This window comes from Somniosus microcephalus, chromosome 2 (assembly GCF_052327205.1).
Source record: "Somniosus microcephalus isolate GS21.2 chromosome 2, FLI_Smic_1.0, whole genome shotgun sequence".
NCBI classification, from domain to species: Eukaryota; Metazoa; Chordata; class Chondrichthyes; order Squaliformes; family Somniosidae; genus Somniosus; species Somniosus microcephalus.
The window spans coordinates 361,634,736-361,705,906 of record NC_140988.1 but is presented as its reverse complement, the minus strand read 5'-3'; the positions used below and the strand labels follow the sequence as shown (position 1 = coordinate 361,705,906).

General features: G+C 49.7%; 1 protein-coding gene across 3 annotated transcripts; it reads left to right on the top strand.

The window, feature by feature from the left end:
* Nucleotides 1–25,931: 25,931 nt before the first annotated feature.
* thnsl2 (threonine synthase-like 2) lies at nt 25,932–59,574 on the top strand. Of its 3 annotated transcripts, none has more exons than XM_085975545.1 (9): nt 25,934–26,098; nt 27,920–28,152; nt 33,310–33,504; nt 37,010–37,162; nt 39,325–39,555; nt 40,603–40,751; nt 43,398–43,523; nt 49,677–49,828; nt 53,666–59,574. In XM_085975545.1, exons 2-9 carry the CDS (start codon nt 27,930–27,932, stop codon nt 53,868–53,870), a joined length of 1,434 nt encoding a protein of 477 aa, XP_085831671.1. In that variant the 5' UTR covers nt 25,934–26,098; nt 27,920–27,929; the 3' UTR covers nt 53,871–59,574. The 3 variants fall into 3 exon arrangements, with proteins under 3 accessions (XP_085831673.1, XP_085831671.1, XP_085831672.1); XM_085975546.1 differs by lacking the exon at nt 25,934–26,098 and adding an exon at nt 26,319–26,412; XM_085975547.1 differs by lacking the exon at nt 37,010–37,162 and having other exon boundaries at nt 25,932–26,098.
* The last annotated feature ends 11,597 nt before the right edge of the window (nt 59,575–71,171 follow it).

Below are 71,171 nucleotides of genomic sequence, written 5' to 3'. Positions count from 1 at the left end.
ACATGACCAGTGCCACGGTCATTAAATGTCTGAACAACCTCTTCACCCTGTTCGGCTTCCCCAGCTATATCCATAGCGACCGGGGCTCATCGTTTATGAGCGACGAACTCCGTCAGTACCTGCTAACTAGGGGTATTGCCACAAGCAGGACCACCAGTTACAACCCCCGGGGGAACGGACAGGTGGAAAGAGAAAATGCGACAGTTTGGAAGGCCGTCCTGCTAGCCTTAAAGTCTAGGGGCCTTCCAACCTCCCGCTGGCAGGATGTGCTCCCCGATGCGCTCCACTCTATTCGGTCACTGCTCTGCACTGCCACTAACGCCACCCCTCATGAGAAAATGTTTGTCTTCCCAAGGAAGTCCACATCAGGGACTTCGCTACCGCCATGGCTGACGTCCCCAGGGCCGGTCCTACTGAGAAGACACGTGAGGACCCATAAAACGGACCCCCTGGTCGAGAGGGTCGACCTCCTCCACGCCAACCCCCAGTATGCTTACATCGCATACCCGGACGGGCGGGAGGACACAGTCTCCATAAGAGACCTTGCACCCTCGGGGACCACAGTAACCCACTACCCACTACCACCCCCCCCCCACGATCCGATATCCAGCCCCAGCAGACGGCAGGCCTGGGCCCCGCGACCCGCTCGACATCTACGAGGACGACACGCCTGTGCCACAGCCTACGCTGGACTCGACGCCGGAAGCTTCACTACCCCTGCCGTCGCCACGCCGATCACAGCGGCAGACAAGACCTCCGGAGAGACTCCAATACACTAACCTTTAATACACTTCACCCCGCCGGACTCAATTTTAAACAAGGGGTGAATGTGGTAAACCACTGTTTGTATTCCTGTTTGTCCTGTTTGTATTCCACTGTGTACATGCCTGGACATGCCTCGGCTGACTCCTCCCACAGGTCCTAGTATAAAGGTGACTGCTCCCCAGCCCTTGTATCCTGGACCGGTCGACCACTCGAGGCAGACCTCCATTCTGTTGTTAATAAAAGCCTTTAGTTACTCTTCTAACTCTCAGTCTTTTATGAGTAATTGATAGCGCATCAGTCAGAAACTGAGGGGGGGAGAGAAGGTCAGGAACTGGGGGGAGAGAAGGTCAGAAACTGAGGGGGGAGAAGGTCAGGAACTGGAGGGAGAGAAGGTCAGGAACTGGGGGGGAGAGAAGGTCAGGAACTAGGGGGAGAGAAGGTCAGGAACTGGGGGGGAGAGAAGGTCAGGAACTGGGGGGGAAGGTCAGGAACTGGGGGGACAGAAGATCAGGAACGGGGGAGAGAGGGTCAGGAACTGGGGGGAGAGAAGGTCAGGAACTGTGGGGGAGAGAAGGTCAGGAACTGGGGGGGAGAGAAGGTCAGGAACTGTGGGGGAGAGAAGGTCAGGAACTGGGGGGGAGAAGGTCAGGAACTGGGGGGAGAGAAGGTCAGGAACTGGGGGGAGAGAAGGTCAGGAACTGGGGGGGAGAAGGTCAGGAACTGGGGGGGAGAAGGTCAGGAACTGGGGGAGAGAAGGTCAGGAACTGGGGGGGAGAGAAGGTCAGGAACTGGGGGGAGAGAAGTTCAGGAACTGGGGGGGAGAGAAGGTCAGGAACTGGGGGTAGAGAAGGTCAGGAACTGGGGGGGAGAAGGTCAGGAACTGGGGGAGAGAAGGTCAGGAACTGGGGGGAGAGAAGGTCAGGAACTGGGGGGAGAGAAGGTCAGGAACTGGGGGAGAGAAGGTCAGGAAATGGGGGGGAGAGAAGGTCAGGAACTGGGGGGGAGAGAAGGTCAGGAACTGGGGGGGAGAGAAGGTCAGGAACTGGGGGGGAGAAGATCAGGAACTGGGGGGAGAGAAGGTCAGGAACTGGGGGGAGAGAAGGTCAGGAACTGGGGGGAGAAGGTCAGGAACTGGGGGGGAGAGAAGGTCAGGAACTGGGGGAAGAGAAGGTCAGGAACTGGGGGGAGAGAAGGTCAGGAACTGGGGGGAGAGAAGGTCAGGAACTGGGGGGGAGAAGGTCAGGAACTGGGGGGATAGAAGGTCAGGAACTGGGGAGAGAGAAGGTCAGGAACTGTGTGGAGAGAAGGTCATGAACTGGGGGAGAGAAGGTCAGCAACTGGGGGGAGAGAAGGTCAGGAACTGAGGGGGGAGAAGGTCAGGAACTGGGGGGAGAGAAGGTCAGGAACTGGGGGGGGAGAAGGTCAGGAACTGGGGGGGAGAGAAGGTCAGGAACTGGGGGGGAGAGAAGGTCAGGAACTGGGGGGGAGAAGGTCAGGAACTGGGGGGGAGAGAAGGTCAGGAACTGGGGGGGAGAAGGTCAGGAACTGCGGGGAGAGAAGGTCAGGAACTGGGGGGAAGAAGGTCAGGAACTGGGGGGGAGAGAAGGTCAGGAACTGGGGGGGAGAAGGTCAGGAACTGGGGGGATTGAAGGTCAGGAACTGGGGGGGAGAAGGTCAGGAACTGGGGGGGAGAAGGTCAGGAACTGGGGGGGAGAAGGTCAGGAACGGAGGGGAGAGAAGGTCAGGAGCTGGGGGGGAGAGAAGGTCAGGAACTGGGGGAGAGAATGTCAGGAACTGGGGGGATTGAAGGTCAGGAACTGGGGGGGAGAGAAGGTCAGGAACTGGGGGGGAGAAGGTCAGGAACTGGGGGGAAAGAAGGTCAGGAACGGCGGGGAGAGAAGGTCAGGAACTGGGGGGAGAGAAGGTCAGGAACTGGGGGGGAGAGAAGGTCCGGAACTGGGGGGAGAGAAGGTCAGGAACTGGGGGGAAGGTCAGGAACTGGGGGGAGAGAAGGTCAGGAACTGGGGGGGAGAGAAGGTCAGGAACTGGGGGGAAGGTCAGGAACTGGAGGGAGAGAAGGTCAGGAACTGGGGGGAAGGTCAGGAACTGGAGGGAGAGAAGGTCAGGAACTGGGGGGAGAGAAGGTCAGGAACTGGGGGAGAGAAGGTCAGGAACGGGGGGAGAGAAGGTCAGGAACTGGGCGGGAGAGAAGGTCAGGAACTGGGGGAGAGAAGGTCAGGAACTGAGGGGAGAGAAGGTCAGGAACTGAGGGGAGAGAAGGTCAGGAACTGGGGGGAGAGAAGGTCAGGAACTGGGGGGGAGAAGGTCAGGAACGGGGGGGAGAGAAGGTCAGGAACTGGGGGGGAGAGAAGGTCAGGAACTGGGGGAGAGAATGTCAGGAACCGAGGGGAGAGAAGGTCAGGAACTGGGGGGGAGAGAAGGTCACGAACTGGGGGGAGAGAATGTCAGGAACTGGGGGGAGAGAAGGTCAGGAACTGGGGGGGAGAGAAGGTCACGAACTGGGGGGAGAGAAGGTCAGGAACTGGGGGGGAGAAGGTCAGGAACTGGGGGAGAGAAGGTCAGGAACTGGGGGGGAGAGAAGGTCAGGAACTGGGGGGAGAGAAGGTCAGGAACTGGGGGTAGAGAAGGTCAGGAACTGGGGGGGAGAAGGTCAGGAACTGGGGGAGAGAAGGTCAGGAACTGGGGGGAGAGAAGGTCAGGAACTGGGGGGAGAGAAGGTCAGGAACTGGGGGGAGAGAAGGTCAGGAACTGGGGGGGAGAGAAGGTCAGGAACTGGGGGGGAGAGAAGGTCAGGAACTGGGGGGGAGAGAAGGTCAGGAACTGGGGGGGAGAAGGTCAGGAACTGGGGGGAGAGAAGGTCAGGAACTGGGGGGAGAGGAGGTCAGGAACTGGGGGGAGAAGGTCAGGAACTGGGGGGGAGAGAAGGTCAGGAACTGGGGGAAGAGAAGGTCAGGAACTGGGGGGAGAGAAGATCAGGAACTGGGGGGAGAGAAGGTCAGGAACTGGGGGGGAGAAGGTCAGGAACTGGGGGGATAGAAGGTCAGGAACTGGGGAGAGAGAAGGTCAGGAACTGTGTGGAGAGAAGATCATGAACTGGGGGAGAGAAGGTCAGCAACTGGGGGGAGAGAAGGTCAGGAACTGAGGGGGGAGAAGGTCAGGAACTGGGGGGAGAGAAGGTCAGGAACTGGGGGGGGAGAAGGTCAGGAACTGGGGGGGAGAGAAGGTCAGGAACTGGGGGGGAGAAGGTCAGGAACTGGGGGGGAGAGAAGGTCAGGAACTGGGGGGGAGAAGGTCAGGAACTGGGGGGAGAGAAGGTCAGGAACTGGGGGGAAGAAGGTCAGGAACTGGGGGGGAGAGAAGGTCAGGAACTGGGGGGGAGAAGGTCAGGAACTGGGGGGAGAGAAGGTCAGGAATGGGGGGGAGAGAATGTCAGGAACTGGGGGGGAGAAGGTCAGGAACTGGGGGGAAAGAAGGTCAGGAACAGGAGGGAGAGAAGCTCAGGAACTGGGGGGAGAGAAGGTCAGGAACTGGGGGGGAGAGAAGGTCCGGAACTGGGGGGAGAGAAGGTCAGGAACTGGGGGGAAGGTCAGGAACTGGGGGGAGAGAAGGTCAGGAACTGGGGGGGAGAGAAGGTCAGGAACTGGGGGGAAGGTCAGGAACTGGGGGGGAGAGAAGGTCAGGAACTGGGGGGAGAGAAGGTCAGGAACTGGGGGGGAGAGAAGGTCAGGAACTGGGGGGAGAGAAGGTCAGGAACCGGAGGGAGAGAAGCTCAGGAACTGGGGGGAGAGAAGGTCAGGAACTGGGGGGGAGAGACGGTCAGGAACTGGGGGAGAGAGAAGGTCAGGAACTGGGGGGGAGAGAAGGTCAGGAACTGGGGGGGAGAGAAGGTCAGGAACTGGGGGGAGAAGGTCAGGAACTGGGGGGAGAGAAGGTCAGGAACTGGGGGGAGAGAAGGTCAGGAACTGGGGGGGAGAGAAGGTCAGGAACTGGGGGGGAGAAGGTCAGGAACTGGGCGGAGAGAAGGTCAGGAACTGGGGGGGAGAGAAGGTCAGGAACTGGGGGGAGAGAAGGTCAGGAACTGGGGGGGAGAGATGGTCAGGAACTGGGGGGAGAGAAGGTCAGGAACTGGGGGGGAGAGAAGGTCACGAACTGGGGGTAGAGAATGTCAGGAACTGGGGGGAGAGAAGGTCAGGAACTGGGGGGAGAGAAGGTCACGAACTGGGGGGAGAGAAGGTCAGGAACTGAGAGGGAGAGAAGGTCAGGAACTGGGGGGGAGAAGGTCAGGAACTGGGGGGAGAGAAGGTCAGGAACTGAGGGGAGAGAAGGTCAGGAACTGAGGGGGAGAGAAGGTCAGGAACTGGGGGGGAGAGGGTCAGGAACTGGGGGGGAGAGAAGGTCAGGAACTGGGGGGGAGAGAAGGTCAGGAACTGGGGGGGAGAAGGTCAGGAACTGGGGGGGAGAGAAGGTCAGGAACTGGGGGGAGAGAAGGTCAGGAACTGGGCGGAGAGAAGGTCAGGAACTGGGGGGGAGAGAAGGTCAGGAACTGGGGGGAGAGAAGGTCAGGAACTGGGGGGGAGAGAAGGTCAGGAACTGGGGGGGAGAAGGTCAGGAACTGGGGGGAGAGAAGGTCAGGAACTGGGGGGAGAGAAGGTCAGGAACTGGGGGGGAGAGAAGGTCAGGAACTGGGGGGAGAAGGTCAGGAACTGGGCGGAGAGAAGGTCAGGAACCGGGGGGGGAGAGAAGGTCAGGAACTGGGGGGAGAGAAGGTCAGGAACTGGGGGGGAGAGATGGTCAGGAACTGGGGGGAGAGAAGGTCAGGAACTGGGGGGAGAAGGTCAGGAACTGGGGGGAGAGAAGGTCAGGAACTGGGGGGAGAGAAGGTCAGGAACTGCGGGGAGAGAAGGTCAGGAACTGGGGGGAGAGAAGGTCAGGAACTGGGGGGGAGAGAAGGTCAGGAACTGGGGGGAGAGAAGGTCAGGAACTGGGGGGAGAGAAGGTCAGGAACTGGGGGGGAGAATGTCAGGAACTGCGGGGAGAGAAGGTCAGGAACTGTGGGGGAGAGAAGGTCAGGAACTGGGGGGGAGAGAAGGTCAGGAACTGGGGGGAGAGAAGGTCAGGAACTGGGGGGAGAGAAGGTCAGGAACTGGGGGGGAGAAGGTCAGGAACTGGGCGGAGAGAAGGTCAGGAACTGGGGGGGAGAGAAGGTCAGGAACTGGGGGGAGAAGGTCAGGAACTGGGGGGAGAGAAGGTCAGGAACTGAGGGGAGAGAAGTTCCGGAAGTGGGGGGGGGAGAGAAGGTCAGGAACTGGGTGGGGGAGAAGGTCAGGAACTGGGGGGGAGAGAAGGTCAGGAACTGAGGGGAGAGAAGTTCAGGAACTGGGGGGGGGAGAGAAGGTCAGGAACTGGGGGGGGAGAAGGTCAGGAACTGGGGGGAGAGAAGGTCAGGAACTGCGGGGGGGAGAAGGTCAGGAACTGGGGGAGAGAAGGTCAGGAACTGGGGGGAGAGAAGGTCAGGAACTGAGGGGAGAGAAGGTCAGGAACTGGGGGGGGAGAAGGTCAGGAACTGGGGGGGGAGAAGGTCAGGAACTGGGGGAGAGAAGGTCACGAACTGGGGGGAGAGAAGGTCAGGAACTGAGGGGAGAGAAGGTCAGGAACTGGGGGGGAGAACGTCAAGAACTCGGTGGGGGGTGGAGAGAAGGTCAGGAACAGGGGGGGTGAGAAGGTCACGAACTGGGGGGGAGAGAAGGTCAGGAACGGGGGGGAGAGAAGTTCAGGAACTGGGGGGAGAGAAGGTCAGGAACGGGGGGGGAGAAGGTCAGGAACTGGGGGGAGAGAAGGTCAGGAACTAGGGGGGAGAAGGTCAGGAACGAGGGGGAGAGAAGGTCAGGAACTGGGGGAGAGAAGGTCAGGAACTGGGGGGAGAGAAGGTCAGGAACTGGGGGGAGAGAAGTTCAGGATCTGGGGGGAGAGAACGTCAAGAACTCGGTGGGGGGTGGAGAGAAGGTCAGGAACTGGGGGGGAGAGAAGGTCAGGAACTGGGGGGGAGAGAAGGTCAGGAACTGGGGGGAGAGAAGGTCAGGAACTGGGGGGAGAGAAGGTCAGGAACTGGGGGGGGGAGAAGGTCAGGAACTGGGGGGGGGAGAAGGTCAGGAACTGGGGGGAGAGAAGGTCAGGAACTGGGGGGAGAGAAGGTCAGGAACTGGGGGGGAGAGAAGGTCAGGAACTGGGGGGAGAGAAGGTCAGGAACAGGAGGGAGAGAAGCTCAGGAACTGGGGGGAGAGAAGGTCAGGAACTGGGGGGGAGAGACGGTCAGGAACTGGGGGGGAGAAGGTCAGGAACTGGGGGGGAGAGAAGGTCAGGAACTGGGGGGAGAGAAGGTCAGGAACTGGGGGGGAGAGAAGGTCAGGAACTGGGGGGGAGAAGGTCAGGAACTGGGGGGGAGAGAAGGTCAGGAACTGGGGGGAGAGAAGGTCAGGAACTGGGGGGGAGAGAAGGTCAGGAACTGGGGGGAGAGAAGGTCAGGAACCGGAGGGAGAGAAGCTCAGGAACTGGGGGGAGAGAAGGTCAGGAACTGGGGGGGAGAGACGGTCAGGAACTGGGGGAGAGAGAAGGTCAGGAACTGGGGGGGAGAAGGTCAGGAACTGGGGGGGAGAAGGTCAGGAACTGCGGGGAGAGAAGGTCAGGAACTGGGGGGAGAGAAGGTCAGGAACTGGGGGGAGAGAAGGTCAGGAACTGGGGGGGAGAGAAGGTCAGGAACTGGGGGGAGAGAAGGTCAGGAACAGGAGGGAGAGAAGCTCAGGAACTGGGGGGAGAGAAGGTCAGGAACTGGGGGGAGAGAAGGTCAGGAACAGGAGGGAGAGAAGCTCAGGAACTGGGGGGGAGAGAAGGTCAGGAACTGGGGGGAGAGAAGGTCAGGAACAGGAGGGAGAGAAGCTCAGGAACTGGGGGGAGAGACGGTCAGGAACTGGGGGAGAGAGAAGGTCAGGAACTGGGGGGGAGAAGGTCAGGAACTGGGGGGAGAGAACGTCAAGAACTCGGTGGGGGGTGGAGAGAAGGTCAGGAACTGGGGGGGAGAGAAGGTCAGGAACTGGGGGGGAGAACGTCAGGAACTGGGGGGAGAGAACGTCAAGAACTCGGTGGGGGGTGGAGAGAAGGTCAGGAACTGGGGGGGAGAGAAGGTCAGGAACTGGGGTGGAGAGAAGGTCAGGAACTGGGGGGGGAGAAGGTCAGGAACTGGGGGGAGAGAAGGTCAGGAACTGGGGGGAGAGAAGGTCAGGAACTGGTGGGGAGAGAAGGTCAGGAACTGGGGGGAGAGAAGGTCAGGAACTGGGGGGAGAGAAGGTCAGGAACTGGTGGGGAGAGAAGGTCAGGAACTGGGGGGAGAGAAGGTCAGGAACAGGAGGGAGAGATGCTCCAGAACTGGGGGGAGAGAAGGTCAGGAACTGGGGGGGAGAGACGGTCAGGAACTGGGGGAGAGAGAAGGTCAGGAACTGGGGGGGAGAAGGTCAGGAACTGGGGGGGAGAGAAGGTCAGGAACTGGGGGGGAGAAGGTCAGGAACGGGGGGGGAGAAGGTCAGGAACTGGGGGGAGAGAAGGTCAGGAACTGGGGGAGAGAAGGTCAGGAACTGGGGGGAGAGAAGGTCAGGAACTGTGGGGGAGAAGGTCAGGAACTGGGGGGAGAGAAGGTCAGGAACTCGGTGGGGGGAGAGAAGGTCAGGAACTGGGGGGAGAGAAGGTCAGGAACTCGGTCGGGGGGGTGGAGAGAAGGTCAGGAACTTATGTGGGGGTGAATAGGAGGTCAGGAACTTGGGTGCGGGGTGAAGAGGAGGTCAATAACTGGGGGTAGAGAGCAGGTCAGAACCTCCCCACGCCCAAGTTTCTGACCTCCCCGCGCCCAAGTTCCTGACCTCCCCCGTCCAAGTTCCTAACGTCCCCTGTCCAAGTTCCTGACCTCCCCCGCCTAAGATTCTGACCTCCCCGCGCCCAAGTTTCTCCCCACCAGGTTCCTGACCTTCTCCCCCAACAAGTTCCTGACCTTTCACCACCCCCCCACAAACAGATGGGGCAATCGCAGAAGGCCAGAAAAATGGTCGTGCAGATAAACACTTTGTTATTATTATGTGTTAATTGCTGTCCAGTAAATAAAACCTCAACATGGCTTTCAATGGGAGGATAGTGAAGAAATAAACGTCTTGTCTGATACAGTTTACGACAAGAATTTTCTGCAGCCTGCCTCTTTCAGTTAAGTACAGAAGAAAACATGGAATGAGACGTGGTCATTCGGCCCTTTAAACCCCCACCCCGCCTCCTTTTCTGGGCAGTGCACCACAGAGGAATGTGCAGGGTTAAAGGTGCTATCTCAATGCTAGATGTTGTTGTTGTACAACAGGCAGACTGTAGAGTGGTCTGGTCAGGATGCACCTTAATGCTGTGACCCAGTCTTGGGCGGCGAGTCACAGGGATGACAGTCAAGCCCCCATTGCTTCAGGGAAAAGGCATGATGCTCATCCCTCGGTGCGGAGTTCACAGATCGCCCTTCCGGAAGACCGATTGAGTGGCTGCCTCCTCCCTCGCTCCTGTTCCTCCTCCTCTTTGTCCTCCTCTCCTTCTTCCTCCTCCTGAGGTTGTCACGCAGTCCCTGGTGGCAAGGGCAGGGCCGTCATAGTGGTCAAATTGTGGAGCATGCAGCAGACGACAACGAAATGGAACACCCGCTCAACTGAGTACTGGAGGGCTCCTCCCGAGTGGTCAAGGCATTGGAACCGTGGCTTGAGTACCTCGATGGTCTGCTCGATGTTGTTCCTGGTGGTAACATGGCTCTCATGATGTGAGTGCTGGGCAGGAGTGTTGGGGTTGTGGAGGGGAGTCATGAGACAGGTGGAGAGCGGATAACCCTTGTCTCCAACCAGCCAGCCACGAGCTTGGTGTGGTGGCTGGAAGTGTGCTGGCACACCTGTCTGACGCAGAATGAAGGCATCGTGGCTGCTGCCAGGATAGCGGGCATTGACGGTGAGGATTCGTTTTGTGTGGTCGCACACCAACTGCACATTAAGAGAGTGGCAGCCTTTGCGGTTGCGCAATGCCTCAGGATTTTTATGCGGTGCCTGCAAAGCCACGTGGGTGCAGTCAATGATGCCCTGCACCTGGGATGGCAGGAATTGTAAGGGTTGGGGCTTCTTTAAACTGGTTTAAAGTAATTTTCCTGGTCTTGCAGCCTTTGACTGCACTCAGACCAATTCCAATAAAACCAATTTTAAAACAGCGGTTCCGAATCGCTACCCCTCCTTTAGTTCTGAGTGGAGGAACTTATAATTAATGATATTAAAATGGAACAAGTGGTTTGGATGAGAGAAAAAAATCAAGTTTTATTAACTAAATAAACTACAATCCAAGAATAAACTATTCCACACGAACACAGTAATTACATTAAAACTATATAACAGGGGGTTGCAGACGGCGAAAACGAGGGATAAAATGACTACAATGTTCTTTAAACAATCTTAGTAATTCCCTTAAATCACCACCCCAAACTCCTGCTAGGTTGCCTTGTTGAGGAGTCAGAACACCCTGCTCACCTGTGGTCCAGCGAAGTAAGAGAGCGAGATAGCTTCTCAGCAGCTATCTTATACCTGGTGAGCCCCCTGCCGTTCTGCCTTGCAAGGGCTGTGTGCAAAATTCCCCACCCAAAGGGTCCAATACACAAGAGAAAGCTGTGATTGGCTAACTCAGAGTGGTTGGACTGGATTAATGTGCCTTCCGGAGCTCCCTGGGCTGGAACAAAAGGGAAATACAACTGCTCTATTGTCCAGAATGCTAGGTGATTTAGACCCATTCAATTGTTAAACGTTTCCTATTCAAGGTACAAAAGTCTCTTCTGCAGTTTAGATGTATCCACTCAATATACAAACAAATGCTAATAGCATTCAGTTGTTTTGTAAACAAAGCATTGTCCTTTGTCTTCATTGAACCTTACTTCCAGACACAGAAAGCTGCATTCCAAGCCTCTTTTGTCTTCGGCCATGTGGTGCGAGAGCCATTTTAATCCCTGGAAATTTAAAAGCACAACGCCCAGGGATTCTTTGATCAAAAAAATTGATCTTCAGAACTGTAAATTATGGCGAATTCTTACAGAATGACGTATGAGGAGAGATTGGGTCGATTGGGCTTGTACTCGCTGGAGTTTAGAAGAATGAGAGGGGATCTCATTGAAACTTATAAATTTCTAACAGGGCTAGACAGACTAGATGCAGGAAGGATGTTCCCGATGGTCGGGGAGTCCAGAACCAGGGGTCACAGTCTAAGGATAAGGGGTAAGCCATTTAGGACTGAGATGAGGAGGAATTTCTTCACCCAGAGAGTGGTGAACCTATGGAATTCTCTACCACAGAAGGCAGTGGAGGCCAATTCATTAAATATATTCAAGAAGGAGTTGGATATATTTCTTAAGGCTAAAGGGATTAAGGGATATGGGGAGAAGGTAGGGACCGGGTACTGAGTTTGGATGATCAGCCACGATCTCATTGAATGGCGGAGCAGGCTCGAGGGGCCGAATGGCCTACTCCTGCTCCTATCTTCTATGTTTCTATGTCTCTATATGGAATCCCACTATCCTGGCAAAGCCACATGCACCCTCGTTCTGCTTCTCTCTGGCGATGGGGAAGGAAATGTAGTCCCTTCTCCTACTGTAGAGACCACTGTGACCTCCCGGATGCAGCGATGGACAGCGAACTGTGAGATGTTACCTATATCTCCTGTTGCAGACTGGAAGGATCCGCTGGCAAAGAAATTGAGGGAGAGAGAGCCGTGGTCACCCTAATCTGAGGCTGGAGATCTGGTTGCAGGAGATGGCAGAGTTCTGCGACCATGTCCTTGCTGAAGCGGAGCCTTCTAATGCACTGCTCCTCGCTTAACTAGACCATGTCCTTGCTGAAGCGGAGCCTTCTAATGCACTGCTCCTCGCTTAACTAAAGGTAGGAGATGTGCTCTCGGAATACCCTTGGAGGGTAAGGCCTCTTGTTGAAAGTGCTCATGGCCCTCCTTCTGGCCACATGCTCCAGTCGTTCTCGCTGCCTCCGCTCCCTCCGCCGTAGATCCTCGAGGGCGAGGCCGACTGCCAGTACAGCCCCCATTTATGTAACAAAGTGTAGCACTTTGATATGTTGTGAGAATAAATGTAACTAATTTTTAGTAGACACAACACTCCGAAGACTTAAGAACCTTTAGATGACTGAATGAAACTGTTGCACAATGTCAAACTGACAAGGAAGCAGTGAAACAGCACTAAGCTGAGAGCTGTGACTCATTACTCATGATTCCTTTATGTAGCGCCCCTGGAGCCGGCTACTGAGTGCTTCACGCCTCCTCTCCCTATTGCTGTCGGGGCGAGGTGTTAAGGCAGGGTCGATAATCAATTTTGCAGATCGGGCGCCCAGTGAGCGTTGCACACACACTGACATCATGATCTGCCTGGCGCTGAAGTCCCCGGCACTAACTCGTAGCGGCGGCGCTACGAGAGTGCCAGATTTGGCATGCATTGCTGGATAGGCCTCACCGCTGCACTACTGCCACAGCGCCCCATTAAGCTGTTGAAAGAAAGACTTGCATTTATATAGCGCCTTTCACGACCACCGTACGTCTCAAAGCTCTTTACAGCCAATGAAGTACTTTTGAAGTGGAGTCACTGTTGTAATGTGGGAAACGCAGCAGCCAATTTGCGCACAGCAAGCTCCCACAAACAGCAATGTGAAAATGACCTGATGATCTGTTTTTGTTATGTTGATTGAGTGATAAATATTAGGCAGGACACTGGGGATAACTCCACTGCTCTTCTTCGAAATAGTGGCCATGGGATCTTTTACGTCCACATGAGAGAACAGACGGGGCCTCGGCTTAACGTCTCATCTGAAAGACGGCACCTCTGACAGTGCAGCACTCCCTCAGCACTGCACTGGAGTGTCAGCACGCTGCACTGAGATCTACCTCAGAGGAAGCTCTTCCCATTGCCTGCCTTTCCCTCTCGGCTGCCTGTTTATATACCTTGGGGGAAAAATTCAGTATCGCCCCGTTTGGGGCACTGTTATCGGCCGTGCGCAAAATTTAGCGCCTGGCAAACTTGGCCTTTATCGCCCCTGGAGGTGATTGGAGCGCTAAATCAAGTGCTACACACCTCTCTTAAGGCGCAAAGGCCGAGGAGCGAGGCACTACCTCAGAGTGCGAGTGCAACGCAGGTGCTGTCAGTTAGCGATTGAACACAGACACACTGGTGCCAGACAGTTCTTAAAGGGGAGGGTCGATCTTGTTCTCCAGCCACAACCTGCTCATTGGAGCCTTGAATCTCGGCCTGGACAGACCTGTGGCTAAATCTTGCAGGCAAGGACTATGGAGAGGGACAGGGAGCGAGCACAGCGCTTCAGCGAACGGGCCTTGGAGGCTCTGGCTGGCGCGATGGAGCGCAGAAGATCAATACTGACGTAATAAAGACTCACTACGCACTTGGTTCTACATAAAGCAAGGCTTTAATCGACTTGTAACAAAACATGGAGGTCTAGTTAGTAGTCACTAGCTTCCTGTTTCCAGACTGTCTCTGGCCAAGTTGGGCCCACGCCCGAGTATTTATACTCCTCGGGCGGCGCCCTCAGCTGGCCGTTCAGTAGTACTTCCTGAGTTACTTCTTGTAGAAGTTGTGATTTATGACAAATACTGTACCCAGAGAATGGCAGGAGGCCTTTGCCACGCGAGTACAGAAGAGTGTGGAGGGAGGTGGCTCAGAGCATCTCCTCAAGGAGCATGGTGCCCAAGACCCATATCCAATGTAGAAAAAAGTTCAACAACCTCACTCGGGTCGTCAGGGTGAGTGGCTTTTTTTCAATACCTCTCCATCCCTCCATCTCAACCTCACTCTATGGCCAGAGGGTCTTAAAAGCCCCAATGCCCAACACTCATCCAACACCTATGGCCTGTTCATCAAACACACACGCACATTCCACACTTTGCATCCAGTAAGGGCTATTCAACTATGGGATGCACATCAGGCAAGACCATGGCTCTATATTTATTCAGACGCCGTCCTTTTTCTTGCAGGCCAAGCTATCTCATAATAGGAGACAGCAGCAATGGATGGGTGGAGGGCAGCCTCAGCTGCAACCCCTCAGTGATCTTGAGGAGCGCGTCCACAGGTTTGTGGCAAGCCGGGTGATCGGTCCTGTCGCCACTGGAGACCCCGACCCCGTTCTGGACAGCAATGGTAAGGTCATCACCTTTTTGTCCTCTCTCCTTCCACTTGTTCCTCACAACACCAGCCTTTGACACTTTCAATCCAACTTACTAAATCGCTGCACTCATTCCTCCCTTACTGTCACCCTGTCCTCACGCTAAAGCCACTCTTGTACCTCCCTGCTTTCAGATGGTGATTCACCAGCTGAGGAGACGGGCCCTCAAGCTGCCAGTGGGAGTGAAGCTGAAGGCGAGGAGGAAGAGGAAGCCGGAGCATCAGTGCCACTCTCTCCCGAGGAAGCCCATGCCCACACTGGGAACACGCCTTCCCTGGAGGGGAGCAGGGGGGAAGGGTCTGATGAGGGTGAAGCTCCAGGACCCAGTGGGCTGCAGCAACGCGATGGGGGTATGGAAGCTCGGGGGCCTTCTCCCCAGAGGGAGAGTATGCCAACGAGTCCTGCTGCACTGGACGCAGAGGAGGAGCAGCTCCTCGCTGAAATGATCACCCAGGCGGTGGACATGCACAGTGAGCTCATGGGTGCAGTGGGAAGGGTGCCCGAATCCATTGAATCACTGGCAAGGAGTGTGGAGCACTTCGCTGTAGCACAGGTGGCTGCCACGCAAATGCTAAGTGCTGCAATTCAGACATTGGCTGCCGTGACCCCATCTCTGACTGTTCTCATGCAGACTCACACTGAGGCCACGTGAGCACTGACTGCTGCCATCCTCACTGGTTCAGACACATTTCCCCGGGGCTCTCACTGCGCCGCAGCAGACCAGCAATCTGTGCTCCAGCAGATTGCTCCGGATGCTGAAGTGCTGCCCCGTGGGAGTGCCAGTGTGTCGGTCGAGCAGGGAGTTGCTGTCCTCTCTCAAGATGGCAGCATTCCTGCTGCCACCACTGTCACTTCTCCACTGCACTTGCCACCGCCTGTAGGACAGACTGCTGCCGCCCATGCAGAGTTGGTGCAGTCTGCAGCCGGACCCTCCAGGCCCAGAGCTGGTCGAGGCGGTCCTTCAAGGGCATCTGCAGTCTCAGGTTCTGACAATCAGCAGCCTTCCACCAGCCTTGCTGCAGCCACTGGGGTGCCATTACAGATGAGCTGTAGGGTGGGAAGGGGAGAAGTGCGCAAGGGAAGGAGATCACCCTCGAAGGGCAAAAAGTCGGAGATGTGACAAAATGTTTTTCATTGTTTTATTAAAGGCTGATGTTCGGCGTCAAATTTTTTTCAGTGTTTTGGACATTATCTCCAGGTTTGAGAACCAGATATATTAATGATTGTTTTTTATGGTGTTTCTTTCCATTAGTTTGTCATGCGGAAATGAGACACACAGAGTTTGTAAAATAAAAACGTTTTTGTATTCAAAATGTACATGTTTGGTCTTTGCAATCATTGTTGCCTTGGCCGGCTTAGGGGTTGCGAGTTGGTTTCATTCATGTTGTTCTCAATGGCAGAAGCCATTTCCTCAGCAGGGGCCTAGAAGTGGCTTGCTATCAGCCGCTGACGGATGGCCCTTCCAGTTTCTACATTGTGTGCCTCCCTCCCGCCTTGGTGCTGCTGATGATCATCCTCCTCATCTTCCTCCTCCTCTTCCTCCTTCTCCTCTGGTGGTGCTCCAAGGCCGGGTGGCATTGGCTGGGCCCTGAGGATTGCCAGGTTATACAGCATGCAGCACACAACAACGAAGTGGGAGACTCGCTCAGGTGAGTACTGCAGGGCTCCTCCATAATGGTCCAGACAGCGGAACCGTTGCTTGAGCACACCGATTGTGTGCTGAACGATGTTCCTGGTAGCTTGATGGCTCTCGTTGTACCACAGCTCAGCAGGGGTGTTGGGGGTACAGAGCGGTGTCATCAGCCAGGTGCACAGAGGATATCCCTTGTCCCCGAGAAGCCAACCACCTGGGTGATGCGGTGCCTGGAAAAGTTCTGCCACAGTAGTCTGGCGCAGGATGAATGCATCGTGGCTGCTGTCAGGTTAGTGGGCATTGACAGCGAGTATCAGCTGTCTGTGGTCACAGACCAACTGAACGTTTAAGGAATGGAAGCCCTTTCAGTTGCGGAAATCCTCGGCATTCTCTTGCGGCGCCCGCAAAGCCACATGTATGCAGTCAATGGCGCCCTGCACCATGGGGAAGCCCGCTATCCTAGCAAAGCCGATTGCGCATTCTTGTTGCCTGTCCGGGGTCATGGGGAAAAAGATGAACTCTCATTGAAACATAGAAACATAGAAACATAGAAGATAGGAGCAGGAGTAGGCCATTCGGCCCCTCGAGCATGCTCCGCCATTCAATACGATCATGGCTGATCATCCAAATTCAGTACCCGGTCCCTGCTTTCTCCCCATACCCCTTGATCCCTTTAGCCTTAAGAAATATATCCAACTCCTTCTTGAATATATTTAATGAATTGGCCTCTACTGCCTTCTGTGGTAGAGAATTCCACAGGTTCACCAATCTCTGGGTGAAGAAATTTCTCCTCATTTCTGTCCTAAATGGCTTACCCCTTATCCTTAGACTGTGACCCCTGGTTCTGGACTCCCCGACCATCGTGAGCATCCTTCCTGCATCTAGTCTGTTCAGTCCTGTCAGAATTTTAAAGTTTCAATGAGATCCTCTCTCATTCTTCTAAACTCCAGTGATTATAAGCCCAATCGACCCAATCTCTCCTCATATGTCATTCCTGCCATCCCAGGTATCAGCCTGGTGAATCTTCGCTGAACTCCTTCCATGGCAAGAACATCCTTCCTCAGATAAGGAGACCAAAACTGCACACAATACTCAAGAGGTGGTCTCACCAAGGCCCTGTACAACTGCAGCAAGACATCCTTGTTCCTGTACTCAAACCCTCTCGCTACGAAGGCCAACATACCATTTGCCTTCTTAACCGCCTGCTGCACCTGCATGCTTACCTTCAGCGAATGGTGCACAAGGACACCCAGGTCTCGTTGCACTTCCCCTTCTCCCAATCTATTGCCGTTCAGATAATAATCTGCCTTCCTGTTTTTGCCACCAAAGTGGATAACCTCACATTTGCCCACGTTATATTGCATCTGCTATGCTTCTGCCCAATCACCAAACCTGTGCAACCTCTCGTCACCTTTTATAGAGGGCATTTGTGACCAGACGGATGCAGCAATGCACCGCGAACTGGGAGATATTGGTGATGTCCCCAGTAGCTGATTGAAATGAGCCAGTGGCATAAAAGTTGAGAGCCACTGTTATCTTCACTGCCACCGACAAGATGTCCTGCTCCTCAGTTGAGGGTGCAGATCTGGCTGCAGCAGGTGGCAGAGCTCAGTGACCACCTCCTTGCTGAGGCGCAGCCTTCACAAACATTGCTCCTCAGACATATTGGCCCAGAAATTCGGGTCTCCACGGGTGAGTACGCACGGCGTACTCACCCGTAGGCCGAATGGAAGTGCCGGTTTTCTGTATGCACTGCGCATGCGCGGGAAACCGGCACTTCCGATCCTCTGAACGAAAAGGTTCAGAGGTCGAATGCGTGCGCAGGGGAGGCTGCGCGTGCGCTTTGAACTTAGTTTTTTTTACAGGTTTTCCCGGGATCGTAAGCCTGCAGAATTTACACATTTGAAAAGCAGGCGTAAGGCCTGCTTTTTGCAAGGTAAGTGGTCAATTAATTAAAATTATGTAGGAATGTATAGTTCCTATCAAGAGACTGAGGTCGACTCAGGCGATCAAACAAACGATGTTTAATTTAAAGCTAACTGAGTTTAACAAACAAGTGCACGAGAACTACGAATACAGGTCTAGTCAGTTCGGAGGCTCCACGAGGACTGCTTGGGCGGTCCCGTGGCTGGCGTCATGACGTCATCACGTTTTTCCCGCCGGTGGGGGAATCACGTGATGAACGGCGTGATGTCATCGCGTTTGCCCGCGCTCTTAAAGGGACCGCGCTCTGTACATGCAAAGATACAGACTCAGGCTGTAGCTAACATATTGTTAAAGGGAATTATATACAGTTGATCGGAGTCCCTTAGTGGCTCTGCCACATGCGCCCCCCCAGAATTGTCTTTAACAGAAAAAGTGAAACAGCGAGGAGGCCTGACAAGCCTGTCAGAGCGACTTCTGTACACTTGAAGTGGAAGCTGCTGGACGGCGGGCGGGCTGGCGGGTGGTTGTGCTTGATCTGGCACGGCGACTGTGGGCGGTCAGCCACATTTTGGCGGCTGTGCGGTCTCGACTGGGCGGTCAAGGTCCAAGTGTGCCAGCTTCAACTGGTCAGCCGAAATGTGGTCCGGTTTACCTCCGGTATCCACCGAGAAAGTTTTGTCTCCTGGCTCTAGCACGCGGAAAGGACCAGTGTAAGGGGCCTTGAGCAGATCCCGATGAGCGTCGTGGCGGATGAATACATATTCGGCGTTCTTCAGCTCTGCTGGGACGTGGGAGCTCTGAAAGCCGTGATGCGACGTTGGTACTGGTGCAAAACACCTGGCTGCCTCCTGGTGGCTGATGAGTTGATTGGATGCGGACCATGGCTCTGTTGGAGTCGGAAGGAAATCCCCTGGTACGCATAGCGGCTGGCCATAGACGAGCTCTGCCAAGGATGTGCGAAGATCCTCCTTGGGTGCCGTGCGAAGACCCAACAGGACCCATGGTAGCCTGTCAACCCATCCAGCGCCTTGGAGGCTGGCCCTCAGTGTGGCTTTGAGCGACTTGTGAAATCGTTCGCACAGGCCGTTCGCCTGTGGATGGTAGGCTGTGGTGCGATGTAGCTTGATGCCGAGCCCCTGAGTCACTGCGTTCCAGAGCTCGGAAGAAAACTGCGGTCCATGATCAGAAGAGATGTCCGCCGGTACCCCGAAACGGGCGACCCAAGAGGAGATGAATGCCCTGGCCACGTCTGCCGAAGTGGTGGATGACAAGGGAACTGCCTCTGGCCATCTAGTGGTGCGGTCTACCATCGTAAGGATATGTGTAAACCCATGAGAAGGTGGAAGTGGCCCACCAGGTCCACATTCACGTGATCGAACCGTCGCTCCGGAACAGTGAAGGTGGCCAATGGAGCTTTGACGTGACGCTGCACCTTGGCCTTTTGGCAGACCACGCAGGTGTTGGCCCAGTCGCGGACATCCATATGCATGCCCCGCCAAACGAACTTGGACAACATCAGCCTTTGCGAGGCCTTCATGCCAGGGCGTGGCAACCCGTGTATGGCATCAAAAACTTTGCGGCGCCAGGCAACCGGCATGATAGGGCGAGGCTCTCCTACGGAGACGTCACAAAGTAGCGTGGTGCCTGCGGCATGGAATTTGACGTCAGCCGCTTGGAGGCTAGAAGGGCTGGTTCGGTAAGCTTGCACCTCTGGATCCGAGGCTTGATCCGCAGCCATGAGGGCATAGTCGATGCCGAGCTGGACTGCCTGAATGGTCGCGCGGGAGAGGCAATCTGCCACCAGGTTGTCTTTACTGGCCACGTGCTGAATATCAGTAGTGAATTCGGAGATAAACGTTAGCTGATGTTGTTGTCGGGCTGACCATGGTTCGGCGGTCTTGGCCATAGTGAACGTTAATGGCTTATGGTCCACAAAAGCAGTGAAGGGACGTCCTTCCAGCAAGAACCGGAAATGGCAGATGGCCAGAAAAAGAGCCAGCAACTCCCGGTCGAAGGTACTGTACTTCCGCTCGTTTCGCCGTAGTTGACGGCTGAAGAACGTCAGCGATTGCCACGTTCCATTTACCCACTGTTCCTGCACTGCGCTGATGGCGTAGTCTGATGCATCAGTGGTGAGGGCGATGGTGGCACCTGGCAGCGGGTGCGCCAGCATGGTCGTGTTGGCTAGGGCGCTTTTTGTGTCAATGAACGCCCGGTCCATGTCGACCATCCAGCTTACCGGATCCTTGCCAGACTTGCCCTTGAGGGCCTCGTACAGGGGCTGCATGAGCAGAGCTGCTTTAGGCACAAAACGGTGGTAAAAATTTACCATCCCGAGGAACTCCTGCAGGGCCTTGGTGGTCTGCGGGCGTGGAAAGGATGTCACCGCCTCTACCTTCGCTTGCAAAGGCACTGCTCCCTCCGATGAAATGCGATGTCCCAGGAAATCAATGTGGGGCAGACCAAACTGACACATGGCCGGGTTGAGAATCAGGCCGTGTTGGCTGAGGCGTCGAAAGAGTGTGCGTAGGTGCGCGATGTGTTCCTCCTTATTCCGACTGGCCACGAGGATGTCGTCCAAGTAGACGAAAAGGAACTTAAGGTCCTGCAGCACGGAGTCCATGAGGCGCTGGAAGGCCTGGGTGGCGTTCTTCAACCCAAAAGGCATCCTCAAAAATTCAAAAAGGCCGAATGGGGTGATGACTGCGGTCTTCTGCATGTCCTGCGGGTGTACCGGGACCTGGTGGCAGCCTCGGACCAGATCCACCTTAGAAAACACGGTGTTCCCAGTCAAATGGGCAGAGAAATCCTGAATGTGGGGGATTGGGTATCGATCAGGAGTGGTAGCGTCGTTAAGTCGCCGATAGTCGCCGCATGGCCGCCATCCGCCGCCAGGTTTCGGTACTATGTGGAGAGGCAAAGACCAGGGACTATTGGACCGGTGAATAATCCCCAGGCATTCCATCATAGCGAACTTCGCCTTCGCGACCGCCAGCTTGCCGGGTTCGAGGCGCCGGGCCCGCGCGTGGACCGGGGGGCTGGTGGTGGTGATGTGGTGTTCCACACCATGCTTCGTGGCTGTAGAGGAGAACGTAGGTCTGGTCAGGTCTGGAAATTCACCGAGCAGGCGAGTGAACTCATCCGGAGTTGGGAAAGCGCAGAAGATGGTGCGCGACATGGTGTTACAACGGTGGCAAGGAATAGAGTGAAACGTGGCCGCGTTGATCAGCCGCCGGTTCCTTACATCGACCAGGAGGCCGTTGGCGCATAGGAAATCCGCACCGAGAATGGCTTGTGAAACCCTGGCCGTAACAAATTCCCAAACAAATCGCTGGCCGCCGAAGCACACCTGGACCCGCTGTTTTCCAAAGGTCCGGATAGCTCTGCCATTAGCCGCTTCGAGGGAGAGGCCGTGCCTCCCAGCTTGTACATCAATAGCAGACGCGGGTAGAATGCTGCACTGTGTGCCGGTGTCGCTTAGGAATCGCTGACCAGAGATGGAATCGGTGATGAACAGTAGCTTGCCAGCATTTCCGATTGCCATTGCAGCCGCGGGGCACCCGTCAGACCTGTTGTTCTTTTGCCAGGGTTGCAGTTGGTTTTTTTTGGGAGAGAAGCTGCAGGGAGGGCGGCAACATCTGGCTTTCGCGCCAAACCGCGCGTGGTAGAAGCACAGCCCCGAAGGTTGAGGAGCTGGGGCGGCGTCTGTGGGGGATGGGCGCCTCGTGGCAGCGCAGTACTGCTGCGTCACCGCGAAAATCTTGTCCGCTTCGGCAGCAAGTGCTGCGCAGTCTGTGACTTCGGACCTGGCCAGGGCAGCTTGTACTTGCTCCGGTAACTGACTGAGGAAGAGCTCCCTAAAGAGAAAGCATTCCGGTTCGGAGCCAAGGAGCGTGAGCATTTGGCTCATGAGCTCAGACGGCTTGGAGTCTCCGAGGCCGGGCATAGCGAGCAGTTGGCGGGCGCGCTCCACCTTCGTGAGCCCGAAGACCTGTAACAACCGCGCCTTGATTGTTTCATACTTGCGGTCGTCCGGGGGGTTCTCAAGCAGGCTGATGATCCGCGAGGCGGTGGAGCTGTCGAGTGCGGAGACCATGTAAAAGTAATGGGTCTGATCCGCAACGATGTTCCATAGTTCAAACTGGGCTTCGACCTGGATGAACCACGAGGTCGCTTGTTGCTCCCAGAATTGCGGTAGCTTCAATGCAACGATGTTTGTTTCCATGCTTCGTTCCTTCTGCGGAAACCGTTCGCAAAAGTCGGGGTCACAAATGTAAGAATGTATAGTTCCTATCAAGAGACTGAGGTCGACTCAGGTGATCAAACAAACGATGTTTAATGTAAAACTAACTGAGTTTAACAAACAAATGCACGAGAACTACGAACACAGGTCTAGTCAGTTCGGAGGCTCCACGAGGACTGCTTGGGCGGTCCCGTGGCTGGCGTCATGACGTCATCACATTTTTCCCACCGGTGGGGGATCACGTGATGAATGGCGTGACGTCATCGCGTTTGCCCGCGCTCTTAAAGGGACCGCGCTCTGTACATGCAAACAGTATATAAAAAGATACAGACTCAGGCTGTAGCTAACATATTGTTAAAGGGAATTATATACAGTTGATCGGAGTCCCTTAGTGGCTCCGCCACAATTAAAACATTTTTTCCACAGGTTTATTATTGTTAAATACTTTAAAGCAAGGTAAGTTTATTTTTAGCCCCGTTAGAATATAAAATTATTTTTTTCAAAAATTTAAATTATTGTTTAAAATTGTTATTTAATGTAATTTATAGTTTATTTAAAAAGTGTGATTTAAAAAAAAAATTATTTGAAGGTTTACTGCTATTTTGGGGCCCGTAGTATTTATAAGTTTTGACAGGTCTTCCTGTCAATCTTATGAATGGGCTTTTCCCTCCTCCGATTGGCTGCCCAGGGCTCACGTGATCCCAGGGGACGCATCGCACTAACTACGCCCCTGGGACACGCAAGCACAGCGCGCCGGCAGCTGAGCCAGGCCCCGGAGTGGAATTCCACAGGGCCCTACAGCTTAACTGCCGGCGCGCAAGGTAAGTGCAGGTCGGGGGCTTGCACCCGCAGGAAGCCCCCAACCCGAATTTCTGGGCCATTAATGTAGGAGAATTGTTGGCGAAATACTCTGGGAGGGTAAGGTCTCCTGTACAGAGGCCTGTTGGCCCTCCTCCGTCTGGCCATGATTGCCACTCTCTCTCTGCGTCTCTGTGCCCTCTGAATCTGATGGCGCAGGATGACGCCCCCATTCATTGCAGCCCCCATAGTATCTTGGCAATCAAAGTTATGAAGGTCAAAAACCAAAGTACCTGCAAAGTTATGGTCAGAAGCCAAAACTACTTCAGACAGCGTTGACTCAATGCAGAAGTCTCTCTTTCTCTCTTTCTCTCAAAATCTCTCTCTCTCTCTCAGAACGAGTGGTGCAAAAATGTCTACCACACAAAAAGCCTGGGTGTGTGAGATTGATGCAATTTTAACTCAATTGGCCAATTGATTTCCAACGTGTGGGAAGCCTTGGCAATTGAGTATTTCCAGTCAGAAAGTCGCAGAATATGACGTCATCATTGCTGCTGCTTTTAGGGCCCACAGCAAGCCTTGCTTCTTCTGCAGGCTTTCAAACTTCACCATTGCGATGGCACAGGAGCCTGCAGGAGCAACGGCCAGCGGGAGGGCAAGAGCTGCCCCCAAATTTGATGAGGCTTCACTCCAGGCATTGCTGGATGGTGCTAAGGCCCACAGGGAGGTCCTGTTCCCTTCATCAGGGAGGAAGAGGCCTCCCAGTTAGACCAAGGCTGTGTGGCTACAGGTGGCTGGGGAAGTCAACTGCTTGGAGCTCACACGGTGCTCCTGGATGCAGTGCAGAAAAAGGTTCCATGACCTTCATCGCACTGGAAAAGTAAGTACTGTATGAAGTTTCCATCACCCTCAATCTGATCCCCATTGCCTTTCCTCACCAACACTCAGCTTTAGCAATCTCTTCCTCCACATCCCACTTGACACTCACATCCATGCACCAGCAGATTGTGGAGACAGGGACAGCAGTGGAGAGTCCTCATCAGAGGGCGCAGGACTCTGCCAGCTCGTCTCAGCTGCATGTCGACCCTCTGCCTCTGGGTCCATCCGTAAGATCAGAGGTGATGGAACTCCAGGCACAGATGCAGGAGTCTCTGGCAGGTTTTGCCTCTAGGGTCGCTGCGAGTGTGGAGCGAATGGAGGAGTCCATAGCGAACATGAGCAGAGCCTTTGTGGAGTCATTGGCGCATGAAAGCATCAACATGGAAAGGATGGCTACCTACGTGGAAATGATTGCTGCCTCTGTGGTAAGGCTGGCTATGGTAGAGGAGAGGAGGGCTACGGCCATGGAGGAGGTTAGTCGCCAGGGTATGGAAAACATGGTGAGTGTTCAGAATAGAATGACATCTCTTGAGGAGCGATTGGCATCTATTGAACAGAGAAACCAGACCTTCATGGAAGTCCTTCTGAGTAGGAATGCCATTGCAGATACGGGTCCCCATGGCCCCCCTGATGTGCAGCAAGGTGCTCTCAAGCCACTTGCAGGCACTGAGGGGACCTGACCCATGAAAGGGAGGTTGGTGGCAGACCTTAAGGAAGTGGGGGCTCCTCTCCAAGCGCTCACACTTCCATGCCACTGCAGAGCCATCGGTCAGAGCCCCGCCGGAGTCCATACCCAACTGAGATAGACATCTCAACTCCTGCACAGCCGCAGGAGCAGCAGGCTGCTGACGAGCCCTCACAGGCTCGCCACCTCAGAGGGCGCCTGGGAAAGGTGTTGAGACAGGAGCAGCAGGAAAGTGAGCAAGGGGCCAGCACATCTGCTGAAGCCACAGGGGAACCACTACATAGGAGCACATGTAGGAGGAAAATAAAGCACAAATAGTCACAAGGGTAGTCACTTGGGTGAAATGTTGTGTATTCTGTAAAAATGCCATCAGTTGTTTGTTTTACATAAAAATTCTGATGGCAACTTCTGCAGTTGTGGCGTGTGTCATTTCGTGAATGGGGCTGGAGGTCCTTTAATGCCAAGAAGGGAAGGGAAAAAAGGCCTCCCATGCTTCTGGTAGATGCCTCAGTTGAGGAAGCGCTGAGTGAGGCTGGCGAGAGGGGTTTCGCAGGAGGTCACACTGGAGAAGTGTGTGAGGCTCCGACCTCCCACAGGTGTGGTTAAGCCTGGTAAAAGTTGCCCCAGGCCTGAAACAACAAAGTCCTGCCACCTGCAAATGATGACTGATCAAATCTCCTCTTTAATGGTTGACCTGCAGCTGATAGTCAGCAAGCCAATAGTGTTCACGCCAGGTTTCACAGGCGTCATCCCCACCAGGCGTGTTTTACGTGGGAAAAGGGTTAAACAGGCAAGGGCCTGTTAAAATGGCATTATAAAGGCCAATGAGTGCTGTTTAAGGGCCCTAAAGACCAGTCCCGCCTGTTGGAGGTGGGACTGATTCGAGACCATCAGACACGCCTGGGTTAAAATGGCTAGGTGTCGGGAACCAGGCGGGGGGGCCCCGACCCCGACCCCCAGGTTTTGCGATTTTAACCCCCCACACACCTCAAAGTCCGCCTGACGGCTGAGTTAAAATCAAGCCCCTCACGTCAATCACTTGTTTTAATCACTTCTTCCCATTCAATTGTCCACTTACGGAGGAATATGCATCTTTAGCACATCCCTCCCAATCTTACGAGACCGTCCTTTTGCTTATCTCTTGTTTGGACATCTTGCCCTTTCTCCTAGACAGTGTGTTTATCTTACTCAACCCCATATCAGTCCTTGTTATGCCCACTCGAAGGCCTGTTTTGTGTTATGACCTTGCAACCATCTCAGCACTTTATCCGACTCCCTATCTGGCGTGATTGGAATGTTTCTGTATCAGCAGCTTATCCTGGCTGCTCAGCTCGAATGAGCTTATTTGTTTTATAAAGCCATTATTTCTTATAATTCACAATTTCTTCCAATTCACGATTTCAGCAGATGACTGAGTGCTGTACAGCCACAAGTACCAGGAGAACGGGCAAGCATTTAAATAACATAATCGGACACTGGTAGAAAACCTGACTGGAAAATTGGATGGGGTGCTAAAAGAGCATATTGGATCTCTGCCCATTTTTTTTGCTACTTTCCCCTTGTTAGATCGGGTCACAATTGAGCGGAAAATCTACCCAAAGATATACACGCCCAATAGGGTCGCAAATTCTAATTCCCTTACAGACGTTGCGTGTCAGATGTGCGCTGTTGGTGAAAAGCACAGTCCCCAAGGATTGGGATCGTTGCATTGTCATTTCAGAGTGTGCTCAGAAAGCCTGTTGAGGCCTTCCTGTCTAGAGGGTGCTGTGGGGAGAGTTTGAACTGTCTGCACAGCTCCGCTGCTCTTGTTTCGAGCTGTCACTAACATTGCTCCCGTCCAAAGTCTGTGGAACGTTCCGTTGTTTTACCGTCTGCTGAAAGTAAGTAATGATAAGAGTTATAAAAACCAAAAAAGGAAAATTAGAACTGGTACTTGTAACATTGCCGGAGCAGAGCGTGAATTCTGAGTTGAGCCTAGGGTTCGCTAACACTTTCTACCATTATAATTCTAGCTGGACATTCTTTGTGTTGCAGGTCAGATTGACCAATGTTTAAAGAGGCAGTGCTGCCAAGCTCTTGTGTGACACGGTAACATATTAACTTTGGTTGGAGCTATTCCTGGGGGTTTGGTCACATGACATTCACGGCAGGCTGCTTTAAAGGCTCGACATCTGCGCTGAGGGCGTCAATGAAGGTTATAATGTTAAATGACTGACCTGGGTGTGATAGTGCTGAAATTGAAACGCAAGGACGGCAATACTTATTGATAACCTGAGAATCTAACCATGCAAATTTTAAAATTATGAAGGGGTTCGACAGGGAAGACGTACAGAAGATGTTTCCACTTGTGGGGGGGGAGTCTAAAACTAGGGGCCATAAATATCAGATAGTCGCTAATAGATCTAATAAGGAATTCAGGAGAAACTTCTTTACTCCAGAAAGTGCTTCGAATGTGTGGAACTCGCTACCACGGGGAGTAGTTGAGGTGAATGGCATAGCTGCATTTAAAGGGAAGCTAGATAAGTGCACGAGGGAGAAAGGAATAGAAGGATATGTTGATAGGGTGAGATGAAGTAGGGTGGGAGGAGGCTCGTGTGGAGCATAAACACCGGTATAGACCAGTTGGGCCGAATGGCCTGTTTCTGTGCTATAAAATTATAAGTGCCACGAATCTATATATCGTCGCCGGACTCCTCTTTGGGACTGGGGACCGTGTCCTTCTCGTCACTTGGCTCCACCACCAAGTACGGGTTGTCCTGCTCTTGCAGGCACAGAGAACCTCCCTCGGGGCTGGTCCCCCTCCACTGGCGTAACTTCACAGGAAGCCAAACTGGCCTGCTGCAGGCCACGGAATCCCACCCCACCCCATCCCACCCCCTTCCAAGGTGCAGATGGCAAAGTGGTTCTGTAGGTGGTCAGGGACAGGAGTGAGGCACCGTTTGACACTGACAGGCGGGGGGCGGTCCCGTCCCAAGGAGAGAACCAGTAATACAAGTGGAAGTGGTTGCCGAAGGAGGTAAGTGCCAGTTCTGGTGTTTGCGGCAGGACCACACAAGGCTGCAAAAACGTTTAGCGGCCGGGCAAAGTGAGAGAAACCGGCCAAACCTTCCCAGAATGCACTGTAGTCCACATCTCCACCACCTTCCCCTCCCCCCTCACATTCTGTTGAAGTGCACACCAGGAGGTAGCACATTGCGCTTTACACCAGAACCTTCAGTTAAAAGTGTCCCTTCCCTCATATCCTTACATGCAATCACCTGATTAAAACTTTACAAGGAATATAAGGATATATTTTCCATTCCCAGTGATGCAAGTGCACGAGGGGAATGATGCCAGTCACCTGAATTGCACTGGTGACCCACGGCCTGGTGTTTTTCCGACTGGGCAGTGTCTGGGTGCAGTAGGCTTGTGCTGCTCCAGTGCACCAGCCTTCTTAGAACCTGGAAATTTTATGCGTTCAGAGTGTGGGCTTCCCTGTGCCATAGTTTATTTAGCACCTCCTTTCTATTTATTTTCATCCTATCCAACATCTCTACTTCCCCCTCTCACCCCCACACCTCCTACTGCAACGTTAACTACATCCTCTTTTGTGAAGGCAGGTGCAAAGTGATTCAGTACCTCAGCCATGTCCTTTGCCTGCACAAGCAGATTTCCCTTTTAGTCCCTAATTGCAGGTTTTTAACTCTTATTCTGTCACACAGGTGGAGCGCAATGAAATACAGGAGCACACGGGGTGGATTGGCCGGCGTGAGCTTTGAGCAGGTCCTCTTCTCTGGCTATGCCCCAGATAGTGGCCTCTTCATGCCTGAAGAAATTCCGAGCCTTGACTTGGCCACACTACAGACATGGAGCGCTTACAGTTACCCAAAGCTGGTAGAGGAGATTTGCTCACTGTTCATTTCCAAAGAAGACTTGCCAAGCGAAGATTTAAGTGGTAAGCTTTTCTTTGTCTTATTTTTCCAATTTTCTCCCCTCCTCCCCTGCAGTCACTGACTCGAGCTAGGGCACGGTTTTGTCGCTGCTAGGGACTCTGAAGCATCTTGCCCATGTGCCCATTCTTCGTGTGTCAGACTGGAGTGAGGTGGTAGAATCATGGAATAGTACAGCACAGAAGGTGGTCATTCGGCCCATCGAGTCTGCGCTGGCTCTTTCGAGAAGCAATCCAGTGAGTCCCACTCCCCCGCTCTTTCCCCATATCCCTGCAATTTTTTCTCCTTCAAGTATTTAAGTGATACAGGGGGGATGTAAGGAAAAACTTTTTTGCACAGCGAGTGGTGAAGACCTGGAATTCGCTGCCGACGAACGTGGTGGAAGCGGAGACACTCAATGTTTGCAAGGGGAGACTGGATAGGTACTTAAGGGAAATGAACTCGCAGGGCTATGGAGATAGAGCAGGGGAATGGGACTGACTGGATTGCTCTACAGAGAGCCGACACAGACTCGCTGGGCCAAATGGCCTCCTTCTGTGCCATTATGACTCTATGGGCTGGATTTTACCAGCCCTGAGGAAGCGGGTCTGGAGGTGGGACTGCTAGGAAAATCCCCAAAAATGGGAGCAGGTCCCAAACCCGCTCCCAACCCACCTCCAACCAACCTTCCCGGGAGTCGGGTCTCCGACTTGCGCAGGGTCCAGACTCCTAGAGGCGGGAAGAGAATTACAGCCACTTAACTGCCTGCTAACAGACAGTTAACAGGCAGTTAAGAGGTATTTTCCCATTTTGAGCCTTCTGATGCGGGCTTCCCAATGTCGGGGAACCCCGCCAGGGTAAGTGAGGCGTGATGTGGGTGTACCTGAATTTTTGTGCATATATGACAGCTGCAGAAGTGGTTTAAAGGATTCAATGGGACACTGGTGAGTATCAGAGGTAAGGAAAAGTTATGAAAGTAATTTTTATCGGCCCAGAAATTCAGGTCGGGGGCTTCCCGAGGGTGCAAGCCCCCGACCTGCATTTACCTACCGCGCCGGCCGTTGAGCTGTGGGCCCGCGTGGGATTCTGATCCTGGGCCTCCTCCAACTGCCGGCGCACAGTGCTTGTGTATCCCAGGGGCGCAGTTAGTTCAATGCATCCCCTGAGACCACGTGGGCCATGGAGAGCCAATGGTAGCAGGGAATGCTTCATTCATAAGTTTGACAGACCTGTCAAACCTATAAATACTATAAGCCCCAAAACATCACTAAATCTTCAAATAAATTTAAAATAAATATCACATTTTTAAAATAAACTATAAATTACATGAAATAACTATTTTAAACAATAATTAAAATTTTTGAAAAAATTAATTACAGTTTCTAACGGGGCTAAAAATAAACTTACCTTTCTTTAAAGTATTTAAAAATAATAAACCTGTGGAAAAAATGTTTTAATTTTAATTAATTCACCACTTACCTTGTAAAAAGCAGGCCTTGCGACTGCTTTTTACATGTCTAACTTCTGGAGACTTACCCTCCCGGGAAAACCTGCAAAAAAATCATAAGTTCGATGTGCACGGGCTGCCTCTCCTGCGTACGCATTCGACTTCTGAACCCCTTCTTTCAGGGGAACGGAAGTGCCGATTTCCCGCACATGCGCAGTGCATGCACGAAACCGGCACTTCCATTGGGCTTACGGGTGAGTACCCCATGCGTACTCATCCGTGGAGATCTGAATTTCTGGGCCATTGTGTTTAGATGTTTCTGCAGGTGACAAGCTGTGAAGCGTTTGTGTAGCCTCATCTCATCGGGAGAAGTGACAGATGGCTTCTGCAATCTCAGCTGCAGCTGCCATCTGTTTTATCCTAAGGAGAGAGTAATTGGAGAGCCTGGGTGAAAGGGCTCACCTTTGGACAGTGATTGTCAGTGTTTGACAGCACCTCAATGCTGTCAAACACTGCCAAATCATCTGTCAAACAAGTGTGATGCATATACCTTTAAGAAAACCCGCAGATGAAGCACCATCAACTGACATCATCTGACACTGGCTTTCCCTTAATTGGCCGGCAAGCCCGCAGGGCGGGCTTAACAAGGCCAATCAGGGGAAAATAGCATCAGCTTGTCAGACGTCACTGGGGGCAGGACTGGAACCCGAAAACCATCAGTCCCGCCTCGAACTTGGCCTTCCAGTTAAGATTCCGCCCTATGTCTCTATGATGTGCGGGTTAGGTTGATTGGCTATGATAAATTGACCCTTAGTGTTAGGGGGATTAAATACGTGGGGTTACGGGGATAGGGTGGGATATGTGTTGGTATAGGGGTTACGGGGATCGGGTGGGATATGTGTCGGTGCAGGCTCGATGGGCCGAAATGGCCTCTATCTGCACTGTGGGGTTTCTGTGATTCTGTGACTCTATTTATCCAATTCACTTTTGAAGGCTACCATTGAATCTGCCTCCTCCACCACCCTATCAGGCAGTGCATTCCAAATCCTAACCACTTGTTGCATAAAAAAAGTTTTTCCTCATGTCACCTCTGGCTCTTTTGCCAATCACCTTAAATCTGTGCCCTCTGGTTACCGACCCTTCCGCCATTGTAAACAGTTTCTCTTTGTTTACTCTATCTAAACCCTTCATGATTTTAAACACCTCTATCAAATCTCTTTCTTAGCCTTCTCTGCTGTAAGGAGAACAATCCCAAGCTTCTCTAGTCTATTCAAGTAACTTTAATCACTCATCCCTGGAACCATTCTAGTAAATCTCTCTGCACCCTCTCCAAAGCCTTCACATCCTTCCTGAAGTGCGGTGCCCTGAATTGGACACAATAATCCAGCTGTGGCCAAACTAGTGTTTTATATAGGTTTAGCATAACTTCCTGGCGTTTGTACTCTAGATAGACTGATTCATCTATGGAAAGGGAAATGCTTCTTGTGTCTGTCGACATTACCACTAGAACACAGGTGTCCAGGCTTTTGTCTTCGTTGGCTGTTCCATAAAGCCTCAGAAAGAACTTGCATTGATATAGAGCCTTTCACATCCTCATGATGTCCCAAAGTGCTTTACAGCCATTGAATGATTTTGAAGTGTATTCACTGATGCAATGTAGGCAAATTTAACAGCCAATTTATGCACAGCAATGCCACACAAACAGAAATTGGATAGTTGACCAGTTAGTCTGTTTTGGTGATATCGTTTGAAGGTCAAATGTTGACGAGGACATTAGAAGAGCTCCCCTGATCTTCTTTGAATATCGCCATGGGATCTTTTACATTCCACCTGAACAGTTTTCATTCCTCTTTCAAAAGGCAGCGTCTCAGTCAATGCTGTACTCCCTCAGCACTGCACTGAAGTGCCAGCCTAGATTACGTGCTCAAGTCCCTGGAATGGGGCTTGAACCAACAACCTTCTGACACAGTGGCAGGAATGCTACCTTTGACCCAAGCTTACACAGGGGCCAAATATAAGATGACCGTGCACCATCAATAGGTGACCTCCCAAAATTTATCCTGTACATTTTAAATCCATGCTCCCATTATTTGCATTTATCTGAAGTTGCTGATAACAGATGTTGGTGTTGTGATGTAGAATTTATCCACCACAAGGCAACAGCACGTTCCAGATCTGCGGGACTGCATAGTTTAAATGGGACAAACTGGTGAGTAAGAAATATATAAGTGCAAATAGGACTGAGTTCCATAGTTACATAGAATTTAGAGCACAGACACAGGCCATTCAACCCAACTAGTCCATGCCGGCGTTTATGCTCCACATGAACCTCGTCACCCATTGTCATCTAACCCTACCAGCATAACCTACTATTCCTTTCTTAAAATCTGCTTATCTGGCTTCTACTTCAATACATCAAGCAGTTTTATAAACAGTGAAATTAATTGCCTGGAATTTGCAGTCAGCGGCAAAGCGAGGGCAGCACGGTGGCATAGTGGTTAGCACTGTTGCCTCACAGCGCCAGGGACCCGGGTTCAAATCCGGCCTTGGGTGACTGTCTGTGTGGAGTTTGCACATTCTCCCCGTGTTTGCGTGAGTTTCCTCCGGGTGCTCCGGTTTCTTCCCACAGTCCAAAGATGTGCGGGTTAGGTTGATTGGCCATGATAAAAATTGGCCCTTAGTGTTAGGGGGGATTAAATACGTGGGGTTACGGGGTTACGGGGATAGGGCTTGGGTGGGATGGCTGTCGGTGTAGACCGGGTGCTAGGGTTTGGATGATCAGCCATGATCTCGTTGAATGGCGGAGCAGGCTCGAAGGGCCGAATGGCCTACTCCTGCTCCTATCTTCTATGTTTCTATGATCATCGCTGACCTCTAAGAAAGCTGCCCGCAAAGATCTTGCCATCTCTGCAGCGAAAACTTGAGCTTTCTCGACCTTAATTTGATTGTAGCGCTGTGTATAGGGGATCTCCAGTGTACAGCAGCAGTGATGTCATCCAGCTGTCTAAGCAGCCAGTCACATTGAAGAATTCTCACAGACAGCAAACCAGGAAATAAAAAGCACTGATTATCATTAATTATTTTTTAATTTTACTGAGAGCAAAATAAAGATTGGGACATACACATGGGTTAAGGTAGAAGCTGAAGTATCATAAACAAACTTTTTTTTATTATTTTAAAAATCTAGTAATTTTTATCATAATGAAAAAATTGACATTTTACAAATATAAAATTAGTTTTTCAAGGCCAGAACGGGTTTCTGCATAAGCTGCGCATGCTCTAAATCCTGAAGTGATGGTCAGTTTTAGAGGGTTAATGATGGCGAAAGCTGACAGTTTCGTCATCATTGGCGGAGCAGGCTCGAGGGGCAAATGGCCTACTCCTGCTCCTATTTCTTATTACCACAGCAAAATTTGGGCCAATGTGATCCCAGTTCTCTAGGATTTCAAGGCTGCATTTCCAGGGCTTGGGGCCTGATAATGCCCACAGACCCTAGTTGGAACACCCCTGCTTTACGATTCAATTCAAGCCTCATTGGTACGGCAGTGTGAAACTGCTCTGCGAGGATCAGTGTACATCTGAAGTCCTTTAGCCTTGTTATAAACTGGACTAGCACCAGACTTGTGGCCGGTGAGCAGTTTGTACACCCCCTGCACTCGAACATTGCCTCAGTCCCTAGCAATAGGCAGCTTCACTGCTCCCCAATTACAGGGTGAATGTTTTTTGTAACTTTCAGACCTGGTCAACAAGGCGTTCAGGAGATTTCGCCACAAGGACGTCGTGGAATTAGCCACCCTGAAAAACGGGCTGAACGTTCTGGAGCTGTGGCATGGCGTGACCTATGCCTTTAAGGACCTCGCAATGTCATGCGTTGGACAGCTGCTCCAGTATTTCCTGAGAAAGAAAAAGAAGCAGGTCACTATTCTAGTAGGTAAGTGGAATACGGAGAGATTTTCCTACCTGACAACCTTAGAGGTTGGTTTATTTTGCATGACTATTCTCAAGTCGCTTTATAAATCACTGGTTAGGCCTCAGCCAAGGCATTGTAGCCAATGCTGGGCACCACATTTTAGGAAGGATGTCAAGGCCTTGGAGAGGGTGCAGAGGAGATTGATCAGAATGGTACCAGGGATGCGGGACTTCAGTTATGTGGAGCGACTTAGAGCAGAGAAGGTTAAGGGATGATTTAATAGAAGTGTTGAAAATGATGAGAGGTTTTGATAGAGTTGATAGAAAGTGTTTCCACTGGCAGGAGGGTCGGCAATCCGAGGACAATTCAGATCTTTATGTACTTAAAATGAGAGAATGATGAATAACTTAAAGCACAAGCTCATGTCTCGCTGCACTTTCAGTATAGTAACTAATGTTTACGTGTCAGGGTGGTTTTTCGGTAGTAAGCTTTTTTTGGGCTGGTTTCTCAGCCTTTTGCTCATTATTTTGGTTCATGCAGATGTGAAATATTAATATTCCAAACCCACAGCACCACCCAGTCCCCCTTTGTTTGACATTTTTAAGCCTATGCCTAGGAGGAATAGATTGAGTATAGGAAACATTGACACTGACCAACCCCTCCCAGCTTTACAATTATAACTATGTCATCAAAGTTTTATGCCCAGATAAGCCCGCTATCTTCTTTTCCTCCACACCCACTTGTAGGGATGCTCACAGATGTGATTGGAAAAGTGCCATGTTGGGGCTTTCATCAGTGTAGAAATTACTATTACCAATATTTGCAGATGTGTTCTGGCTAATATTTATCCCTCAATCAACATCACTAAAAGAAATTGTATGGTTTCTGTTTGTGGGATCTTGCTGTGTGCAAATTGGCTGCCGCATTTCCTACATTACAACAGCGACTACACTTCAAAAGCACATTGGCTGTAAAGCGCTTTGGAACATCCTGAGGTCGTGTAAGGTGCTATATTTAAGGGTACGGTAGCATAGTGGTTATGCTACTGGACTAGTAATCCAGAGGCCTGGACTAATGATCCAGAGACATGATTCAAATCTCCAACTCGGCAGCTGGGGAATTTAAATTCAGTTAATTAAATAAATCTGAAATAAAAAGCTAGTATCAGTAATGCTGACCATGAAACTGCCAGATTGTTGTAGAAAACAATCTGGTTCACTAATGACCTTTAGGGAAGGAAATCTGCTGTCCTTACCTGGTCTGGCCTATATGTGACTCCAGACCCACAGCAATGTGGTTGACTCTTAACTGCCCTCTGAAATGGCCTAGAAAGTCACCCGGTTCAAGAAGGCAGCTCGCCACCACCTTCTCAAGAGCAATTAGAGATGGGTGATAAATGTTGGCCTTGCCAACGACGCCCACATCCCATATTTTTAAAAAAAAATGCAAGTCTTTCTTTCAGATGAACGCTTACCACTTACCTCTGCATTTGCTTAATGGAGATGTTAACCCATTTAAACAGCAGCTGTGTTGAAATAATGGCCAAAGTAATGTCACACAAACATGTTAAAGATTCAGTTGGTAATAACACCAATAAAGACTTCCAGGCTCTAGTGTCAACCTATTTTTGTACGGTTGCTCCATTTGACATGGCAGAAATTTTGTAGCTACAACACTTGGCGTGCTGAATATTTTGAGGAGCTATCCAAACTAGCATGGCAACACACAGGGAGCCACCTAGATGGGCATGGCAGACATATGCAGAGGAGATTTACTAGAATGGTACCAGGGATGCGGGACTTCTGTTATGTGGAGAAGCTGGGATTGTTCTCTTTAGAGCAGAGCTGGTTAAGGGGAGATTTAATAAAGAGATTCAAAATTACAAAGGGTTTTAATAGAGTACATAGGAAGAAGCTTTTTCCCCTGGCATCAGGGTCAATAATAATTGACAAAAGAACCAGAGGGAAGAATTTTTGTTTACACAGCAAGTTGTTATAATCTGGAATGCACTGCCTGAAAGTGGTGGAAGCAAATTCAACAGTAATATTCAAAAGGGAATTGGATATATATTTGAAAAGGAAACATGTGTAGGGCTATGGGGAAAGAGCAGGGGAGTGGGACTGATTGAGTAGCTCTTTGAAAGAGCCAGCATAGGCATGAATGGCCTCCTTCTGTGCTGTATGATTCTACGATTTTATGATATAGGGAACTATCTAAACTGGCATCAGATTCAAGTGGCAGTACCAGACTGGTGGGGCAGGTGCCAGGAAGTACGTAGACTCGCATGCTGGGAATTGCCCAGACTGGCATGGCAGATACCAGTTGATGTTTGCATGAGCACCAATTTCATTTAACCACAAACGAACCACAATGTTGATTAACCCTACTGACATGAATCAACTGAGCAGCCTGCGGGTGGCGCTGTCCAGGGAGAGTATAAATACTCGGGCACAGGCCCAGCTTGCGCAGGACATTCTTAACAGGAACTAGTGAAGGACACAATTAGACCTACATGTTGTAAAACAGTTGATTAAAGCTTTGTTTAACGCTTAGACCAAGTGCCTAGTAGTTTTCTTACGTCACCTACCATCCCGTTTAACACCCTGGCAAATTATGGTGATTATAGCTACAGTTTTACAAATTAGTTATCGAATTAGCCTGCCTGTGTGATTGTATCTCAAAATACTAAAACCAGCTGGTAGGCGGTTAGTCACAAGGTGGCACCTTCCTGTAAAAGTGACTAATCATTGAGATGAACTGCAGTTCTTGCTGATTTTATTTCTACAATGGCCATCACTGTTCTGAGGGTTTCTTTTTGTTTCTTTCTAAGCATCAGATACAAAATCTTACACATTCTTGATTTCAGTGCAGTACGCACGTAAGATAAAGATTCGTGTCACATTCCCTTGCACTAATTCTTTCTTAGGACCTTAAAACGGTGAATCGGTCAGCAACAACAACTTGAATTTATATAGCAACTTTCAACGTAGTAAAACGTCCCAAGGCGCTTCACAGGAGTGTAATCAGACTAAAAAGAATTGACTCCAAGCCAGAGAAGGAGACGCGAGCAAAAAGCCTGGTCAAAGAGATTTAAGAAGCGGCTTAAAGGAGGAGAGAAAGGTGGAGAGGATTAGGGAGGGAATTCCAAAGCTTTGTGTCTAGACAGCTGAAGGCACGGCTGCCAATGGTGGAGCAAAGGAAGTGGGGGATGCACAAGAGGCCAGAACTGAAGGAACACAGAGTTCCCAGAGGGCTGGAGGAGATAGAGAGGGGCGAGGCCACGGAGTTGATTTGGACACAAGGATGAGAATTTTAAATTTGAGGCGTTGGTTGACCTGGAGCTGATGTAGGTTAGCGAGCACACGGGTAATGGGTGAACGGGACTTGGTGTGAGTTAGGATACGGGCAGCAGAGTACAATCCACAGGTTTTTGAAACATAGTCTTCGTTCTACTGTGTTTACTGCCTTGTGCTATGGGCCTTTACCTCAATAAAGAGAAAAGTAATAGACTTCATCTCAACCGCAGGGACATCAGGAGACACTGGCAGCTCTGCCATCGAGAGTATCCGGGGCATGGAGAGCATGAATATCATCGTGTTGCTGCCGCACGGCCGCTGCAGTTCAATTCAAGAGCTGCAGATGACGACCGTCATTGAAGACAACATCCATGTTTTTGCAGGTTTGTGGCCATTTGCCATTCCTCATGTTGACATTGTAGGGTGCATATTACAAGGTCCTTTCCCATCGGCAGTGCCTCGCTTAGCGGACAATCGTGGGCTGAGAGATCAACAGATGGAAAATCCCAAGCAAGTGTGCTTGGATTATTTGGTATGCATTGGCTATGTGTGAGGCCCTGGCAATGGCATGGGGCCTTGTAAAATCTAACCTTATGTTGGATATATGAAGAAAGAACTTGCATTTAAATAGCACCTTACATGACCTTAGGACGCTTTACAGCCAATGAAGTACTGCTACTTGAAATATTTGCAGGCCTATGGAGAAAGAGCAGAGGGTGTGGGACTAATAGGATCGCTCTTTCAAAGAACTGGCACGGGCACGATGGGCCGAATGGCCTCCTTCTGTGCTGTATCATTCTATATCTCTCATTGATCAGCACTGTATTCAGAGCAGCAGCAAGAGCAAAGGTCAGGGTCCTGCATTTTACCTGCAGTGATTAAAGCAGGTTCACGTGTGGGTAAATAAAGCTTAAGAGATTGAACAGTAGCCAGGATTCTCTATTCATTTCTTTTATTGGAGACACAGATCGATTACATTACACATTTCGTGTGATTATGAAGTGGATTTAGCATTGCACTATTGCAAACTATTCACTGGAATTCAGGCAAGCAATTATCCAATTGAGGCAGAAGGTGTAAAACTTGCACGAGAGGCTCTGGAGAAGGTGCAAAAATTTTTTATTAAAATGATATCAGAACTGCGAGGTTATACCGATCAGTAAAATATTGAACAGGCTGGGGCTGTTTTCTTTAGAAAAGAGAAGAGTAAAGGGTGACCTGATAGAGGTCTTTAAGATTATAAAAGGGTTTGATAGGGTAGGCGTCGAGAAGACGTTTCCACTTGTGGGCGAGAACAGAACTAGGGGCCGTAAATATAAGATAGTCACTGACGTAAGAAAACTACGAGGCACTTGGTCCGAGTATTAAACAAGGCTTTAATCAACTGTTTTTCAACATGGAGATCTAGTTGTGTCCTTCACTAGTTCCTGTTAAAGAATGTCCTGAGCAAGCTGGGCCCATGCCCGAGTATTTATACTCTCCCTGGACAGCGCCACCAGCAGGCCGCCCAGTATTATTTCATAAGTCATTTCCACATGAATGACAAGAATCATGTCAGTCACTAATAAATCCTATAAAGAATTCAGGAGAATCTTCTTTACACAGAGAGTGGTGGAACTCGCTACCACAGGGAGTGGTTGAGGCGAATAGCATAGATGCATTTAAGGGGAAGCTAGATAAGCACATGAGGGAGAAAGGGAATAAAAGGATTTGTCGATGGGGCTAGATGAAGGAGGGTGGAAGCATAAACACCGGCATGTTGGGCCGAAAGGCCTGTTTCTGTGCCGTAAATACTATGTAATGAGGTGACCTGCAATGGATGGAAAGCAAAGCTGTAACCCATCTGAGAATGTGTTTGCTCTTCATTTTTAACTTTTTTTTTTTACAGACAGCAGAGATTTAACTGAAACTCATACTTCCTCAGGTAGATCGCGATGTGGGGAAGCTGGCTGTTTAACTAACTCTGGTTTACCTGCTCCACATCACTCAGTATAATACCCAAGGATGATGATGATAAATAGTATTCTGTTCATCGCTGGGCAGTTGATAGTGATGGTGTAGAGTGTGACCGTGAGCATAAATATGTCAGACAGTGCAAGCTATTAAGAGCAGGGGAGTTCTCCCCGGTGTCCTGGCCAATATTTATTGGTCACAAATAAACCAGATTATCTGGTCATTATCACATTGCTGTTTGTTGGGAGCTTGCTGTGTGCAAATTGGCTGCCGCGTTTCCTACATTACAACAGTGATTACACTTCAAAAGCACTTGATTGGCTGTAAAAATGGTGGTCGTGAAAGGCGCTATATAAATGCAAGTCTTTCTTTCTTTCTCTGATCACTGGCTGAGGCAGAAACTGTCACCATTACTAATTAGATTGGATAGGTGGATGAAGAAAAAGGTGATGAAGATATATGGGAACAGGCTGGGGGGTATATGCGATTAGGGCTGTTTGCTTGCTGGTTGTATCAAATGTCCTGCTTCCGGGTGTTGTGAGCTCTGTGTAGTTCTATGTATTTTGACTCTGCCCTGCGCTTTTTTCTTCAGTTGATGGCACCAGTGATGAGCTGGACGAACCAATCCGCAAAGTGTTTGCTGACACAGAGTTTGTGAAGAAACACAATATAATGAGCTTAAACTCCATCAACTGGGCCCGGGTCATGGTGCAGATTGCACACTACTTCTACGCTTACTTCCACTGCAGCCCTTCGGTGAAGGAGACTCCTCTCCCTTTGGTGGAGATTGTTATACCAACAGGAGCAGCAGGCAACATCACAGGTAAGAATCAGACTGAATATCCTGCCTCACACGGCGGCTGATTAATTCTGGTTAACTGTGCAGTGACAGTATTTTTCATTACGCTGTTCTTTTCACTTATATCCACCTGAGAGGGCAGACGGGGACTCGATTTAACGTCTCATCCGAAAGACGGCACCTCCGACAGTGCAACGCTCCCTCAGCACTGCACTGGGAGTGCGGCTTAGATTATGTACTCAAGTCTCTGGAGTGGGACTTGAACCCACAAGCTTCTGACTCAGAGGGGTTTATAAAAAAGACTTGCCTTTATATAGCGCCTTTCACAACCTCAGGATGTCCCAAAACGCTTTACAGCCAGTGAAGTACTTTTTGGAGTGTAGTCACTGTTCTAATGTAGGAAACGCGGCAGCCAATTTGCGCTCAGCAAACTCCCGCAAACAGCAATGTGATAATGACCAAAAATAATCTTTTTTTGTGATATTGATCGAGGGATAAATATTGGCCAGGACACCGGGGATAACTCCCCTGCTCGTCTTCAAATTAGTGCCGTGGGATTTTTAACGTCCACCTGAGCGAGCAGACGGGGCCTCGGTTTAACGTCTCATCTGAAAGACGGCCCCTCCGACAGTGCAGCACCACCTCAGCACTGCACTGGGAGTGTCGGCCTAGATTATGCGCTCAAGTCTCCGGAGTGGGACTATGAACCCACAACTTTCTGACGGAGTCGTTTATGCAACCACTGAGCCATGGTGGCAGCAGGGTAAGATTTGGACTGCGCCAGCAAATAGCTGGCACAAACCCGATGGGCCAAATGGCCTCTGTCTGTTAACTCCTATGGCTGTGTGCAGCCATCCTATAATTCTGGTGCTCCCAGCATTCTGTCAGGTGTACTAGGCATGGTGTTGCCGTGGGAGTTGTGCATGCCTGGTTGCTATGGACCATGGGAAAGCAGGTTATTATAGGAATGATGGGTTGCTGGGGTTGCCTTGCTAGTTTGATGTTCCTTTAGATTTATGTGTTTTAATCATTGTTTTTTTTCATTTCAATTCTGTTCCTGTCTCCCCCCAGCTGGATGTATTGCTCAGATGATGGGTCTCCCAATCCGGCTAGTCGCTGCAGTCAACGAAAATGACATCATTCACAGAACCATTCAGAACGGTGACTTCTCATTGGCCGATGCAATTAAAACTTCATTGGCACCTTCCATTGACATTCAGGTACGCAAATGTTGAGGCTAATCCCTGGGCTGCCCCACTTTTGTAAAATTGCTTTGACTGAATCCTGATGGCAGCGTCAAGTTGTGCAGGCGCATGTAAGAACATAAGAACATAAGAAATAGGAGCAGGAGTAGGGCATCGGCCCTTCGAGCCTGCTCCACCATTCAATGAGATCATGGCTGATCTTCTGCCTCAATTCCATTCACCGGCCCTATCGCCATATCCCTTGATGCCCTTACTAGTCAGAAATCTATTGACTTCTGTTTTGAATATACCCAATGACTGAGCCTCCACAGCCCCCTGGGGTAGAGAATTCCAAAGATTCACCACCCTCTGTGTGAAGAAATTTCTTCCCATCTCATTCCTGAATGGCCGACTCTTTATCTTGAGGCCGAGGCCCCTGGTTCTAGACTCCCCAGCCAAGGGAAACATTCTCCCAGCATCCATCCTATCAAGCCCTGTAATAATTTTGTATGCTTCAATGAGATCCCCTCTCGTTCTTCTGAATTTAAGAGAATATACAGGCCTAGTTTACTCAATCTCTTCTCATACAACAGTCCTGCCATCCCAGGAATCAATCTTGTGAACCTTTGTTGCACTCCCTTTATGGCAAGTATATCCTTCCTTCGGTAAGGCGACCAAAATTGTACACAGTACTCTAGGTGTGGCCCTATATAATTGGAGTAAGATTTCTTTACTCCTGTACTCAAATCCGCTTGTAATGAAGGCCAGCATACCATTTGCCTTCCTAATGGCTTGCTGCACCTGCACATTTACTTTCAGTGACTCATGTACAAGGTCACCCAGGTCCCTTTGAGCATCTGCATTCCCCAATCTTTCACTATTTAGGAAATACTCTGCCTTTCTGTTTTTCTACCAAAGTGGATAACTTCACATTTATCCACATTATATTCCATCTGCCATGTTCTCGCCCACTCACTGAGCCTGTCGAGATCCCCTTGAAGCCTCTTCACATCCTCTTCGCAACTGACACTGCCACCTAGCTTTGTGTCATCAAATTTGGAAATGTTACATTTAGTCCCCTCATCCAAATCATTGATATAGATTGTGAATAGCTGGGGCCCAAGCACCGATCCTTGCGGTACCCCACTAGTCACAGCCTGCCATCCTGAAAAAGACCCATTTATCCCTATTCTTTGTACTCTCTATATGAATGAAGCAAAATGTGCACCCTTTTTTCCCCCTGAGAACCAAACCTGCTCAATGGAGAGAATTGGTGACTTGAGAACAAAAAGCAATGCGAGTTGAAATCCTGTCTTCCCACCTCCATCCCTGTGGAGGAGATGAGGGGTGCTCGAGCTCCCCAGGCCTCACCTTGTCACTTCCTTCCACTCAGCAAGGCAAGTACACTGAGGCACCCTGTTGTCTAGAGACAACCAACATGGTCAACTCTCCCCAACCTATATGAATCAAGCAAAATAAATAAATGCAGTAAAAGGCAATCAAGAAAATAATATACATTTAACAAAAAAATGTATTTTTGAGATGAGTTAAATTGAGAAAATAAAGACGAGAGGTAACAGTCATACGGGAAACCAATAGTCAGTTGAACTGAACACTGAGATTAACTGGGACAATTAGGAAGGCAAATGGCCTGTTGGCCTTTATTGAAAGGGGGTTGGAGTACAAAAGTAAGGAAGTCTTACTGCAATTGTACAGGGCTTTGGTGAGACCACACCTGGAGTACTGTGCACAGTTTTGATCTCCTTATCTAAGGAAGGATATACTTGCCTTAAGAGGCGGTGCAACGAAGGTTCACTAGATTGATCCCTGGGATGAGAGGGTTGTCCTATGAGGAGAGATTGAGTAGAATGGGCCTATACTCTCTGGAGTTTAGAAGAATGAGAGGTGATCTGATTAAAACATACAAGATTCTGAGGGGGATTGACAGGGTTGATGCTGAGAGGTTGTTTCCCCTGGCTGGAGAGTCTAGAACAAGGGGGCATAGTCTCAGGATAAGGGGTCGGCCATTTAGGACTGCGATGAGGAATTTCTTCATTCAGAGGGTTGTAAACCTTTGGAATTTTCTACCCCAGAGGGCTGTGGATGCTGAATCATTGAGTATATTCAAGGGTGAGATAGATAGATTTTTGTGCTGTAGGGGAATCAAGTGATAGGGAGGTCAGGCGGGAAAGTGGAGTTGAGGTCGAAGATCAGCCATGATCCTATTGAATGGCGGAGCAGGCTGGAGGGGCTGAATGGCTGACTCCTGCTCCTAGTTCTTATGTTATTATGGAGCAAAGCCGCTTCAACCAGAGCCAAAGAATAAAAATACACTGAATTAAAAAGAAACTATTTTCTTTATTTCCCCTCTTTTTAAATGGCTACCTGTATACACCATGGGGTATGAAGAACTTAACTAGCATAAGAAAAGAGAGACATGATGGGGCTGATTATGTTCCATATTATGGGCACACATAGAAAGTGTGGAAAAGTTGATGCTAATAAATCAAGAGGAAAGTAAAGAAGAGCGTGGCTCGATGACTTGATAGAATGGACGGACACGGGACACAAGTTGTGCAGAGAATGGAAAGTGCCCTAGTCATCAGCCTCCAGAGATAGCACAGAGAGGAAGAAGGCAAACAGGGAATCTTTATTTAGAACAAGCTTTTCTTACTTCTGCAGGAACCGTACAACATGGAGAGAATATTCTGGCTGTTGTCGGACAAAGATAGCACCTTGATAAAAACAATGATGGAAGAGTTCCAGAAACTGGGCAAAGCCAATCTGCCAGAAGCCTTGTCCGTAAAGGTCAGTACTTGGGTTCTTTTGATAATTGGTTAAGTAGTATCTTTTAAAAAGAGCATAATCCATTGAACATCTGCTGCACTGTCACCATATTCATGGGAAGGAATGCATTACTTTGTGAGGCGATCAATTCTGGTGACACCCAAGGTATGAGGAATGGTTCAGGAAGTTGAGCTTGTTTCTTTCGGGATGAGGGGGGTGAAATTGGGTGCCATTGCGCCTCCCGTTAGTACCCCCGGGGGGGGTGGCTTTGCGACCGGGCGTGGTGCTGACATCGACTCCTGCCATACTCGGCAGGGGTTTTGCGGCGGCACTACAGCGTTGCGCCCCTATGTCCGTCACCCGGAGATCATGACGTCATCGCCGTGTGCATCACCTCGGTTGCGGCCCGCGCCCGAAATTGACTTCCGCCCCCTGCAGCATCGCTGGCCGCTTCGGGGACGATGATTAAAGGCGAGATGGCTGAGGTAAGTGAAAAAAAACCTTTCTTGCTGCAGGTTTTTCCGCGGGTTCCTGCCCGCGATCGATCAGCACTCTGCTTGAGTGCTGGGCTGATCGCGCGGGATCGCGGCTTCCTTGGTGGTCCAGGTAGGTAATTTTTCTATTGCAGAGCCTGCAGCGATGGCCCTTCCCTTTAAGGGCGGGAAGGAGCCTTTGAACGCGGCAGCGATGCACGGCCCAGTGTGCAGCGCTGCTGAAGTGTCTGCCCTAAGGATAGCACCTTAATAAAAAAGATGATGGATGAGTTCCAACATTAGCGCCCTAAGAAGGAAGTAAAGCGCTTGATTTAGCGCTCCACTTCCATCTTGGGGCACTAAAACTCACTTTCGCGGTCACTGCCGCTAATTACCGCCGGGCGCTAAGGTTAGCGCCCAGACGTTGCTACCACCCCAAAATGGTCGATACCAAATTTTCCCCCCTAGGAGACTAAGATGACCCACTGAACCCTTGAGGGAACCAAAAAAACTAGCTATACATTCAATACTTGGGGCAGGATTTTCATTGGGCCGTTGAGGTGGGATTGGAGGCGTGTGGGGGGTTAAAATCGCGAAATCGGGGGACACGAACCCATCCCACCCCCCAACCCGCCTCCATGCCAGTTTCAAAGGAGGCGGATACCCGACCTGTGCTGGGAGCCGCCTCCCCAAAGCGGGAAGGGAATTAGTGCCAATTTACTGCCTGTTAACAGGTAGTTAACAGGCAGTTTTTAGCCTAATCCCTATTTTTATTCCTGAAGTGTGGGATTCCTGACAGCTCCAAACCACGCCAAGTTAGCGAGGTGGGCCATCGGGCTGAAGGGCTTGGAGGGTTCGAAATGTCTGGTGTTCAGGTGAGTGATGTGTGCATGAGTGCAGAGGTAAGTGTGTTTGGTGTGTGTAAAGTGTTTAAAGAAGTTTTACTTAACTTTACTTACCTATACAGCCTTCCTTCCTTCAGGTCTCGGGAGTCCCTCATCTCACGGCACAGAAAGCAGAATGGCCGCAAGCTATCAAAAGTTGCAGCATTCAGCTTTCTGTTCTGGAGAGATCTCTAAATCAGCCTGAGAGGAAGGAATTAACTTAGTGTACAGATTGTCAGTGTTTGACAGCTTCACAGAGCTGTCAAATGCTGATATTTCATCTGTCAAAAGCTCTTGACAGATGAAATGTCAATCTGTGACGTCACCTGTTGCTGGGTGGCCCTTAATTGGCCTGCTGAGCCCGCTGGGTGGGCTCAACAAGGTCAATCAAGTGAAAATCGCGTGGGTTGGCCACAACTCGATGGAGGCGGGACTACAACCCCAAAAGTTGTAGTCCCGCCTCCAACATGCCTCCAGTATCAAAATCCAGCCCATGGGGTCATCATAGCTAAGTCCAATCTTGTTTTCACCCATCAATCATACATCACAATAAAAAAGGACTTGCATTTATACAACGCCTTTCACGACCTCCGGTGCTTTACAGCCAATGACATACTTTCTGAAGTGTAGTCACTGTTATAATGTAGGAAAACACGGCAGCCAATTTGCGCACAGCAAGCTCCCACAAACAGCAACGTGATAATGACCAGATAATCTGTTTGTTTAGTGAGAGACAAATATTAGCCAGGACATAGTTCTTTTATTCAGGTATTTAAAACAACTTAAGGGAGAATTTATTCACTATTTTCAGCGTAATTTTGGTGCATAATCAGGACCGAATTCCTTCGCACCTTTGGGCCCATCCCGCAATTTGAATATATTATAATGAGGGCCAGTGGTACTGCAGCTCCAAGTTTCCTGTTTTCGCGTTCCCAAAGCACTCGGCTTAATTTAGATTGAGATTTATACGGCATAGCAGTTGCCAGGACCAGCTGCGATGGGTGGAAGTGAGGAGGTTCACTCGCCCTTTCAGCAGCTGGGAAACATATATTGCCGTGGTTCCAATTTGCATACACAGACCTGGCCGTTGCTTCTCACTGCTTCTGACAGGGTAAGGCCGCCAGGAGATTTTCACCACTGCCCGCTCCCCGCCCTACCCATCCACAGTCAGGGCTTTGTGGAAGCAGGTAATGGCATTCCCTATGGGCAGGAGGAGGAGGAGCAGCAGAGCATGGTGCAGAGAAGAGGCAGGCAGCATTTAAGGAGGCTGCGCCCCACCAGATATTGCCCCGGAATATACTGGCAACGCAAGGTGGGGTTGAGGTAGACCAGCCATGATCTTATTGAATGGCGGAACAGGCTCGAGGGGCCGAATGGCCTACTCCTGCTCCTATTTCTTATGTTCTAACACAAGCCATGTAAGGGCCCTGGTGAGGAGATGTGTATAAGAAGAGCCTGCTTCACCAAAGAGGCAACAGGGCAAAGCTGCCACCTACTGGACGAGGATCTGCAGGCACGCTCATCTGCCTATGTTGCTCTCTGTGGCCCTGAAGGTGACCACCGCATTCAACCTTTATGGCACAGGCTTATTTAAGGCAGCCATGGGGGGATCTCTGGAATATTAGCCAAACGACAGTACGGGCGTGCATTCAGGATCAGTCTCCGCTGAGATGCCCTTGTCATCAGAGAGCCTGCCAGCTGTACATTGTCTAGTCTCAGACATGAAGAATGGCTACTTAGGCAAGGTATCAACAGGGCAGCTCACGCCAATGGAATGGTGTCCCAACAAAAGTTAGCAGCTTCTCCATCCAAAGGGTATTATAAACAAGGTCAACTCTTCATGGTCTCGTTCCTCCCAACTCATAAACATGGTGATGGATTTCCATGTATGTCAGGCACCTGGGTGAACCCCTTCCCCCCTGAAAGAGTGAATAGAGACCCAGGGATCTATCGAATAAGAAGTCTGCTGAAGGAAAGAAAGAAAGACTTGCATTTATATAGCGCCTTTCATGACCACCGGATGTCCCGAAGTGCTTTACAGCCAATGAGGTACTTTTTGAGGCGTAGTCCCTGTTGTAATGCAGGAAAAGCGGCAACCAATTTGCGCACAGCAAGCTCCCACAAACAGGAATTTGATAATGACCAAGGGAGAAAAATTCAGTTGGTTAGCGCCTCTCGTTAGCACCCTCGGTGGGGGGGGCGCTAACGGGTTGTTAGGAACTTAGCGCCCGAGTGCGGCGCTTTTAGTGCCACTTGCGAAATTGACCAGTTGTTTTGCGGCCGCGCTAAACACTACCGCCACGATCTCCTGCGCCTGCAGATCGTGACGTCAGTCCAGCATGCAATGCCCCGTTAGCGCCCCGGACCAGATATTGCGTCGCGCCTCCTGCTTTAGAGCCTGCTGCTAGGAACGACGGGTAGAGGGGAACGTTTTCAAGTCGGGAAGGGGCTGGGGGAGCGCTATTTAAAGGCGGGCGCTTCCTGCCTTGTCGGCAAAAATTTTGGTTTTACGCTGTCCTAAGGAGTTTTGGCCCTCAGCACTACTTTTGAGGTTCCTAAGCGCTGAGCTCTTAGAGTCATAGAGTTATACAGCACGGATAGAGGCCCTTCGGCCCATCGTGTCCGCGCCGGCCATCAAGCCCTGCCTGATCTAATCCCATATTCCAGCATTTGGTCCGTAGCCTTGTATGCTATGGCATTTCAAGTGCTCATCCAAATGCTTCTTCAATGTTGTGAGGGTTCCAGCCTCCACAACCCTTTCAGGCAGTGAGTTCCAGACTCCAACCACCCTCTGGGTGAAAAAGTTCTTTCTCAAATCCCCTCTAAACCTCCCGCCCTTTACCTTGAATCTATGCCCCCTAGTTATTGACCCCTCTACTAAGGGAAAAAGCTCCTCAGCATCCATCCTATCTATGCCCCTCATAATTTTGTACACCTCAATCATGTCCCCCCTCAGCCTCCTCTGCTCCAAGGAAAACAAACCCAATCTGCCCAGTCTCTCTTCATAGCTGAAGTGCTCCAGCCCCGGTAACATCCTGGTGAACCTCCTCTGCACCCTCTCCAACGCGATCACATCCTTCCTGTAGTGTGGCGACCAGAACTGCACACCGTATTCCAGCTGTGGCCTAACCAGTGTTTTATACAGTTCCATCATAACCTCCTTGCTCTTGCCTTCATTAGCCGAGGCATTGAATATAAGTATCCCATATGCCTTTTTTACCACCTTATCCACCTGTTCCGCCGCCTTCAGGGATCTGTGTACTTGCACACCCAGATCCCTCTGACCCTCCGTCTTGCCTAGGGTCTTACCATTCATTGTGTATTCCCTTGCCTTGTTAGTCCCCCCAAAGTGCATCACCTCGCACTTTTCCGGGTTAAATTCCATTTGCCACTGTTCCGCCCATCTGACCAACCCATCTATATCGTCCTGCAGACTGAGGCTACCCTCCTCGCTATTTACCACCCTACCAATTTTTGTATCATCCGCGAACTTACTGATCATACCTTTTACATTCATATCCAAGTCATTAATGTAGACCACAAACAGCAAGGGACCCAGCACCGATCCCTGTGGTACCCCACTGGCCACAGGCTTCCAGTCACAAAAACAACCTTCGACCATCACCCTCTGCCTTCTGTCACTAAGCCAGTTTTGTATCCAATGTGCCAAGGCACCCTGGATTCCATGGGCTCTTACCTTCTTGACCAGTCTCCTGTGCGGGACTTTATCGAAGGCCTTACTGAAGTCCATATATACCACATCCACTGCGTTACCCTCATCCACACACCTAGTCACCCCCTCAAAAAATTCAATCAAATTAGTCAGACATGATCTTCCCTTGACAAAGCCATGTTGACTATCCCTGATTAATCCTTGCCTCTCCAAGTGGAGACAAATTTTGTCCCTCAGAATTTTTTCCAATAATTTTCCTACCACTGATGTTAGGCTCACTGGCCTGTAGTTCCCCGGTTTTTCCCTACTTCCCTTCTTGAATAATGGTACTACATTAGCGGTTCTCCAGTCCTCTGGCACATCCCCTGTGGCCAGAGAGGTCCTGAATATATGTGTTAGAGCCCCCGCAATCTCTTCCTTTGCCTCACACAGCAGCCTGGGCCTGTCCATTAGTGCTTCCAACACAATTGCTTTTGTGATCTTTCCAGGCCGAGATTCAAGGCTGCAATGAGCAGGGTGTGGCTGGCCAGCAAGATGGCCCCTCACCTTTAAGAACTGGACAGTGCCAGTGTGTCTGGTTTCCATGGTAGCTGACATCGCCTGAACTTCGGTAGCGTTCTGAGGTAGCGCCTCGCTCCCTAACGTTAGCGCCTTAAGAGAGGTGTGTAGCGCCTGATTTAGCGCTCAAATCACCCCCAGGGGCGATAGAGGCGAATTTTGCAGTCGGAGGCGATAATTAACGCAGAGCGCTAAACTTTGTGCCCGGCCAATATTAACGCCCCAAAATGGGCAATACTGAATTTTTCGCCCCAAATATTCTGTTTTAGTGGTGTTGATTGAGGGATAAATATTGGCCAGGACGCCAGGGCTAACTCCCCTGCTCTTCTTTGAAACAGTGCCATGGGATCTTTTACGTCCACCTGAGAGGGCAGATGGGGCCTCGGTTTAACGTCTCATCCGAAAGGCGGCACCTCCGACAGTGCAGCACTCCCTCGGTACTGCACTGGAGGGTAAGCCTAGCTTTATGTGCTCAAGGCCACAGTTGAAGGGAGGGAGACCACAAATGGCCATCGGATGTTACTATGAGCAATCGCTAGGTCACTGAGATGGCCTTTGACCTGTTGCCTTTCTTGTTATCATGCAGCTGTCACAAGCTCTCAGTTCATCCTCTGTGAATGATGACAATGTGATTGAAACTATGCTCCGCTGTTGGAAAGAGAATCAGTATCTGCTGTGTCCTCACTCTGCTGTCGCTGTCACGTACCACTATCAACAATCGGACCTCGGCGCAAGCAGGTAATGGTATTAGACAACCTTTCACTCACAGAACCAATGAGACTTTCACTGGTGTACCGAACAAACAGGAGCTGTTCAGGTTGCAAAGCAAGGCGTTGTATTAATACCGGCTCATCTGAAGAAAAATAACTTTTATTCATATCACACCTTATTGGCCCAGAAATTCGGGTCGGGGGCTTCCCGCGGGTGCAAGCCCCCGACCTACACTTACTTGCGCGCCAGCAGTTGAGCTCTGGGCTCCCGTGGAATTCCTCTCCGGGGCCTGGCCCAGCTGCCGGCGCGCTGTGCTTGTGTGTCCCAGGGGCGTAGTTAGTGCGATGTGTCCCCTGGGATCACGTGAGCCATGGGCAGCCAACTGGAGCAGGGAATGCTCCATTCATAAGTCTGACAGGAAGACCTGTCACACTTATGAATACTATCGGCCCCAGAATAGCATTAAACCTTCAAATAATTTTTTTTTTAAATCACACTTATTAAATAAACTATAAATTACATTAAACAACTATTTTAAACAATAATTTAAATTTTTGAAAAAAATAATTTTTTATTATAACGGGCCTAAAAATAAACTTACCTTGCTTTTAAAGTATTTAAAACTAATAAACCTGTGGGGAAAAAATGTTTTAATTTTAATTAATTGACCACTTACCTTGCAAAAAGCAGGCCTTATGCCTGCTTTTTAAATGTGTAACTTCTGGAGACTTACCCTCACGTGAAAACCTGTATAAAAAATAAAAAAAAACCTAAGTTCAAAGCGCGCGCGCGCACAGACTCCCCCGCGCGCGCCTTCGACCTCTGAACCTCTTCGTTCAGAGGATCGGAAGTGCCGGTTTCCCGCACCTGCGCAGTGCATGCAGGAGACCGTCACTTCCAATCGGCCTACGGGTGAGTACCCCGTGCGTACTCACCACGGGCGGGCCGAATTTCTGGGCCATTATTCCTGGAAGAAATGTCCCAAAGCACTTCACATACACTGAATTGCTGTGATTGATGTTATGCAGGCAAAAGAGGCAGCCATTTTTCATACAGCACGATCTCGGAAACAGCAATGACATTTAGCTGAGCGGTTTAAGATGATTAAAGGAGTTGATCGGGTCGATAGAGAGAAACTATTTCCTCTGGTGGGGGGAGTCCAGAACAAGGGGGCGTGACCTTAAAATTAGAGCCAGGCTGTTCAGGGCTGACGTCAGGCAGCACTTCTTCACTCAAAGGGTAGCGGAAATCTGAAACTCTCTCTCCCAAAAAGCTGTTGTGGCTGGGGGGGGGCGTCAATTGAAAATTTCAAAACTGAGATTGATAAATTTTTGTTAGGCAAGGGTGTTAAGGGTTATGGAACCAAGGCAGATAGATGGAGATAAGATAGAGATCAGCCCTGATCTAATTGAATGGGGGTGCAGGCTCGGGGGCTGGATGGCCTCCTCCTGTTTCTGTGAATGACTAGCTAATACTCGCTGGAGTTTAGAAGAATGAGAGGGGATCTCATCGAAACTTTTAAAATTCTGACAGGACTGGACAGACTAGATGCAGGAAGGATGTTCCCGATGGTCGGGGAGTCCAGAACCAGGGGTCATAGTCTAAGGATAAGGGGTAAGCCATTTAGGACAGAGATGAGGAGGAATTTCTTCACCCAGAGACTGGTGAACCTGTGGAATTCTCTACCACAGACGGCAGTACAGGCCAATTCATTAAATATATTCAAGAAGGAGTTGGATATATTTCTTAAGGCTAAAGGGATCAAGGGGTATGGGGAAAAAGCGGGGACAGGGTACTGAAATTGGATGATCAGCCATGATCTCATTGAATGGCGGAGCAGGCTCGAGGGGCCGAATGGCCTACTCCTGCTCCTATCTTCTATGTATCTATGTCTGTTTTTGGTGGTGTTAGTTGAGGGAGGAATGTTGGCCAGGACAACGGTGAAAGACTGACGGGTGGAGAAATTTCTTCACTCAAAGGGCTAGAAATTGGACATAGAAACATAGAAGATAGGAGCAGGAGTAGGCCATTCGGCCCCTCGAGCCTGCTCCGCCATTCAATGCGATCATGGCTGATCATTCAAATTTAGTACCCTGTCCCTGCCTTCTCTCCATATCCCTTGATCCCTTTAGCCTTAAGAAATATATCTAACTCCTTCTTGAATATATTTAATGAATTGGCCTCTACTGCCTTCTGTGGTAGAGAATTCCACAGGTTCACCACTCTCTGGGTGAAGAAATTCCTCCTCATCTCTGTCCTAAATGGCTTACCCATTATCCTTAGACTGTGACCCCTGGTTCTGGACTCCCTGGCAATCGGGAACATCCTTCCTGCATCTAGTCTGTCTGGTCCTGTTAGAATTTTATAAGTTTCAATGAGATCCTCTCTCATTCTTCTAAACTCCAGCGAGTATAAGCCCAATCAACCCAATCTCTTCTCATACGTCATTCCTGCCATCCCAGGTATCAGCCTGGTGAATCTTCGCTGCACTCCCTCCATGGCAAGGACATCCTTCCTCGGATAAGGCGACCAAAACTGCACACAATACTCAAGGTGTGGTCTCACCAAGGCCCTGTACAACTGGGCTCCTTAGTGCCTCCCGTTATTGCCTCCAGGGGGGCGATGATGACTTACTGACCGAGCGTGGCGAAATGAGTGACTCCCGTTAAATTGGCCAAGAGGTTTGCGGCAGCGGTAACACTTTGCGCCACGATCTCCTTCGCCCGGAGATCATGACGCCATTGTCCTGCGCTTCGCCCCGGTAACGCCCAGGACCCTGAACTTCGGTTCCGCCCCCTGCAGCAGCGCCGGGCAAAATCACCGACAGCTGCAGGAGGCGTTGTTCGGGAAGCCGAGCGTTTCGGGGACGCAAGTTAAAGGGGATGTTGGCGCGGTAAGTAGTGAACTTGTTGCGATGCAGTATTTGAATTTTTTGCCATTTTCCTTCGGCTGCGATCGATCAGCCCGGCGCTCTGCTGGATGGCATGGGGCTGATCGGGCCGGCTTGCGACCGCCGTCGGGAACCAGCTAACTGGTCCCAATGCAGAGCCTGCAGCGACGGCCCTTCCCTTTAAGGGAGGGAAGGAGCCTCGGATCTCGGCAGTGCTGCTCGGGACTTTGTGCAGCGCTGCACCACTACCGCCCCGCCTGCATCCTTTAGCGCTCCAGGAAGGAAGTGGAGCGCTTCATTCAGTGGAGTGCTAACACCGAATTTACAGAAAGCTGAGAATCATTAGCGCCTGCTGCTACATTTTCCAGCTTTCAAACGTTAGCGGCCCAAAGGGGGCGCTCCCGAATTTCTCCCCCATAGATTGTGAATCTTTGGCATTCTGTACCCCAGAGGGCTGTGGAGGCTCAGTCGTTGAGTAGATTCAAGACAGAGATCGATAGATTTTTGGATATTAAGGGAATCAAGGGATATGGGGATAGTGCAGGAAAGTGGAGATGAGGTAGAAGATCAGCCATGATCTTATTGAATGACGGAGCAAGCTCGAAGGGCCAAATGGCCGACTCCTGCTCCTATTTGTTATGTTCTTATGTAGACCCCCTGATGTTCTTGGAATAGCGACCAGTCGAACAGGCAGACGGGGCCTTTGTTTAATGTCTCGTGCAAACTAGGAAGGAAGGAAGGAAGGGTGGTGGGGGGGAGGGCAGGGGCAGGGAAAATTAAAGCAATCAGAAAGAGCTGTTTTCATTAGATTAAGGGGTGATTTGACAGAGGAACACACAAAAAAAATTCTAAAATGACACTATAAAAAGGCAAGTGTCTTCGCTTCATTGTCATCGTTGCGACTGTCCAGGAATAACTAAGCAAAGCCAAAACTCTTTCCTGACCACTAATTCTTTTTATCTGTCTGCACTTAGCGTCACCAGATGCTGCCTAGCCACTGCTTCTGCTGCTAAGTTCCAGGAGGCCGTGTTGAAGGCTGGGCTAACTCCAGAGATTCCACCTGAGATCCGGGCTTTAGAGACCATGGAGACGCGCTGTGCGGCAATGAGGAAAGGAGAAGATTGGGAAAAGATGCTCTACGACAAAATCGAGGAAATTGGTGCACTCAGAAAAGCATGAATGCTTTACCAGCATCAAACAGACCATGGCTTTGTTACACCGACCATTTGTACCTAGACAATGGAAGGCCAAATGTGTGCGCGTGTGTGTTTATAGTGTAAAATAGAGGAACAAGCACCCAGTTTCCTTACTGTTGCATCTGGTTTAATTCCCCTTTTAAATTCCAGAGGTGTCCTATTTCTCCAATGGGCCAGCACTTGATTGTTATTGGGTTCAGACGAACTAACCTATTCATTAGCTCAGTCTATTTCCCACTCCCTCGTTCCCGATGGTACTCAACTTCATCATTCTTGCTGCCTGCCCTCTAGGGGTCGGTTAATGTCATAATGTTGGAGTCGCTAGAAATCAACAGGCTGAGACTTTTGTTGCAGCAAAGGCAAAACGCGTGTTACTTTATTCACTCTCCCATGTGGACTGAGGTTCTCAGCCTCATTGCAGGGCTATGACGTCATCACGCTACTGATGCTCTTAAAGGGACCCTGCCCCGATAACCCAACCAAGTACGTACATATAACCACATTGGCTATACATAGTGAATTGTGTTATTGTCCCTATGTGGTCTCCGCCACAATAAAATATATACTGACTTAATAGAAACATAGAAGATAGGAGCAGGAGTAGGCCATTCGGCCCCTTGAGCCTGCTCCGCCATTCAATGAGATCATGGCTGATCATCCAAATTCAGTACCCTGTCCCTGCCTTCTCCCCATATCCCTTGATCCCTTTAGCCTTAAGAAATATATCTAACTCCTTCTTGAATATATTTAATGAATTGACCTCCACTGCCCTCTGTGGTAGAATAGAAACATTCTACCACAGGCTGCAGGTTATTAATCAAAGAAGGAACTTGCACTTACCAGGAATGACCTACGCTCCATCCCAGGAATTCTCCTGGCTGCACACAAAAGTACTACGGGATGCTGCCAGTAGGGGCTTGCCCCTCTCCAGGCCTCCAGGGCAGCAGGCGCATGGGACCACCAGCACTTGCAAGTTCCCCTCCAAGCTACACACCATCCTGATGTGGAAGTATATCGGCCGATCCTTCATAGTCGCTGGGTCAAAATCCTGGCACTCCCTCCCTAACAGCACTGTGGGAGCACCTTCACCACACGGACTGCAGCGGTTCAAGAAGGCGGCTCACCACCACCTTCTCGAGGGCAGCTGGGGATAGGCAATAAGTGCTGGCCTTGCCAGCGACGCCCACATCCCGTGAATGAATTTTAAAAATGGATCAAAGAAACAAAGGATGGCTCTAGATGAAGTGTGAATTGTGCTGGCAGAATGAAAGGGCCTTTGTTTCTTAACCTGTCCCATTACCGTCTCCTTTTGTCTTGAATATCTCTTAACTTCTTCCGCCTTCTATCCTATCACAGACCTTCCCTTTTGTTCTTTCATCCCCTCCCCCATTTCCCAGCCCCTAGACTTGCTTAAAAATCTGTTCCATTTCCTGCTTTTTTCCAGTTCTGACGAAAGGTCATCGACCTGAAACACTGGGCCAGAAATTCGAGTCCCCACGGGTGAGTGCGCGCTGTGTACTCACCCGTAAGGCCAATGGAACCGTCGGTTTTGCACGTGCACTGCGCCTGCGCTGGGAACCGGAACTTCCGTTCCCTTGAAGGCAGGGGTTCGGAGGTCAAACGCGTGCGCCAGACAGGCAGCGCGTACGCCTGGAACTTCCGATTTTTTTACAGGTTTCTCCGTGCGGTTAAGTCCCTAGCAGCTGCGCGTGGAAAAAGCAGGCGCAAGGCCTGCTTTTAACAAGGTAAGAGGTTAATTAAGTAAAATTAAAACATTTTTTCCACAGGTTTATCATTTTAAAATACTTTAAAGAAAGGTAAGTTTATTTTTAGCCCCGTTAAAAACTTTAATGAATTCTTTCAAAAATTTACATTTTTGTTTAAAATAGTTAATTTATGTAATTTATAGATTTTAAAAATGTGATTTTTTAAAAATGTATTTGAAGTTTTACTTAGGTTTTGGGGCCGATCTCTATTCATAAGAACATAACATAAGAAATAGGAGCAGGAGTAGGCCAATCGGCCCCTCGAGCCTGCTCCACCATTCAATAAGATCATGGCTGATCTGATCCTAACCGCCAATCCACTATCACAGAACCATCTCCTGAATCTAACCGAATTAGACACACAAAATAGGAGCAGGATCATGCTACACGGCCCCTGGGCCCACTCCACTACCCACAGGGCCATGACCGATCCGAACCTAGACTCATGTCCAAATTCCTGCCCGCTCCCCGTAACCCTTAATTCCCTTTACTTCTAGGAAACTGTCTATTTCTGTTTTAAATTTATGTAATGATGTAGCTTCTACAGCTTTTTGGGGCAGCATATTCCATGGACCTACCACCCTCTGAGTGAAGTAGTTCCTCCTCATCTCAGTTTTGAAAGAGCAGACCCTTATTCTAAGACTATGCCCCCTAGTTCTAGTTTCACCCATCATCGGGAACATCTTCCCCGCATCCACCCGATCCGACCCCTTCACAATCTTATATGTTTCAATAAGATCGCCTTTCATTCTTCTGAACTCCAATGAGTAGAGTCCCAATCTACTCAACCTCTCCTCATATGTCCAACCCCTCATCCCCGGGATTAACCGAGTGAACCTTCTTTGTACTGACTCGAGAGCAAGTATGTCCTTTCTTAAGTATGGACACCAAAACTGTACGCAGTATTCCAGGTGCGGCCTCACCAATACCTTGTACAACTGAAGCAATACCTCCCTATTTTTATATTCTATCCCCCTAGCAATGAAAGCCAACATTCCATTGGCCTTCTTAATCACTTGCTGCACCTGCATACTAACCTTTTGAGTTTCGTGCACCAGGACCCCCAGATCCCTTTGTACTTCAATACTTTCCAGTTTCTTGCCATTAAGATAATAACTTGCTCTACGATTTTTCCTGCCAAAGTGCATAACCTCACACTTTCCAGTATTGTATTCCATCTGCCAAATCTCTGCCCACTTACTTAGCCTGTCGATGTCCCCTTGCAGGTTTTTTATGTCCTCCTCACTCACTACTTTCCCTCCCATCTTAGTATCATCTGCAAACTTTGATATGTTACACTCGGTCCCCTCCTCCAAATCGTTAATATAGATTGTAAAGAGTTGGGGACCCAGCACTGACCCCTGTGGAACACCACTAGTTACTGATTGCCAGTCTGAGAATGAACCATTTATCCCAACTCTCTGCCTTCTGTTAGATAGCCAATCCTCTATCCATGCCAGAATATTACCCCCAATCCCGTGATTTTTTATCTTAAGCAATAATCTTTTGTGTGGCACCTTGTCAAATGCCTTTTGGATGTCTAAATACACTACGTCCACTGGTTCCCCTTTATCCACCCTATATGTTACTTCCTCAAAGAACTCCAGCAAATTTGTCAAACATGACTTCCCCTTCATAAAACCATGCTGACTTTGTCCTATTAAATTATGATTATCCAAATGTCCTGTTACTGTCTCCTTAATAATGGACTCCAAAATTTTACCTACCACAGATGTTAGGCTAACTGGTCTATAGTTTCCAGCCTTCTGTCTACTGCCCTTTTTAAATAAGGGTGTTCCATTAGCAGTTTTCCAGTCTGCCGGGACCTTTGCCGAGTCCAGGGAGTTTTGGAAAATTATTACCAATGCATCCACAATCCCTACCGCCACTTCCCTCAAGACCCTAGGATGTAAGCCATCAGGTCCAGGTGATTTATCTGCCTTGAGTCCCATTATTTTACCGAGTACCACTTCCTTAGTGATTTTGATCGTGTTTAGCTCCTCCCCCCCCCTTTAGCCCCCTGTTTGTCCAGTGTTGGGATATTCTTAGTGTCTTCTACTGTAAAGACTGATGTAAAATATTCATTCAGTGTTTTTGCCATCTCCATATTTCCCACCATTAATTTCCTGGTCTCATCCTCTAAGGGACCAACATTTACTTTAGCCACCCTTTTTCTTTTTATATAACTATAAAAACTCTTACTATCTGTTTTTATATTTTTTGCTAATTTACTTTCATAATCTATCTTCCCTTTCTTAATCAATCTTTTTGTTATTTTTTGCTGTCTTTTAAAGTTTTCCCAATCCTCTATCCTCCCACTAGATTTGGCTACCTTATATGCCCTTGTTTTTAGTCGAATACTATCCTTAATTTCTTTACTTAGCCACGGATGGCTGTCTTTTCTTTTACACCCTTTTCTTCTCAGTGGAATATATTTTTTTTGGAAGTTGTAAAATAACTCCTTGAATGTACACCACTGATCATGTATCGTCTTAATACTGCCAAAATTGGGCCCTGACAGTAAATCTAAAGAAAACCAACATCATGATTTTTCAAAAAAGGCCCAGATGTCAGGAAAACAAATACCAGTTTACTCTCAGTGATACCATCATAGGACACACTATGAGCTACACTTACCTTGGTCTAACCATTACAGCATCAGGGAGCTTCAGCATAGCAGTGAATGCACTAAAAGAAAAAGCCCGAAGAGCCCTATATGCAATAAAAAGAAAACTCTACAACATCCAAATTCCAATCAAAATCTGGCTCAAAATATTTGATAGTATAATCCTGCCCATTGCGCTGTATGGTAGTGAAGTATGGGGCCCACTCAATCACCATAGCTACACTAAATGGGAAAAACACACAATAGAAGCCTTACATGCAGAATTTTGCCGAAGCATTCTTCGCACCCAAAGGAAAACGGCAACAAATGCATGTAGAGCCGAACTAGGCAGATACCCACTGATAATAAACATCCAAAAAAGAGCACTAACTTTCTAAATCACCTCAAATCTAGTTCCCCAGACACCCTTCATTTTAAAGCCCTCCAGACTCAAGAGCTGAACCCAGAAATGAGTCCCCTGAGTCAGTTGCTACTGAAACTAAGTACTCCTACCCAGCCGGACCCTGACCAGTCCCAGACCAACACTGTCCTCCAAACACCAATCCGAGTGAACCAAATCATTAAACAATGCAAAGAAACCTACCTGGAACATTGGAACAAAATAACCAAAAGCCAAAGCAGGTTAGAATGCTACCGGGCCCTAAAAAGAGAATATAAACTGGCAGACTATCTCTCGACCATCAGAGACACAAAACAGAGACAGACCCTCACCAGACACAGACTAAGCGACCACCAACTGGCAATTGAAAAAGGAAGATACAAGAAATCCTGGCAACCTAAAGAAAATAGAATATGTGATCACTGGCTGGCGAGGTTGAGACAGAGGTGCACTTCCTCCTAAAATGCGAAAAATTCAACAAAACAAGAAACATATATTTTGACAAGCTCAGCCTTGCAACCCCAGATTTCGAAGAATTGGATGACCTGTCAAAATTAAGAATAGTCCTGGGGGAAGGAGACAGACCATATCTTGGTGCCCAATATGTAACAACATGTCACAACCTGAGGAACAGTGAGTGACTAACGAGCACACCCATAGCATATATACTCTAAAAAAAATTTTAAAAAATGTTTAAATCAATACCGAATGTACCCAACGACTTTAAATTAATACTGAATGTACCCAACGAGGGTCAACGACTGTTTAAATTAATACTGTCTGTACCCAACGAAGGTCAAAATTGTTTGACACCTACAGAATGTTGGAAACCTGTACTTTTTTTGTTATGTAAGCTTTGGCAATATGGTTCCCTGTAAACTTTCATGCCAATAAAGCATTTGAATTTGAATTTGAATTTGATATGCAAAACTGCGCGCTGGCAGCTGGAGGAGGCCCAGGATCGGAATCCCATGCAGGCCCACAGCACAATGGCAGGCGCGCTATGTAAGTGCAGGTTGGGGGCTTGTGCCCGCGGGAAACCTCCGACCCGAATTTCTGGCCTGTTAACTCTCTTCACAGATGCTGCCTGACCTGCTGAGTTTCTCCAGCATTTTCTGTTTTTATTCTCTCTAATTTTGTTTGGAGCTGTGCGGCCCTTTTAAGAGGCCACACAAAATACCGCACATGCGCAGTTCTTGGATTGAAAAGCCAGCTGCGCGGGATCCCTGGAGCACTGCACAGCCGCAGGGCCGTGTAGCTTACAGGGAACATTGGATGGTGGTGAGCCGCCGCCTTGAACCGCTGCAGCCCATGTGGTGAAGGTACTCCCACAGTGCTGTTAAGAGGGAGTTCCAGGATTTCGACCCAGCGACTGTTATGTTCATTAATAAATAGACATTCTTATTATGAACACAGCTAGCTTCTAGCTAATCATTTATTCAGTACACATTCTCTAGGTACAGTATCTGTAGAGATGCTGCATGTGTGCTCCTGTGTGCAGGCTGCCATCTTGACTGTTGCCTTGTGGGTAGCCTAGCCTCATGGGTAATGTAGTCTTAATATATATACAGCTGGGTAGTGTAGTCTTAATACATACAGCTCTACACGGCTCCACCTAGTGTCCACTATAGAATGACATGTTTTTGATCATTACAGCGACGATGAAGGATTGGCGATATATTTCCAAGTCAGGGTGGTGTGTAACTTGGAGGGGAACTTGGAGGTGGTGGTGTTCCCATGCGTCAGCTGCCCTTGTCCTTCTAGGTGGAGGTCGCAGGTTTGGGAGGTGCTGTCAAAGTGGCAAATTGCAGCAGTGCATCTTGTAGATGGTAAATACTGCAGACACAGTGCACCGGTGGTGGAGGGAGTGAATGTTTAAGGTGGTGGATGGGGTGCCTGTCAAGCGGATTGCTTTGTCCTGGATGGTGTTTAGCATCGTGAGTGTTGTTGGAGCTGCACTCATCCAGGTAAGTGGAGAGTATTCCATCACACTCCTGACTTGTGCCTTGTAGATGGTGGAAAGGCTTTGGGGAGTCAGGAGGTGAGACACTCGCCGCAGAATACCCAGCCTCTGACCTGCTCTTGTTGTCACAGTATTTATGTGGCTGGTCCAGTTAAGTTTCTGGTCAATGGTGACCCCCAGGATGTTGATGTTGGGGGGATTCGGTGATGGTAATGCCATTGAGTGTCAGGGGGAGATGGCTAGCCTCTCTCTTGTTGGAGATGGTCATTGCCTGGCATTTGTGTGGTGTGAATGTTACTTGCCACTTATCAACCCATGGCCGGATGTGTCCAGGCCTTGCTGCATTCGGGCATGGACTGCTTCATTATCTGTGGATTTGAAAATGGAACTGAATACTGTGCGATCATCAGCGACCATCCCCGCTTCTGACCTTATGATGGAGGGAAGGTCATTGATGAATGGTTGGGCCGAGGACACTGCCCTGAGGAATTCCTGCCACGATGTCCTGGGGCTAAAATGATTGGCCTCCAACAACCTTAAACTTCTTCCTTTGTGCTAGGTATGACTCCAACCAGTGGGGAGTTTTTTCCCTGATTCCCATTGACCTCAGTTTTACTAGGGCTCCTTGGTGCCACACTCAGTCAATTGCTGCCTTGATGTCACTCTCACCTCACTTTGGGGACGTTTTGCTACATTAAAGGCACAATATAAATGCAAGTTGTTTTAATTTCTTGAAGGCAGTCATATTTATATATCAACCATCTGAACTTCTCAATGGAAATACTGCACTGAAATAACTCCGGGGCGTGCACCATTCTGTACATAAACTATCAAGCTCTTTAGTTGGATTACAACTTGTCAGTGTTCTGATATCTGTCACAATGAATAAAACCTGTAGCCTAGACATTACTGTTGGTAATACTAGCAGAGTATCTTTCTGCAACCTAGGGCTGGATTTTGCCAATGGGGAGTTTTTGGAGGCGGGACCCCCACTTGTCGGGTTTTAGTCCCGTCTCCATCGACTTCTGGCTAACACACGCTATTTTCCCGTGATTGACCTTGTTAAGCCTGCCCAGCGGGCTCTGCAGGCAAATTAAGGGAAAGCCGATTACAGAGAACGTCAGCATATGACATTTCATCTGTCAAAAATTTTTGACAGATGAATTGTCATCATTTGACAGCTCTGTGAAGCTGTGAAACACTGACATTCTCTGTAGTTTGATGAGTTCTTGTATTCAAGACTCATCGAACCTCTTTCTTTAGCAGAAATTAGATGGTTGTTGCATTGGAGAATCTGTCATCTCTACCGCGGAGGTGCGAGACTCTCCGCATACCCACCGACTGAAGCCTGCAGGAAGAAACAAAGGTAAGTAAACTTTTTCTAACACTTTCCACTCACCTCACATACTCACCTCTCCACACTTGCACCCATCACTTACATTCACAGCGCACTTTTGCGCCCCTCCGACCCCCGCAGACCCACTGCTCGCCTCGGTGACCCTGGCGGGGTTCGCAGCCACCGGGAAGCCCGCACTTGTGTGGGCAAAATGGGGATAATCCTCTTATCTGCCTGTTAATTACCTGTTAACAGGTAGTTAAGTGGCTGTAATCCCCTTCCCGCCTCGAGGAGACGGGACCCGGCGCGGGTTGGCTACCTGCCTCCCGGGAAAATGGCATGGAGGCAGGTTGGGGGCGGGATGGGCACCTGCCCCCAGATTGTGCCATTTTCCTGGCAGTCCCCCCTCCAAACCTGCCTCCCCGGGGCTGGCAAGATCGCGCCTCTACTATTTCAATGGAGGAATTAATCTGCATATTTCAAATGGGTTAATGCCTTTGCTAAAATAGCAGACAGAGGAATCTCATCCAAACGCATTAGTTCACTGATAATAATAATAGCAATCTCTAGGCGCACCCGATTATTACCTCATTATCATTCAGAGGCAACCATCTTTCTATTTAAAGGGGACGCAAAGTGTAGGAACAGGACTTCTTATTCTTTACTAAATAAACGTATAGTAATGAAAGGCTGCGGATGCTGGAAATCTGAAATATAAACAGAAAATGCTGGAAATACTCAGCAGGTCAGGCAGCATCTGTGGAGAGAGAGAAACAGAGTTAACGTTTCAGGTCGATGACCTCTCGTCAGAACTGGAAAACGTTACAGATGCAACAGGTTTTAAGCAAGTGCCAAGGCAGGGAAACGGGGGGGAGGGGGAGGAAAGAACAAAAAGGGAAGGTCTGTGATAGGGTGGAAGGCAGGAGAGATTAAATGAACAAGCAGAACCATTACCAGCACCTGCTGTCTGGAAAAATGGAAGCAGTGGTTATGGTCTGAAATTGTTGAACTCGATGTTGGGTCCAGATGGCTGTAAAGTGCCTAATCGAAAGATGAGGTGCTGTTCCTCGAGCTTCCATTGTGCATCATTAGAACAGTGTAGGAGGCTGAGGACAGAGAGGTCAGAGTGGGAGTGGAGCAGAGAATTAAAATGGCAAGCGGCCACAGACCTGAAACATTAACTCTGTTTCTCTTGCTCCACAGATGCTGCCTGACCTGCTGAGTGTTTCTAGCATTTTCTGTTTATATATTAATGAAATACGTCTTAACTAAAACATTGCTGGGTTGAAGAAGTCCAACAGGGCTGATTTTGAGGTGAGGGGCATTAAGGAATTAAGAGAGACACGGGGCTAAATTTATTTTCATTGCAGAAACGCTGATGATGGAAGGAGTCATCACAGGATTAAGCCTATTTGATCTCATCCTACCAACCCTAACGTATCAGAAATTACAGTACAGGAGGACCATTGTACCTATACCAATGCCATTCCTTTAAGTGGAGATTTCTGCTCCAATCCCATTACAGCAGCTGATCATTTCTTAAATGACCAGGGCACTACAGCCTTTCTTGGAAAACTGTCCCAGTTGATCATCCTCATGGAAAGAAATACTCCTTTATGTTTGTTCTAAGCTTGCCCTTCACAACCCTTGAACCATTGCCCTCTTGTTCTGCTGCCTTGAGATATCTAAAAGTATTGTTCCAGATCTTTGTGAGCATCCTGCAGATAAAGGAAATCCTTGCCCTCCCCTAGGGTTTGGATACATGCTGTAATTTCTCAGCTACGTGTCAATTAACCCCATCAGAAATCAATTGAATAAATATCTGGCTAACAATCGCTTCGAAGGCTATAAGGATAATTGTGGACAGAGATAATTCAAATGTTCTGTGGAACACGTTGCTGGGAACATGGAAATGCCTTTGTGCGAAACACCCAGCCAGGCTACAACAGTGGAGCTGGACAGACATCCTGGAATGGACAGTTATCCTGTGATGAATAGTCTAGGAGGGACAGGTACACTGGGATGAACAGGTTCAATGAGATGAACAACTATTCTGGGATGGACAGTTATTCAGGGATCGACAGTAATTCTGGGATGGACAGGAATTCTGGAATGGACAGGTATTCTGGGATGATCAGGTATTCTGGGAGGGACTGGTACTCTGGGAACACAGATAATCTGGGATGGACAGATACTCGACAACAACTTGCATTTATATAGCGCCTTTAACATAGTGAGACGTCCCAAGTCACTTCACAGGAGTAATTATCAAACAAAATTTGACACCGAACCACATAAGGAGATATTAGGGACAAAACCTTGGTCAAACAGGCAAGTTTTAAGGAGCGTCTTAAAGGAGAAGAGAGGGGTAGAGAGACGGAAAGGTTTAGGGAGGAAATTCCGCAGCTTAGGGCCTAGGCAGCTGAAGGCAGGACCGCCAATGGTGGAACGATTAAAATCAGGGATGTGCAAGAGGCCAGAATTGGATGTTTGCAGAGATCTCGGTGAGTAATAGGGCTGGAGGAGATTACAGAGATAGGGAGGGGCGAGGCCATGGAGGGATTTGAAAACAAGGATGAGAATTTTAAAATCAAGGCATTGCCGGACTCTGGGATAGAAAGATACACTGGGAACACGAATACTCTGGGAACACAGATAATCTAGGATGGATGGATACTCTGGGAACACAGATACTCTGGGAACACGGATACTCTGGGTACACAGATAATCTAGGATGGACGGATGCACTGGGAACACAGATACTCTGGGATGGACAGATACTCTGAGATGGACGGATACTCTGGGAAGGATGGATATTCTGGGATGGACGGATACTCTGGGAGGGACAGGTACTCTGGGAAACATAGAAACATAGAAGATAGGAGCAGGAGTAGGCCATTCGGCCCCTCGAGCCTGCTCCGCCATTCAATGAGATCATGGCTGATCATCCAAACTCAGTACCCTGTCCCTGCCTTCTCCCCATATCCCTTGATCCCTTTAGCCTTAAGAAATATATCTAACTCCTTCTTGAATATATTTAATAAATTGACCTCAACTGCCTCCTGTGGTAGAGAATTCCACAGGTTCACCACTCTCTGGGTGAAGAAATTCCTCCTCATCTCTGTCCTAAATGGCTTACCCCTTATCTTTAGACTGTGACCCCTGGCTCTGGACTCCCCCGCCATCGGGAACATCCTTCCTGCATCTAGTCTGTCCAGTCCTGTTAGAATTTTATAACTTTCAATGAGATCCCCTCTCATTCTTCTAAACTCCAGCGAGTATAAGCCTAATCGACCCAATCTCTCCTCATATGTCATTCCTGCCATCCCAGGTATCAGTCTGGAAGGAGAGATACTCAGGAAGAGATGAGGGGATCTAAATTGGATAGCCCCCGAAAACAGGTGCTCCCTGTAAGTAGTTGATAATCCTTTATATAGCGCCAGTGGGGGTTACTTCATGCTGCTTAACACATGTTCAGCTGTGTGAGGTTAAGGGAGGGCGTCGGCTGGAGCATGGTGCGCCAAAATGGTAGCGCTGGCTGCAAATCAGCACTGCACGCTAATTGGCGTCATGATCTGCCTGCTCTGCACACTTCCAGCGGACGTTAAGTCCGCCCGCGCTAACCCCTTTACCAAGATGGCCTCTGGCGCACTTCGCGTCAGAAGTGTGCGCCCGCACTGTGATCGCCTTTTGGAACCCTAAGGGCACTCGTAGCACCCAAAAAAAGCCCTACTGAGTCCAATTTATGAGGGACTCTAGGAGGGACAGATACTCTGGGAACATGGATACTCTGGCAGGGACAGATACTCTGGAAGACACTGGTACGCTACGAGTGCCACATACTCTGGGAAGGACAGATACTTTGGCAAAGACAGATATTCTTGGAGAGACACGCACCCTGGGAGGAAATTTTCCATCAGAGGATTAACTGTTCAGGGTAGCGTTCATGATAAGTAGATAGTGAAAGTTACAGTTGATGTCCTTTCTTGCACTGTGCTTTCTTAAGTTTGTAATAGACACCCTGCTACAACAACGTGAAGAGCAGTTTTAGTGTAAGTGGGAAGTTTCAAGCAAGCTCACTGGATCGATGGACTTCCCTGGAGAGTCACTCCCTGATGGACCAGTAATGATACATTTTTAGATTAGGTTGGACATAATAGAAGCCTAGAGTCATAGGCCTAGAAATTGAGTTTGCGCTGCGCCAGGGCTTTAGCGCCGGAAGTTAGCGCCGGCGCTAAGTCCCTTTGCGCGCGCCAAAAATTCAGTAGCGCCGCGCCCAAACGGCTGCCGGCGCTACTGAAGGGTTTTAGCGCCTGAAAACTGGCGCAACGCGCCGCATTGCGGCGCTATTCCGGCGCTGCGGCGCCCGCTGCGGTGCGGCAGGCTCGGGAAGTGCAGGCCTCCTCCTTCCGTTAAGGAGGAGCTGCCTGCACCCGGCCGCGGCCCGCGCAAATCTCTTCAAAAATGAGCCCGGCACCTCGGACAAGTGCCGGGCTTGCATCTGTTCCGGGGGGGGGAGAAGTCCGGGGAGGGAGCTGCGGGCAGGCGGCCGGCGGGAAAGCGGCCGGCCGCCGCGCCTCCTTAAAGCGCCGGCGCAGACTCCGGCAACACTCGTTTGCCGGAGTCTTAGTTGCGGCTGCCACTGGCGAGGTGGCCGCAACTGAATTTCGGCTTGGGGCCGGGTTACCACGGCAACCGGGACGCTGCGCACACCGATGACGTCATCGGTGCCGGCGCAGCGCTACCGGTCTACCGCCGCGGAAGGGCCCCAGGCAATTTAGGAACCGGCGCCAATTGCAGCGCTAGGCCCTCTAGCGCCACAAAATCGGTGCTAAGGGCACTGAATTTCTAGGCCATAGAGTCATAGATAGAGTCATACAGTTATACAGCACAGAAAGAGGCCCTTCGGCCCGTCATGTCCGCGCCGGCCATCAAGTCCTGTCTATTCTAATCCCATTTTCCAGCACTTGGTCCGTAGCCTTGTATGCTATGGCATTTCAAGTGCTCATCTAAATGCTTCTTGAATGTTGTGAGGGTTCCTGCCTCTACCACCCTTTCAGGCAGTGAGTCCCTCACAGTCGACAATTTAATGATGCAGCCTGAAGATTTGGAGCCATTTATTAAATGTAACAGATATGACAATTAATAAAATGCTACACACGCCTCCCACATCATTGAACCAACATCAATTGTAATATAAAATAATGCCAGCACTCTCAAGGAATTATGCAGACACTTGGTAACCAGAAGAACGTGAAGAGGTGCCAAAGAAGAAAGCTTCAAACAGAGCGTTTGGATGTCATCCATGAGAGCATCAAAGAGCTGTAGTTTTACAGAAGTCAAGTGTTTTAAACAGAACAAGGGCAGATTAGAAAAGAGGAGAGTTCTCTTGGTGACAACAGCAAGCAGGAGAGCTAAAGCTGAGGGGCTGATGCCACCCAGACAGATCTTCCAGCCAAGTTGAAAGGTTGATTCTACTAACTGGAGATCCGGGAGGGGAGCCTCGCCTGCTGGCTATGCGTATAGAGAAATCACGGGGACGCTCCCCAAGTTTGCACACCCACAGTTTCCAGATAGTTGTTTCCAATGGATGAAGGTCCAGGCTGGGGGGCTCACGTTCATATTAACAAACAACAACAACAACCTGTGTTTATATCGCACCTTTAAGGTAGTAAAAACGTCCCAAGGCGCTTCACAGGAGCGTTACAAAACAAAATCTGACACCGAGCCACATAAGGAGATATTAGGGCAGATGACTAAAAGCTTGGTCAAAGAGGTAGGTTTTAAGGAGCATCTTAAAGAGGAAGAGAGGGGTAGAGAGGCGGAGAGGTTTAGGCAGAGAATTCCAGAGCTTAGGGCCTAGGCAGCAGAAGGCACGGCCACCAATGGTTGAGCGATTATAATCGGGGATGCTCAAGAGGGCAGAATTAGAGGAGCGCAGATATCTCAGTGGGGTTGTAGGGCTGGAGCAGATTACAGCGATAGGGAGGGGGGCGAGGCCAGGGAGGGATTTGAAAACAAGGATGAGAATTTTGAAATCGAGGCGTTGCTTCACCGGGAGCCAATGTAGGTCAGCGAGCACAGGGGTGATGGGTGAACGGGACTTGGTGTGAGTTAGCCGAGTTTTAGACGACGTCAAGTTTACGGCGGTGGTAGGTCGGCCAGGAGTGCGTTGGAATAGTCAAGTCTAGAGGTAACACAGGCCCTGAATGGCCTCTTTTACATAGAATTACATAGAATGTACAGCACAGAAACAGGCCATTCAGCCCAACTGGTCCATGCTGGTATCTATGCACCAAACGGGCCTCTTCCCACCCTTCTTCATCTAACCGTATCAGCATGTCCTTCTATTGCTTTCTCCCTTATGTACTTATCAGGCTTCCTCTTAAAGGCACCTATGCTATTTGCCTCAACTACTCTTTTTGGTAGCGCGTTCCATATTCTAACCACTCTCTGAGTAAAGAGGTTTCTCCCGAATTCCTTATTGGATTTATATTTATAACCCCTAGTTCTGGTTTCCACCACAAGTGGAAACTTCTTCTCTACATCTACCCTATCAAACCCCTTCAGGATCTTAAAGATCTCCATTAGATCAGCCCCTCAGCCTTCTCTTTTCTAGAGAAAGAGCCCCAGTACTCGATCCAATTTGCACACTTGAAGGATAAGCTAATGTTCTGAGACCTGTGGAGCTAACCCATTTCAGTCAGGATGACAGCAGAGGTAAATAACAAGCTTCAGTGTCCCTGGCTAGAGAGGAGAGAAATCAGCCCACGTTCTGCAATCCTAACCGTTGCCCGATGACCCCTGTGCTGGAAAGTGGCCTTTGGGTCGGGATGGCGTCAAACTCGACTGTGATGGCCCTACCCATCGTCCAATAGAGTCATAGAGTCATAGAGTTTTACAGCACAGAAAGAGGCCCTTCGGCCCATCGTGTCTGCGCCGTCCATCAATCCCTGTCCAGTCTAATCCCATTTTCCAGCATTTGGTCCATAGCCTTGTATGCAATGGCATTTCAAGTGCTCATCCAAATGCTTTTTGAATGTTGTGAGGGTTCCTGCCTCTACCACCCTTTCAGGCAGAGAGTTCCAGATTCCAACCACCCTCTGGGTGAAAAAGATCCTCCTCAAATCCCCTCTAAATCTCCTGCCCCTTACCTTGAATCTATGCCCCCTTGTTATTGACCCCCCTACTAAGGGGAAAAGTTCCTCTTTATCTACCCTATCTATGCCCCTCATCATTTTGTACACCTCAATCAGGTCCCCCCTCAGCCTTCTTTGCTCCAATGAAAACAACCCCAGCCTGTTTAGTCTTTCTTCATAGCTGAGGCGCTCCATCCCAGGTAACACCCTGGTGAATCTTCTCTGCACCCTCTCCAAAGCAATCACATCCTTCCTATAGTGAGGCGACCAGAACTGCACACAGTACTCCAGCTGTGGCCTCACCAGCGTTTTGTACAGCTCCATCATAACCTCCCTGCTCTTATATTCTATGCCTCGGCTAATGAAGGCAAGTATCCCATATGCCTTTTTAACCACCTTATCTACCTGTTCCGCTGCCTTCAGGGATCTATGTACATGCACACCAAGGTCCCTCTGACCCTCTGTACTTCCTAGGGTCCTACCACTCATTGTGTACTCCCTTGCCTTATTTGTCCGTCCAAAATGCATCACCTCGCACTTTTCAGGGTTAATAGCCTGCTGACGTTCACTGTCTGGGCACTAAAAATTGGCCGCTCGGGCCAAAGGCACCTGGGAAACAAGACATCGCCTTCAGGAGAAATTGGATCCAAAAATATAACAAAGCAGTATTGCTGTGTGTGTAACTCCAAATGAGCACAGGAAAAGGCATGAGTTCCCTAAATCCTAACTAATCTAATCACCTTTCTTGTGTGTGCAATGGATATAATAAGAGTTGTGTTTTTTTTGGATATGACAATCAGGCACATTCCACATCAGCTGCACCTGACAGCTGCTTTTCTCACATACTTGGAATCCCTCCACCGCTCGATATAAAACAAACGCACGGAGAGGTTTTCGTGGCCAGACCACCCAACGTTTGAGGCAATGGCAATGGCACCAGTAGACCTCCTCGCTGCTTCAGCAGCTGAACCTGCTCCAACCAGGCACCTTGCTGGATAAAACTATGTTCAGAGTTTTGACTTTCAAGCTCTCACCACATAACTTTAATGTAAGTATTAATCACTGGTCAGGCCTCAGATGGAGTATTGTGTTCTATTCCGGGCACCGCACTTTAGGAAGGGTGTTGAGGCCTTGGAGAGGGTGCAGAAGAGATTTACCAGAATTATACCAGGACTGCGGGACTTCAGTTATGCTTGGAGACTAGAGAAGCTGGGATTGTTCTTCTTAGAACAGAGAATGCTGAGCACACGCCTGCATCAAGCAAGTGAGGCGGAACTGGCAGGATTTCTTGTGGGTGATATAATCCCGCCAATAATGCCTCCTAGCACAGAAGGAGGCCATTCGGCCCATCGTACCTGTGCCGGCTCTTTGAAAGAGCTATCCCATTAGTCCCACTCCCCTGCGCTTTCCCCATAGCCCTGCAAATGTTTTCTTTTCAAGTATATATCCAATTCCCTTTTGAAAATTACTAGTGAATCTGTTTCCTTCACCCTTTCAGGCAGGGCATTATAATCACATAATCTACGCTGACACTCCAGTGCAGTACTGAGGGAGTACTGCACTGTCGGAGGTGCCGTCTTTCAGATGAGATGTTAAATTGAGGTGCCATCTTCCCACTCTGGTGGACGTTAAAATCAAAGATCCCATCGCACTTTTTGAGGAAGAGCAGGGGAATTCTCTCAGTATCCTCCCCAAAATTTATCACTAAAACAGATTATCTGGTCAATTATCTCAATGCCGTTTGTGGGGGCTTGCTGTGCACAAATTGGCTGCCGCGTTTCTCTACACGACAACAGTAACTACACTTCGAAAGCACTTCATTGGCCCTGAAGTGCTTTGGGACGTCCTGAGGTTGTGAAAGGAAGAAAGAAAGACTTGCATTTCTATAGCGCCTTTCACGACCTCAGGATGTCCCAGAGCGCTTTACTACCGATGAAGTACTTTTGAAGTGTAGTCACTGTTGCAATGGAGGAAACACAGCAGCCAATTTGTGCACAGCAAGCTCCCACAAACAGCAATGTGATAATGAGCAGATCATCTGTTTTTATTATGTCGATTGAGGGAGAAATATTGGC

Excerpts from the sequence above, each read along its gene's own strand:
- thnsl2 (XM_085975545.1), top strand. The coding sequence starts at position 27,930 with ATGAAATACAGGAGCACACGGGGTGGATTGGCCGGCGTGAGCTTTGAG. Across the intron at positions 28,153-33,309 it reads GCCAAGCGAAGATTTAAGTG|ACCTGGTCAACAAGGCGTTC; the intron begins GTAAGCTTTTCT and ends TGTAACTTTCAG. Across the intron at positions 49,829-53,665 it reads TCGGACCTCGGCGCAAGCAG|CGTCACCAGATGCTGCCTAG; the intron begins GTAATGGTATTA and ends GTCTGCACTTAG.